Source organism: Danio aesculapii, chromosome 17 (genome assembly GCF_903798145.1).
Source record: "Danio aesculapii chromosome 17, fDanAes4.1, whole genome shotgun sequence".
Taxonomy (NCBI): Eukaryota; Metazoa; Chordata; class Actinopteri; order Cypriniformes; family Danionidae; genus Danio; species Danio aesculapii.
The window spans coordinates 40,690,560-40,755,772 of record NC_079451.1 but is presented as its reverse complement, the minus strand read 5'-3'; the positions used below and the strand labels follow the sequence as shown (position 1 = coordinate 40,755,772).

At 35.7% G+C, this 65,213-nt stretch overlaps 3 protein-coding genes across 3 annotated transcripts in view; all 3 read right to left on the bottom strand.

Annotated features, from left to right (window-relative positions):
* Positions 1–4,880: 4,880 nt before the first annotated feature.
* Positions 4,881–23,664, bottom strand: sccpdha.1 (saccharopine dehydrogenase a, tandem duplicate 1). The gene is made up of 12 exons (XM_056476492.1): positions 23,370–23,664; positions 15,116–15,228; positions 14,372–14,452; positions 13,044–13,173; positions 12,130–12,179; positions 11,868–11,998; positions 10,744–10,861; positions 6,215–6,334; positions 6,062–6,118; positions 5,880–5,991; positions 5,715–5,796; positions 4,881–5,485 (listed from the first exon to the last, which is right to left on the bottom strand). Exons 1-12 carry the CDS (start codon positions 23,566–23,568, stop codon positions 5,395–5,397), a joined length of 1,284 nt encoding a protein of 427 aa, XP_056332467.1. The 5' UTR covers positions 23,569–23,664; the 3' UTR covers positions 4,881–5,394.
* A 3,243-nt stretch (positions 23,665–26,907) lies between these two features.
* On the bottom strand, positions 26,908–50,706 carry LOC130244193 (saccharopine dehydrogenase-like oxidoreductase). The gene is made up of 12 exons (XM_056476495.1): positions 50,460–50,706; positions 43,216–43,328; positions 41,390–41,470; positions 39,918–40,047; positions 39,313–39,362; positions 39,049–39,179; positions 36,739–36,856; positions 33,083–33,202; positions 32,298–32,354; positions 32,116–32,227; positions 31,951–32,032; positions 26,908–27,099 (listed from the first exon to the last, which is right to left on the bottom strand). The coding sequence occupies exons 1-12, from the start codon at positions 50,656–50,658 to the stop codon at positions 27,009–27,011; spliced, it is 1,284 nt and encodes a 427-aa protein (XP_056332470.1). The 5' UTR covers positions 50,659–50,706; the 3' UTR covers positions 26,908–27,008.
* Positions 50,707–58,386: 7,680 nt separating this feature from the next.
* The window catches only part of LOC130245024 (consortin-like), a 22,769-nt gene continuing 15,942 nt past the window's right edge, over positions 58,387–65,213 (bottom strand). Inside the window, exons 2-3 of the mRNA XM_056477652.1 lie at positions 62,001–62,142; positions 58,387–60,557 (exon numbers count right to left, since the gene is read on the bottom strand). Coding sequence (XP_056333627.1) covers positions 60,349–60,557; positions 62,001–62,142 — 351 coding nt within the window. The 3' untranslated portion in view covers positions 58,387–60,348. The remainder of the gene's footprint in view (positions 60,558–62,000; positions 62,143–65,213) is intronic.

Genomic DNA, 65,213 nt, shown 5'->3' with positions numbered 1-65,213 from the left:
GGGCCGGTGTCCTGCAGATTTTAGCTCCAACTTGCCTCAACACACCTGCACGGATGTTTCTAGAAAGCCTAGTAAGTGCTTGATTAGCTAGCCCAGGTGTGTCTGATTGGGGTTGGAACTAAACTTTGCAGGACACCGGCCCTCCAGGACCGAGCTTGGACATGCCTGCACTAAGTGAATTGATGTCGGGCTTTCAGGAAATGAGCGAGCTGATGCAGCTGCTAAAGATGCTTTGAATGAAGTTGCGTACAAATGCCAAATTCCTCCATCAGAGATGAGACCTTTTATTATTAATGTCTACATTTTAAAGAAGTGGCAAGAGGAGTGGCATGCATTGGAAAATAATAAATTACACGAAATCCAACCTGAAATCTCAAACAGAATTTTAAGACATTTTAAGACTAGATTTGATCAAGTTATTTTTACCAGATGTCGTATTGGACATACAAGATTAACCCATGTTTTTTTGCTCAAAGGTGAAGACCCCACTCAGTGTTTGTGCTGCAAAACTCACCTTACTGTAAAACACATTCCACTAGACGGTCCTGCTTGTAATGATTCTAGAAGACTTTATGAAATGAACTCTCTTAAGGACATTTTTAGCAAAGTGACACCAGAAAAGATTTTAGAATTCTTATCATATATTAACACTAAACATCTTATTTAACTTGTGTATTCATTTGTTTGTTGTTCTTAAATTGTTTATGTAATATTGAAATGTTCTTGCCATGAAAATAGCCTTTGTTGCTGACATGGCAATAAATAAAAAATACATTACATTACTAAGTGAATTGAATGTGTTGTATATTATTGTATCTACAGAGTAAGAATTGTTCATTAACTAGATAACTGAGCACATTTCTCAACATGTAAACAACCAGAGTGCGCTTGATCATTCGTTTCTGTTTTGAAAATGAACTAAGGATGCAATATCAAACATTTCACTACTTTATTCAGTTCTGGACTTGACTTGATGTTCACTGATTTAAAGGTGTACAGACGTCCGTTTTTCTCAAGAAATACAATGTAGGAAATAATGCTGTAAACTATGTGAAGCTCTGACAGTTGGTACCTTAATCTTTTGTCCGTATTTTTTCTTAACATGAACATGTAGGGGAATTACCGGTTTGTAAACATTCAGGGCGTGCGCGCACCGAGGTTGCAGAAAAAACTCGGGAGCACTATAACATTTACAGAGAGGGAATGACATCCCATGCGGTACAGAGATGTTGTATTAGAGATAAGTTATATTGATTACATTTTATATATTTTATTTACATTATGCTTTCAGCGTATTATAACAGTTGTCACCCAGTGATAAGCACAGTGATTCAGCAAAATTAACGTTAACATGAGCGCCGTTTGTCTGACAGGTCCATTTGCGATAGCACCCTCCCATTGGATATTAGAGAAGATGAAATGGCAAAGCATCCAGCACGAAATATACAACAATCTCATTGAAACTCCAAGTGATTTTACAAGAGAGAAGTTAAAGGCCTACAAGTCTTTGGATGCCAACAATGTTGTTCTGTGTGGTCATGTGCAAGAAATAATGTTATTTCATTACCAGATTTAAAACTTTGTAGTGCTATAAACCGAGGTTCTGCCTTGACAGAGACACAGGAAGAAGACGGAGCTGTACAAGGCCTGGGTAATCATCAACAAGCAAAACAACTGCATTCTGACAGCGAACTGCACCTGTACAGCAGGGTATGTAAACTTACACTTTTACGTTTCATTCTTAGCATTCAGTGTCCGCAGTTTAATTCACCATATTTAACTGTTTTTGCTGAAATCATTGCTGCAATCAAAAACCAGTAATGTGTGTGATTCAGCATAGCGTGAACTTACCTGATATAAAATGAAAACTGCAGAGTCAAGCATTTTTAATTAGGTCCTCACTCCATTCAGCTCTTCTGATGGCTGTTAGCCAAAGACGTTTTCGGTTGGCATTAAAAGCAGTGTGGTGTACGGTAAAATTTAAGTTTTTTTATTTTTGGACTTTGGATTTTGGCATCCTACCGCACAACACGACATGTTTGCTATTGCAACCGGTCTATTTTTGCAACAGCTATGCAAGGTTGAACCCATGTGACCTAGGTTGGTAATTCCCCTATTGACCTTATTCATCAATGCAGAAGTGTGCTCATTTTTGCGATTGTTTAAGAACTTCCGATTCAGCTGTCTATGGGAGAAATGACTAGGAATAATAAACGGCAAAAAACGGTCACACTACTTACTCTACAAACAAGTGTTTGCAAAACAATACCGACAAAGTAGAATAATATAATAAGAAAATATCAGTTTGCAACATCAAGCAGCAAAACGAGCTGTTCTTAACATCAAAAAAATGAATGCAAGTGAATGAGACCTGAAGTCTCGAGCCAAAATTATTCAAATGGCTGCGCCCACTCGTGAACTCGGAGAATAAGGTGAATTGCAGAGGTGGGCAAACTACGACCCGCGGGCCATATGCGGCCCGCTGAACACTTTCATTCGGCCCGCGAGGGAGTTTTTAAAATGCTGCTGCTGAGTAACGGTTTGGTTTCAGAATTAGTAAATTAATGATGCAATACAAGTGAACGCCATTTGATGGCAGTATTGCACGCGATACAGTTAGTGCAACCAGTAGAATTAGAACACTCTCGACTGTTAAAGACTGAAAATGACAGAAAACGGTAGGTCTAATATCCCAAGAAATTATTGCTGTTTTTAAAGACTACAACCTAAGGGGCCAAACGGGCATTTATGTTCTAAAAACGCGAGGTGCACTTTTTAATGTTGTTAGGCAATGACTGAATCAGCTGGGTATTTTGCAGAGTGTTGCTGTTGATATTAATATAACTTTATTTTAAGGCTCATTGTTCACATTAACACACTCATAATAACATGACTTGGAATAACAAAGGCTAAGACTCTTTCGTTTTATCTCATAGTTTTATAATGGTTGATATGAGCATATTAATACAAGCTCAAATGAGATTGTTGTGAATTTGACTCAAATTATATAATAATTGCTGGTTAATTGTAATTTTTGTCATAGAATATATTTTCCCTGCATACGTCCACTTTAAAAAGTTCTTTTATGAAAGATTTGTGGTTTTATCAAGTTCTAATGATGATTGATCTGTATATTCTAAAAGCAGAGCAAATCAGATTATTGTAAATTTGACTGAGTAGTAAACTTTAAGAATTATTTTTAATGTGTTAATATGAGATTTTTTCTAGCAGACAATATCTTTTCTATTCTCCACTGTAAAAATTACATTATTATATCTTAAGGGATTATTTTATTGTTTTATGATGATTAAGTAAATATAAATAGCAGTGCAAATTCATTCGAATTTGATTTTTAAAAAATCTGTTTTGTGTTAATGTGACATGTTTCTCTCCGATATTACATGTTCTATGCATACTGCCACTATAAGTAAAAGTTGTTGTTTTTTGAAGGATTTGACATGTGGCCCGTCACTTGGCTTGCAAAACTTGATGTGGCCCTCGGGTCTAAAAGTTTGCCCACCACTGCCCTTTAGCCATGGCAGATTTCATCAAACATAACTTGAAAAATAGCTAAGCTAACGTAAAGGTCAGGTGACAACAAGCCACTTATTGGACGATTAATTTAATGATATAAATACATACCTTCTGTTGTTCATTCCTGTTTAATTCGCACGATAAACATAAATCAACGGCTTGTGACGATCCGTTTGTTCGCATCTGGTTCATTAGTCATGTGAACTGAAGCTGTAATTAACATAAAAGGCGCCAAAACGGTTTTCTTTGAATTTCGACATTAAACCGGCAGGATTTTGAAAGCTGAGATTTCGTTATATATAACTCTATAAAATATGAACAATACAAAATACATTTCTTCAGTACTATTAGGCTACGTTCAGACTGCAGGCAAATGTGGCGCGAATCTGGTATCTGCAATCTGATCTTTTTAATGATCGCTCATTTTGAAGAAAAAATTGAAGGCAAAACTGGTGATTGTAAATAATTGGGTCATAAATTGATCGTAATTAAAGCTGAAAGAGTGTCGGGAGGTGTAGTAGATAGGGGATCCGTACACAAAGAAGGGGGCACTTTCTCTCCGAGAGAAATAAAGCGCAAGTGCTCAAGCACCCAACCCCATCCTACTCCCCCTACTTCTGCACGTGCCTGTTGTTTATGACGAAGTAAAAGAAAATAAGTCTGCAAACGGAGATAAATCATCTCTGCCTTCACAGTTCAGTCTGCCGCTGCTCATTATTAACCCTTGATGAGTTCACTACACCAGTGGTCAGAAAGACTGCTGTTGTCACAAATCACAAATGATCAATGTTTTTAATCACAGGTGACTTATTTAAGGTTTCAAATGCCGAAATACACATTTGTAGTAGCAGAACAATCCTTTACAACTCATGAAATACACCATGGTTGTCTGTAAAGAGCAAAAATCATATTAAGCATAATCTGACAGCGTGCTTATTCACACACTAGCTATGTTTACATCAAAAAATGCGAATGAACTTTATGCGCAAAACTGGAATATCGCATAAAAGACGTGCGAATAAAGCTGCGTTTCCATCCAACGAGTCAAAGCGAACAAAATCACTCTTTGATCGTCACTTCCTGATTGACTGTCAGTAAATTGATACGCAGTAAATTTGCAATGGAATTTGCTGCAGTAGGAGAAGCTGCGTCAATCTTTTCTTCATCTAATAACTGACTTGCGTCATTTATTAGATGTGTGCGTCATTTATTCATGTAATAAATAAACATGGTGAACAGCTATGCAAAAGCATCAGATCTGGAAAAAAAAAATCAGATTTGAGCACTAAGCCTTGCAGTGTGAACGTAGCCTTAGAAACACACAGCTCTTAACTTACATCCTGAAATACGGTTTGATATGTTCTTTATTTTGTTACAAACAAACAAGCACAGTATTCTGCAATCTTTCAGACAGTTCACCGGTTCATTGGTCTCTAAGACATTTTTATTTCTTCTCGTTTCTTGTAATACTGCAGTTCTGCAATAGGATTAAAAGCAGTGCTGCTTAAACCATTTTCTTTCAACCTTTGGGTGTGCTTGTAATATCTGTTTAGAGATGTCTGTCATCTGCGAGAGCTAGCATTTCTATTAGTGATAAAAACAACACAATTCATATCAAATTTACAAACAGAATCAGCTGATCAAAGGGAAGGATTTGTGTCACACTCTGTGCAAAATTCTCAGCAATCAGAACAAAGTGCATGCTAATAAACCATCGCAGTGTGCGCAGGCCAGCACACTAAACTGGAAACAGCAACACTGTATAGGAAGCTCCATATAGCAACAAGATTTCTCTGCGTTCAATCAAGCAAACGATTAGATGCTTCAGAAGCCAAGCTGGTTGTGCGTTTAATCTCAAACTTAAATGACAGAGAACTCAATGCCGTGTTTGTGGAGGCGTTTGATGAGGGTGGTCTTGACGAATGTTGCTCCTGGAGTGTACACACCGCCACTGTGGAGAAGCAACCAATAACATGCATTCAGGATTTGAATCTGTGTCAGGTTATGCGGTCACACTTTACTATAAGGTTTCATTTGTTCATGTATTTACTAACATGAACTAAGAATGAACGATACTCGTACAGCATTTATTAATCATAGTTCAACAGTCACTGATTCATTATTAAAATCCAAATTCAGGTGTGTTAACATTAGAAAGTAATTAAATTGGCAGAACTCACGTTTGTGGAAGGGAATCTGGTTCATTCAACATAGTAATGGCTGCTTGAACCATAGCGATTGGTGTGGTGACATATCCTGCCTCTAGAAAACAACACCCATAATAAATATTAGAATTAAGAATTGAATCCGCTTTTCATCTTTACTAATATGAACTAATACAGTACCTGGTCCTTTAACCTCAGTACGGATCTTGCCATTGGGTTTGCCCTTGCTGGGGTCATGGCCTTCGTTGTAACCGTCTCCAAAAAAGATTATGTGGAAAGAAGCGTCCTCGATCTGCAGTGCGCATATCACATTTAAATGAAGGAATTGTGATCTTGCAAGATAATACGACAGATAATCTGACCTGTTTTTTAGTAGGACCCTCCGTGGAGAAGAGGCCGAATGAGAAGAACCCTGGATACTGTGGGTTGAAGTATAAATGTGAATAAGATCCCCAAACAACATTGACTTCAAAACAAATGCAGTAATGTTGATTCCACACATCCATATGTTTTACCTTAATGAGGAGTTTTCTTCCACAACTGCACAACACAAGCAACCAGAACATAAATCCAACGATGAGAAATTTAAAAACGTTGGAAATCCCACCAATACCAGCGTATGCCCCGTACTGAACCTGCACACATAAAATAAAAAACAATATGTATGGCAATCAAGTTAATATTGCAGTAATCTTAATCATAGTGTTCAATTAAAGTAGATGCCACATTTAGAAAAGATTACTGACTAAGTCTTAAAGGAATAGTTCACCCAAATGTGAAAATTACCCTATAATTTAATCATCCTCAAGGCATCCTCAGCATATACACTGACAAAATTGGATTCACTGCATTTTTTAGGGTAACTGGTTGCAATTTATTTATTTGCTGAATTTAAACAAACTAATTAAGTTGAACATTACTCAATTTAATTTGTTGAAATTCAGCCCATATAAAATGTTTGCAATATATTTGCAAAATTCATTTTTTAAATTTTGCGTAGGACTTAAATTTGATCCTGTCCCTTTCATATTGTAGAACTGTGTTAAGTGTTAAAACTCAACCATCCGCTGTAAAACTAACCTTTAACACAACCCTTATAAAGCGGATCAACGTGTTTTGCAACAAAAATATTTCAAAATGTTAAATTATAAACTTCAAGAGGCTACTTCTGTGCATATTAGACAACTTCTTGGCTGATCGTTGACTACATATGAGGCATGTTTGTTTACCACAGAAGACAACAACGAATAAGAAAACTTGTTGCCTGGGTGTTACTGCATACAGTAAATATAAATGTTATAATATTTATTACTCTTTCTCTTCCACCACGAATGCATCCTGAAGGTCCCGTGATGTGCATTTTTTATTTGATGTTTGCCGTAATCTCAATTTTAAAAAAAAAACGTAGAGATGATGGGACACAGAGTAGCCCCTCCCCTTCAAACAAATCAGCCAATAGCGTTTTGTTTCATCACAGCTCTGCCAGTGAGAGTGGTTGAGCTCAAGCGCATCAAATGAAAAGCAAAGGAGAAGTGTCTTGAAGGGGGCGGGGCATGTCAGATACTAAAGAGCACTTGATTGGTCAAGATTTGATGAGAAACTGAAGCATGAGGTGACATAACAAACAACAACAACTTTGATCTATTTAGGCAGAAGTGACAAACTACAAGCTTTACATGTTTGTATCAGTTTTATATATTCTAAATGCCAATTTCGTCATTGTTTTGTACCACACTAGCTTACAGATATCCTAACATACTGATACTAAGACTAAAAAAAAAACGTCATTTTAATTTCACTGGACCTTGAAGTCTTCAGTCATACATGGAGTCAGAGATCAGCTAAGGAGTTATCTCGAACATGTATTTGTCAGTGATTTGAGTTTATCATTTAAAAAGTAGAAATATTTTGCTTCATTAAACATGTGTTAACACCCTGGAGGCGTATGGGTTAGTTTTATGAATGATTTATGCACTTTTGAAAGCTTCAAAAAAAGCAACTTCCCAACACCATTATACAGCATGGAAGAGTCTGGATAAAATTTAAATCTACTCTGTGTTCATCTTTCTTTGTTCCTGACCCCCAAGTACTCACCCCTCATTAACCGTGTGAAGCCATCAGTAAGGACCATCAAAGTGTGGCCAGCGGGGGTGGACTCCACACTCCAGGACAGGTTTGAACACACAGACTGGAGTATGTTTGCTTCCCAGGCCACATGTGGCTCTCACACAGACATTGACAGTTACACTTCCTCTGTTCTGGAATATATCAACACCACCATAGACAGCGTTACAACCCAGAAACAGATCACCACATACCCAAATCAAAAGCCATGGATGAACAAGGAGGTGCGCCTCCTGCTGAAGGCACGCAACACTGCATTCAGATCAGGGGATGCACAGGCCTACAGCACTTCCAGGGCTAATCTGAAGAGGGGCATCAAAAAGGCCAAGCACTGCTACAAGCTAAAGCTAGAGGAGCACTTTTCCAACTCTGATCCTCGGCGCATGTGGCAGGGCATCCAGGCTATCAGCAACTACAAACCCAGCCAGTCCACCCCCACAGCCACCAATGTCTCCTTCCTGAACGAGCTAAATGAGTTTTATGCCCGCTTTGAAAGAGACAATACAGAACCCTACACCAGGAACACTTCCTCAACCGACCACTCACCCATCACACTCACCTCCTCAGAAGTCTACACTGCACTGAGTCGGATCAATGTGCGTAAGGCTGCTGGACCAGACGGTATCCCTGGGCGCGTCCTCAAAGCATGTGCAGAACAGCTCGCTGGGGTATTCACAAATATTTTCAACCTGTCGCTTAACCTAGCAACTGTGCCAACATGCTTTAAAACCACCTCTATTGTGCCAGTGCCCAAACACTCCAGCCCAACATGCCTGAATGACTACCGCCCTGTAGCACTCACACCCATCATCATAAAGTGCTTCGAGTGGTTGGTCCTGGCACATCTGAAAGACTCTCTGCCATCCACACTGGACCCACATCAGTTGGCCTACCGTAGCAACAGGAGCACAGAAGATGCCGTTTCCATAGCGCTGCACTCTGTACTCACTCACCTGGGCAATAAAAACACTTATGCACGAATGCTGTTTGTTGACTTCAGCTCAGCATTCAACACTGTCATACCCTCTAAGTTACTGATCAAACTCAGAGACCTGGATATCAACGCGTCTCTCTGCAACTGGGTTATGGACTTTCTGACTAACAGACCTCAGAATGTTAGATCAGGCCACATCTGCTCAACCACAGTCACACTCAACACTGGTGTACCACAGGGCTGCGTGCTGAGCCCCTTCCTCTACTCCCTTTTTACCATCGACTGTAGGCCTGTGAACAGATCCAACACCATCATCAAATTTGCAGATGACACCACAGTGATTGGTCTAATCAGCAATAATGATGAGACTGCCTACAGGGAGGAGATACAGCATCTGGCCACCTGGTGCACCGACAATAATCTGCTCCTTAACACCAGCAAGACCAAGGAGCTCATTGTGGACTTCAGGAAGGGACGAACAGGCTTACATGATCCCATCCACATTAATGGGATGGCCGTTGAGCCTGTCTCATCCTTCAAGTTCCTGGGGACCCACATCTCTAAGGACCTTTCCTGGACCACCAACACCTCCAGCCTGGTCAAGAAGGCTCACCAGCGCCTATTCTTCTTGAGGCAACTAAAGAAAAACCAGCTTTCATCAGCTGTCTTGGTGAACTTCTACCGCTGCACAATAGAAAGCATCCTGACCAACTGCGTCACAGTCTGGTATGGAAGCTGCTCTGTTGCTGAGCGTAAGGCACTGCAGCGGGTGGTGAAAACTGCCCAACGCATCACAGGGACTACACTGCCAGCCATAGAGGACATCCAGAAGAAACACTGTCTGCGCCGAGCAAACAGTATTCTTAAGGACACCTCTCACCCTGCTCACAGACTGTTTTCTCTCCTGCCTTCCGGCAGGCGCTTCAGGCTCCCCCGGACAAAAACCACCAGACTGAGGAACAGCTTTTTCCCCAGAGCTGTCTCCCTTTTGAACTCTGCCCCTCACTGACTCTTTTGCCCCCCAATACACCCCCCACACTCCTCTAACTTATACTCCTCACAATCACTGCACTATTTACCATTTGCACATTTAAAGTTTGCACATATTCATTTCACTACATTGCACTGATTCACTTATCTGAACTGTACACACCCACTGCACATGAACATTTGTAATTGTTTATCTATCTGCCACACATCCTGTACATATATTCATTTATTGTAAATCTGTTCATAGCTAATACAACCTGTATATATTGTTGATAGTACATCCATCTGTAAATATCACCATAGTTTTTCTATAACTGCACTTTCTAACTTATACCTGTATCCTGCACTTGCTGCTATTGTACTGCTGGTTAGACCTAAACTGCATTTCGTTGCCTTGTACTTGTACATGTGTAATGACAATAAAGTTGAATCTAATCTAATCTAATCTAATCTAAAAAACAAAGTCATATACACCGAGGATGCCTTGAGGATGAGTAAAGTATAGGGTCATTTTCATCCTTGAGTGATTTAAAGAGACATCTCTGTTTCTTTAAAGTGACAATACCTGCAAAAATGAAAATTTATTTATCCACAGTCAACAAACCTGTTAAACTATGGAAGACAATGGCAACCATTTTTCAACATTCTTCAAAATATCTTTTTTTTTTTAAATATCGTTTTAATAAATTTTCCTTTTTAAGTACACTATACCTTTATCAATTGCTGCTTTAATGTAGTTGCTGTGAACGCTTCTTAATTTTTTTCCTCAAACCTCATGCGTTTACTTGTTTAACTAGTTTAGTTTCAATCCAGTTTAACGGGTTCAGTGTTGAGTTCAACTTTTATGTTCATACTGTCTGTTTGATCCCTATAAAATAATTTTGAATGGGAATTATGTGTGAAACACAGATAACTAGTGCAACTTCATTATCAGTAGTAGTAATACCAACTTTATTTCAGTTAACAACAGCAATTTGTAATAGTTTTATGACTCACCGGAGTGTCATTGAGTTCTTCATGCAGGTAACGCTGGGTCCTTTTCACCACTGATGGATCTGTGCCAATGAAGGGAATTGCATACTGCTGTACCTCATTACTGTAAAACAGCAAACCCCTGGAGAGAGAGAATTCGAGTTTTGTACATTAATCCTTGCCTTTAGATCATCTACACATCCATTTAAAATGTATACATATACCAGGGTTCCTGCAGGTTTCACCTAGTCAAATTTAAGACCTTTTTAAGACCATTATGAATGAAACTTCAGACTTATACAGGGATAAGCACTAAGGATTTTTTTCTAATGGCCTGGTAGGGCCAGCAGAAAAGATTTTTACTTGCTCTGTTGAAAAAAAATTCATGAGTTTTTCTTAGCCACGTTTTAAATGTGTCAAAACTTCTCACTATACAGTAAAATTTCTTTTAAAATAAAACTGAATGTACAACAGTCTGTAGGTCAGCGTCTCCACCATTTATGTCTATAATACACATAGAACTTTTAAGCAAATGCTTTATTTATTTATTTTAATTTTTAAACAGGAAAAGATTAAAAGATAATCAGCATAAGTGCTGTTTTTTTCTGCAAATTCCTGCCCTGCAGAACATAGAAACATACAGACACACTTAACATCTCATCCATCAACACATGAGAACAATACAAATAATCACCAAACATACAGCATGAAGAGAGACAGGCTACTATCTCAGTGGCTACAGCGATAGTTGACCATCAGATGATGAGCATGGGATTTTTTAAAAAGTCTGAGTGTTGGTATTGTTTTTAGATGTGGGATTTCATTCCAGGCTTTTGTGAATACATAAAAGAAGCATCTCTGTCCTTTTAACTTGATGCACTCTCATTGGCTGAGCTGTGACAAAAATGAAACACTACTGGTTGCTTTTTAAAAAGAGGAGGAGCTACTCTTTGTCCCGCCTTGTCTTGGTGTTTCAGTTGAAAATACACCATACATCAAACAAAAATGCACATTTTCAAAGCACTTCACGGGACCTTTAATTGAATTGGGTAAAGAGAGGCTAAAAATGTTATGAAAAGCTGCAACTTTGGTGCAAAACCCTGTACTGTACATATGATACAAAGTCTGTTTGCTGTTGCTTTACATACCTCCGTTTGATTTTTGGCCCGACCACAGGAAGAGGCTTGTGACCAAACTTCTTCCTGAGGCTTTTCAACTTGCCCTTGTCGGCTAAACCATAGATGGCAGACTGCCAGGTACCATCATTAAGGCAGCCTCCCTGTGGACACATGATGTGGATCAGCTGAGATTTACTCTTAAAGGCTTTTAAAAAAAAACACTGATTTTCAAGTGTTCAGATCTTTAATTCTTGTGGATTTAATTTTAGGTTTAAAACATGAAAACACCAACCTCTGGGCCTGAGCCTAGAGTCAGAAAGCTGTCAACTGCTGTCAGTGTCCCTGGAAATAAAATAAACAGCATTCATATTATTTTAAACATGTTATTTAGACGTCAGATTAATATATCTATAATAAATGCTTTTGATGAGTCTTCTGTTGCTCATGTAATCATAAAAAATCAGCAAAAACTCTTTTCCACCACACTGATTGTTTAATAACTAAACATTGAACACTTCTGAGCACCAAATCAGAACAATTTCTGAAGGATCATGTGACACTGAAGACTGAGGTACTATCACAGAAAGAAGTTACATTTACAAATATTGTTTTAATAGATCACAATATTATGGTTTAAACTGTATTTTTAGCAAATAAATTCTGCCTTGGAGATATCAAGAGAACTTTTTAAAAAGCAAAATAACCCTTAATTGATCCAAACATTTGACCACCAGTGTCGTTTGCTACTGATTAAAAATAATATAATATAATATAATATAATATAATATAATATAATATAATATAATATATATATGGGCTACGCGGTGGCGCAGTAGGTAATGCTGTCGCCTCACAGAAAAAAAGGTCGCTGGTTTGAGCCTCGGCTGGGCCAGTTGGTATGTCTGTGTGGAGTTTGCATGTTCTCCCTGGTTTGCGTGGGTTTCCTCCGGGTGCTCCAGTTTCCCCCACAAGTCAAAAGAAATACAGGTTAATTGGGTAAGCTAAAATTGTCCGTAGTGTATGTGTATGAATGAGAGTGTATAAGTGTTTCCCAGTGATGGGTTGCAGCTGGAAGGGCAACCGCTGCGTAAAACATGTGCTGGATAAGTTGCCGGTTAATTCCGTTGTGGCGACACAAGATTAATAAAGGGAGCAAGCCGGAAAAAAAATGAATGAATGAATGAATAATATATTTGCCAAAAATACCTTTAAACTGGTCGCGGGTGTAAATGATACCCATGTCTGCAGGAATGGAGTCGAAACCACAGCTTCCCACAATGTAGACCCCCTTTTCAGCAGCCTGGTCATGGTAGTTTAGCTGCATCCCCTCCAGAAACTAAAACCAATATGATGTTCCAGTCAGCAAAACAGAGGCCATTTTTATGATACACATTGCCAATTGAGATATTTTATTGCGTGTAGACAAATAAATATGACCCTAAAACAACTAGTATGTGTCAGTTATTGCATTGAAACAGCCATTAAAATGAGTAGTTCAAAATAACTGGTTCATTTAGAAATTAAGGAAGTGTTTGTGAATGCGTCATTGAGTCCTTGACAAATAGTTAAATTTGTGCTTATCGAACGATTACATGCTGCTAATATTTATAAAGACGGTGCTCGAGCTTGAGTGATATATTTTTTAACTTACAATTATTATTTACAATTGATTACTGTACACTGTCCCTGCCAAATAAATAAAAATGAACAGTAAAAAAAAATTTGCCACATTTATACAAAGAATATTGCTGCACCTGAAAAAAAAAAAAAAAAAAAAAAAAAATCGTATATTTCATGCTTGTCATGTTTCTCTCAGGCATACATACACTACATTATTGAAATAAATGAGTAGCAAATGTATGATTATATTTTATGTTAAATAAATAAATACATAAATAAATAAAATAGCAGGGTTCATACACATTTTTACTATTAAAATTTCAGGACTTTTCCAAAACTTTGAGGTAATTATTCATGACCTATGTTTTATGTAATGTCTATGTACATGTGGTAAACAAGAAACAAAATGTATGTGAAAATTTATTACAGCATATTTATTACAACAAATATGTGACAATCTGAGTAGTTTCTATTTAGTTTGACATCTTTTAGAAAGTATCTTGCTGTCCGTGAAAATATTTTAGAAATGTTGGCTTGTGTTATAAATGATATTATTGTATTATAAATGAACCTTTTTGGTGCCCACAGTATCTTACCTCTGTAATTATAAGAGATTATTTCTGGACTTGACACATTTAAAATGTTTCTGTAATTACGGTGAAAGCAAGTGAAAAAGAGGCGAAGCTAAAACTGCGAGTTGTAAAGAGACAGCCAGCGCAATTGTATTTAAAATTTACCCAATATTATCATCTCAAATATATTCAAGTACACAGATATTTGTTAAACAAATTTTCCAAAATATTTTAGGTTTATTTGTTTTTCCAAAACTTTTCCATGCCTGAAAAAATTCCTTGTCAATATTCCATGACTTTTCTAGGACAGAATAAACCCTGAAGTAAGAACAGGAAAATTACCTGTGGTTCTCCAGAGATATCAAGGCAATGAGCTCCATTCTCCACACAAGACTTCACAACAGGTTCACCGAAAAATCTATACTGTAAAAATAAAAATAAATCTCAGGAAACAAATTTAATAATAACAACTTTTTCCATATAAGGCTGATTTCTGAAGGATTATGTGACTCTGAAGATTGAAGTAATGATGCTGAAAATTCACAACAAAAGGAATTAAGTAACATGTCAAAATAAATTATAGCTGAGAAAAATATTTTCTAAATAATAAAGATGTTTTTAAATATATTTATATTTTTCTGTATGTTTCATTAAAGAAGTGCAGCTTTGGTAAGCATGACTTACTACAGACTTACGGACACCAAACTTCTGAATAACAGTGTACATATTATTACACAATATGTACAACATTGTGTAAAAAAACCTGAATAAACAATATACGATATAAAAATATATTTATTTTTTCAAAACTGAAGGTGATCTTAAAAACAACGTCATGCATAAGGCTCAAAGTACAAACTTCATTATCTTGTTTTAGGAGAGCAGAATTGCACCACCACACATAATCACACACACTTATCAGCCTGATGTAGCAAGCTTTGCAAACATCATGGTGCTATATTACAATAAATAAATGTATCATTAGCCTGATGCTTTATGACAAATCAACTATATAAAAAAGCTGCCCCCCCCCCCCCCCACACACACACACACATACACTAGTAAGTGATTGATGATGGTACTTACAGGCCCAACACAGCTGAGCACAATGACAGCCTGTTTGCACATGGCAGCCAGTGACTCCTGATCACTGACATCTGCAACTATAATATCCACCTCAGTCTTCAGCTCTGGCTTACCTGAGGACAAACATTTCAGACATCACACTGATAAGAATATACTGCACATTCAGTGTAATTATGCAAACAATACTGGGTTGTGTTCAAGGTCCCAATGGTCATGGCTATGATGAATGCACTGAAAAAATAATTATCATCAATAATTCAGTTCAATACACAAAGGTAAAGGATCTTATACAGTAAGGAATCCTAAATAGTATTAGAGGATGGGTGTGGGAATAAATAAAATAAATAAATAAATAAATAAATAAATAAATAAATAAATAAATACATAAATACATAAATACATAAATACATAAATAAATAAATATAATTGACCCTTCAGTGAAATTTGAATTAGTTTTCAAATATTTTCAAAGTGTTGTTCAACAGATTTTTTCCAACACATTTTTAAGCATAATATTTTTAATAACTAATTTCTAATAAGGCGGAGGGGTGGCGCAGTGGGTAGCACTGTTGCCTCACAGCAGGTCGCTGGTTCGAGCCCTGGCTGGGTCAGTCGGCATTTCTGTGTGGAGTTTACATGTTCTTCCCGTGTTCGCGTGGGTTTCCTCATAGTGCTCCGGTTTGCCCATAGTGTATGTGTGTAAATGAGAGTGTATGGGTGTTTCCCAGTGATGGGTTGCAGCTGGAGAGGCATCCGCTGCATAAAACATATGCTGGATAAGTTGGTGGTTCATTCCGCTGTGGTGACCCTAGATTATTAAAGGGACTAAGCCAAAAAGAAAATGATTTAATGAATAATTTCTAATGACGTATATAATATTTTACTAATTATTTTGCAAGATGTTCTGCTTAAAGTACAATTAATTTGGTTAACTATTTAATTAGGTAGTTATGGCCAACAGTAACCAACTGGAAAAAAAATATTCTAGCCAAACAAAAAATACAACTTTCTCAAGAAGAAAAAATATTAAAGGAAATACTGTGAAAAATCTTTTTCTTGTTAAACGTCACTTGAAAATTGTGGAATTTGTTTCTGATAATGCCAAATAAACAATATTTTATGTTTTTATTCTGGTGCTTTGACTGGTTTAAGCCTGTGATGGACATATACAAACGACAATAATTGTTGTTACTTTTCTTATGAGCTATTCACTGACTCATTCGTGCAAATGATTCATTCAAAATGGCCGATTCCTTTTTGGCAAACAAATGCAACTGTAAAATCGTGGATTGATCACTTGATTTGTTAAAAAAAATAAAAAAAAAAATTAAAAAAATAAAAAATCACAATTTTCCAACCAAGATGGACAAATGTTTTGATCTGCAGTGTAAAATAAGACTCTTGTTTGCTTGATATTTCTGAATTATATTTATTTTATAAAAAATAAGATAAATAAAACTATTCAAAAACATTTTTGTTGTTTATTTTTATTGAATTATGATATCATTATTACTAGGTATGCAACGATTATAGATTTTGGTAGTACGATTATAGTCTGAGAAATAATCCCGGTTTTACCGATATCAGGATTATTATGCCTTCATTAATTTCAAAACACTACTAGTTTAGAAAAAAATAAAAAATAAAATAAAATAAAATAAAATAAAAAAAAAATCACATGAAAAATCCTTAAATTTTAAAGTGTTATTTAATGCTGCTTAGTAACCAATGAACAAAGCACAAAATAATATTACAAACAAACAATAGTCCATTTCTCTTTGGACTTAAAAATAAGTGAAAAAAAAGGTTTTTGGCTTTTAAACATAATTAATAATTTCACAAAGAAAATAAATGAATAAATAAATAAAAATAAAATATTGCATATAATTAAATAATAAAAATGTATTTGTCTAATGTAAATCTAAGCTAAGTATTTCCATTTTAAAGAACAAATAGTCAAAGGCTGCTGAACCTCTGTCTGAAAAGCACTTTTGATCAACTATATTACAAAATTGTTTAGTATCTTCATATTTCATATTTTTCCCTTTGGAGTAGAAATGTATATATTCCATACAAAGAATGAAGCTGATCGGTCAGTTCTTGTCATGTAACTCACACCTTGGTATTGGTCATTGTATTCTTTCAACTGGGTGGACCTGGAAAGTGTCACTTTCAATATGCATGTGCAAGCCATGCGCCTCCATTGGAAATAACATACTTGTGCTTGCAAAATGAACGGCCCTTAGTTAATAGTAGAAAAAAATATTATAGGAAATACTGTGAAAAATTCCTTGCTCTTAAACATTATTTGTGAAATGTTTGAAAAATAAATAATATATTTTGCATTTCTCACTCAGTGGCTGGTCTGCTCTGCCAATAATTCTCAGTGAAAACTAAATATAAACTCAGAGCGAATGTTCTGTTTGAAAAGATCCATTCAAAGCTAGATGATTAAAGGCATGGAAAATGTCAGTGGAATATATTTTTCCATCAGCTGTCCAGGATTAATTAAACCATCCCTGAAGGCCACCATGACACAAGAGCCCACTGTCTATAACAATGCTTACAGTATATTATCTAAGTGAAACAATGCAATGTACAAATTTGTTACAGCAAAAGTATCAACTCCAAGATTAAGGATGATTTTGGTTCAGTTGAAGATCGCACTGAAGGTCGAGTTCAGTCCAGTATAGATGAGTCAGTGCAACCTTTCTAACATATTCAGATCTTTGCCAAGTTTGCCACTCCTACAGTTTACAATGCTTCCTCTTGTACTTATGATAAAAAGTTTAGATGCAGAATATGATTCAATAAGAGCTGAATCTTTTACATCTTACAAGATAAAAATAAAAATCTCCAAACTTTGGTTGTGTAATTTAAATATATATTTATTTTTACAGTTTTTAATGTTTTTTTTCAGTAATTGTATTAAAAAAAATAACTGTATGTGCTTTTTATTACATTTTCCTACTTTTAGCTTTTATTTATTTTCATCTTTGTGTTTTTATTTTATTTAGTTGCCATAATGCTAAAAATCCATGATATAATATTAACCTTGTCAAAGTAAATCTATTAAAATCTTTTTGTACATGATTTACAAATATTATTTATATTTTTATTTAAATAAAATAACAATTTCAGCTTTACTTCATCTTTACTTTAAATTGTTTTATTTTTATGTATAATAACCCTGTCATAAAGTCATTAGTTTGAATAAACGCAAAGTGATAAGAAAATTCATATGAACTCAACAATAAAGTCAACAATTCTTATAGCCTACAGCTTTTTTCTCCTTGTGTAGCATTAACTGGACTGCAAAAACACTACTGCATCCTAAGTCGTGGTTAAAATATCTTTGTTCCTAGACAAGAAATGTTAAAGTTATCATTTTTCAGACCTGACAGAAAGTCAGTCAGTGCAACCCTTCAACACTCACATCTTTGCCAAGTTTGCCACTCCTACAGTTTACAATGTTTCCTCTTGTACTTCAGATAAAAGGATAACTAAACTTAGATGTTGAATATGATACAGTAACGTTAGTATACACGTTCAATCTTTGACTCTTTAGATTGCAAAAATACTATTGTTGGGTTCTGTCCCCTTTAAGAGAAAACAATGCGGGAGATCGAATTGGACTCTGGGATAAAAAAAAAAACATACTACGCCAAAACAATCTGAATTTGAATTGTATTAATTTGAATTATTGACAACTGTAATTCAATAAATCACAATTTTTATTTGCTGTTAAAAAAAATTAATTTGAATTTGTTAATTAGCATTTGAATTTCTTAAATTGAATATGAATTTTATAACTTGAATATTGAACATCTGAAATTTAAGAAAGCTGAATTTTTCAAGGCTGAATTTTTATATATGTATTTTCAAACTTCTGATTTGTTGTGTTTTGAATTCCTAGACTGCAGATCTCGTTTGTAAAAATACAGTTTCAAATTTTCAAGATGAAGAAACTCAGAACGTCAAGTTCAATATCCTAAAATTCAAAACCAGAAATTCAGGTTCAGCAGAAAGTAGGTCAGGGGTCATCAAAAGGGAAGAATAGAAGATTTTTTTTTTACGGCATATAAAAATTCTGATTTATTAAATTATAATCGTAAATAATTCAAATGAACACAGTTCAAATTCAGATTGTTTTGGCATATTTTTAGCTCTATACTAAACAAGCAAAAAAAAGTACACAATGCTCAGCGAGTGACTCATGTTGTTTTGCGCAGATAACCTGTAAAACTGATCTAAAACTTATATTTTCCTGTTCCCAGTGTGGTAAGAAAGTTTAATCTTCATTTTTGGATCACTGTTGTGAAGTTTGAATCGTCTGTTTGAGATCGCTAAATGAAGTTAGCGCCTAAACGCCTAATGGGATTATTTGCAGATTAATGAATTAGGTAATCATTCTAGAAGCTTATATGCTCTGAATATATGGTTTAATTATTACACTGAATGTTGATAGGCTGGAATGTATCAGCTATCAAAGTGAAACAGCTTTGATTAATTAGTACTATTTTTATTTGTTTCTTTTCTATGTTTGCAGTTTGACCACACATACACCAGACAATTATAAACAACTATAAATAACAACAATGATGGTTTAATACAACAAGCTAATTTCTACATCTGGGAATAAAAGAAAAAAACAAACTCCGTGTTAATGTTATTTTTATTGGTAACAACTATGCTAGACAATGGTATTTACTATGATTTAACAGATATGATAAAAACAGTAAATGGACATTTCATTTGGTTGAATTGGTTAAAAAAATAACATAACAAATACTTTTACATTACATAAACAGCAAACATGTCACACATTTAGTTACTTGTATATAACGTTATATTTTTAAAGTGGCCTACTATATTACTTTATTACTAACATATATTCCTAATAATACTGCAAATGAGTCAGTTTACTATATTACTACCACAGACTGTAAAAAACACGCAAATAAACTCATCCAAAAGTTTACTACCACTTAAAAAAAATACTATGCTATGCTATAATTGTTCATAGGCTGCGTCCGAAATCGCAAACTTCCATACTATATAGTACGCTAAAATCAGTATGCGAGCTGAGTAGTATGTCCGAATTCATAGAATTCGAAAAACAGTATGCGAGAAGTATCCGGATGACCTACTACTTCCGGTGAGATTCTGTAATATCCACATGATGGACACTTTGCTATCCCATGAGTCAACGGGGGACAACCTCTAGACCAGTGTTTCCCAACCCTGTTCCTGGAGGCACACCAACAGTACATATTTTGGATGTCTCCCTTTTCTGAACCATTTACTTCAGGTTTTGGAGTCTCTTCTGATGTTATGATAAGTTGATTCAGGTGTGTTTGATTAGGGAGAGGTTGAAAATGTGTACTCTTGGTGTGCCTTCAGGAACAGGGTTGGGAAACACTGCTCTAGACGTTGCATTCGAAAAATGGCGGAATACGGACATGCGGCTGTTTTTAAGTGTAAGTACCTTAGAAAAAAACGTAGTTCATTGTGGTTAAATTGCACTTGCTTCGGGAGTTGGTGGTAAAAAGTTCTTTAATCAGTTACCATTACCGAGCATATATGCTAACGAAAGATCATGCTAACGTTATTTCCATATTCTAATATTAGCTTATTACTGCTTTTTTAACAAAGATATTCATTAGTATTTATTAAGCAGAATAGAGACTTTATAGGATTTATAAAGTATAGGATTTCTAAAGTATCAATATTATATCAAACCTTGATAGAATTTAAAATGACTTTCTCCTATATAACTAGTGTTTATATTTAAGCATTTTGTTGTCTAAATAGCAAGTGTGCTTCAACGTTCAACGTTTCAATGCAGCATTAATAGATTGATCATAACGATAAACCTAATGATTACAGTTTTGATATTATAGGGACTGATGAACACACCCGGCTTCTTATCCAGTGGAGAGAGGCGAATGAAGCCCACTTCACTGGAAAGAGGAACGCTGCCATCAAAGGTTGAGTAAGTAAACGTTAATTAAAATTTGCTTTTATTATTTTTATTAAAAGTGCTTAAAGAAATGTCCGTGCATTTGCTGTGATAGAGCTTTTGTGACAGCCCAGAAGTTGGAGGGGAAGATCTCTGCCCCTCAAGTTAAAAAAAGATTTTTTTAATGATTCGATCATGTTAATGTGTTTCCATTTTCTAGTAATTTAGGAATGTAATTAATATAATTAACTGACATATTAATTAGCTTTTACATTTTTTGTAGGATCTTAAATGTCCACAGACAGGTGTGAGCACAGAGGATAGTGAGGTTACAGCAGCATCATGGAAGTGTTACTGTAATAGATGAGGCAATAGAGGGCAGACCCTCCATCACACTGCCCACCCTTATTGCCTCATCGGGGCCTGCTGTTGTTGTAACCTCACGATCCTCTGTGAGGCAGACAGGTGAGAGTGTAGGGGATGAAGAGAAAAGATATAGAGGAGTTGATACGCGAGATGGAGGAGAGGGAAGCAGAGAGGGAAATGGAAGCAGTGGAAAGGGAGAAGATGCGGTGGAGAGAGCTGATGGAAAGAGAGGAGAGAAAGAGAGAGACAGGAACAAGAAGAGAGACGAGAGGCCAGGGAAAGAGAAGAAAGAAGAGACAGAGAGAGGAAAGAAGAGACAGAGGATCAAGGGAGAGGGAGGAGAGATTTTTTTAAAGTTGTTAGAAAATAAAGAATATTACTAATTCATATTCTTTCTATTTAATAATAATACATTTTATTAATATAGCACCTTTCCAGAGCTCAAGGACACTACAAAGAATGTAACAAAAAGAGATAGTACAAGCAGACATAAGTAGAGACAGCATTAGGTACACAAACATACAAGAAGTCAAATATAACAAACTGGAAATACAAAACAAGACCTAAGAGACAAATAAGCAGAGGGCAGGTGGATCAAATAAAGTGGTCAGTTTGTCAGATCAGAAGTGAAGTATTCAGAAAATAAGTGAGTTTTCAGTAAAGATTTGAGTTCTGAGATATTATAAACAGAACGGAGTGAGCGTGGTAGGGAGTTCCAGAGTTTGGGTGCAATAACAGTAAATGATCTGCCGTCCATTAAAGAGACAGCCTTACTGAGGGACAGCAAGAAGGCCAGAGGAACATAATAGGCGAGTGAGGTGTAGGGGACAAGCATGCTGCAGAGATAAGAGGGAGCTAGGTCATTTAAGGATCTAAATGCGAGGAGGAGAATTTTGAATTTTATGCGGTATGCAACTGGGAGCCAATGGAGGTTGTGCAAGATTGGGGTTATATGAGCAGAACGTTTGGTATGAGAGAGTATTCTAACCGCAGAGTTTTGAATATATTGTAATCTGGAGATGAGGCTGGCAGGGAGACCAATGAAGAGGGCATTACAGTAGTCAATGCGTGAAGAGACAAATACATGGACGACAGTCTCAGCATCCTTGCAACTGATGAAGGGAGGTATGTATGTATGTATGTATGTATGTATATGTAAATGTATGTATAAATATATATATATATATATATATATATATATATATATATATATATATATATATATATATATATATATATATATATATATACACACACACACACACACACACACACACACACACGTGTATACACTACTTTCACATTACTTTACATAAACAGTAAACATGTCACACATTTTGTTACTTGTATATAACGTCATATTTTTAAAGTAGCCTACTATATTACTTTATATTCCTAATTATACTGCAAATGAGTAGTTTTACTATATTACTACCACAGACTGTAAAAACCATGCAAATAAACTCATTCAAAAGTTTACTACTACTTTACAATTACTTTAAAAATACTATGCTATGCTATAATTGTTTATAGACTACAGTATTCATCATATATATATATATATATATATATATATATATATATATATATATATATATATATATATATATATATATAAAATGTCAGCTGGTTGTCATGGTTTTGTTTTTGAGGTACAAGCTAACAGTGTTTGGAAAAAAGTAAAACTCTTTTACATTCAGTCTTAAAAACTTTTTTTTTTACATTATTTTCTATAAAACACAACAAAATTAATATTAAGTAACAAACAAGTTGCATAATATAAAAGTTAGTTAACTTACTCATATATTTTAGGTAAGTTAATATATCACTTTATTCACTTCACTGCAAATAAACTCTGCAAAGTCGACTTTAGATTCGCTCACTTATTTAAAATGTACACAAATTGCAGTTGTTTTATTTACTCACTGAGATTTGCAGCGGCTTGCTCGATAACTTTCTCCAGTTTGCTTTTGCTCCTGCCCGCGACGGCCCACTTCAAACTCCCCTTGGGACCCTCGGACGCGCAGCGGGACACTTCCTCCACCACGAACTGTCCGGTAAAGCCCGAAGCGCCGAAGATGATAATGTGGTAGGGTCTGCCGGGTGAGGTGCTGAACGCCGTCATGGCTTTAGGGCTGTGGAGCTGCAGAAAGTACTGACTGGAGGAGACAGACTGACTGCGAACGTGCGTGAGAAACACCTGACAGTTCAACAACTGCAGAGATTCTTCCGTTAACGCCTTACAAATGTTCACTCAAGATGATCATCGGTGCGCAGCTCTGTATGCGCAGCCTCTGTTTTGATAAGCAAAAAAAGAGATATAGATGCCCTGTGGAAAGATTTGATTAATACATATGCCCATGTTTAGAAATTGTTGTAATCACAAAAAAAGTATTTATATTTTGAGTGAAAACACGTTGCATTGGCCGAATACGAAATGCGTCGATTATACGCATGTGATACAGCTAGAAAATGTACCTGCCCTTCCATTCTGATTGGTCTACACAGTTTGTGGGCGCAAGGTGTTTTGGGATGAGAAGAGTCAGCATTACTGTATATTTGTTTTGTTATGTAATGTGTTCACATTGATTTTATTATTTCTATTTTCAACTGTTTAAATAGTAGCTACAGTACAAATGTTTCAAGTTGAAGTCCATGAATGGAGTATTTAAATATAACTAATATAACATTCATATTTAATTATATTATTATATCTATCATGTATATTTAATTAAAATGGCCAATTAAACTGGTTTTATTAGGCATGGGTTTGCATAAAATGCAATTTTTTGACAAATAAAGCACTGAAAACATTTGATTTTAAATATTTTTAAAATATATATATTAATATTTGGTTATTTCAGAAAATGATAATTGGTCAGATTAACAAAAGTTTTTATGGATTAAAAATCATGGTTATATATATATATATATATATATATATATATATATATATATATATATATATATATATATATATATATATATATATATATATATATATATATATACACACACACATACACACACACACACATATACATATATACATATTTTTTAGACATCATCTAAATAAATGTACAGGCATTTCAGTCCCAGCAATAAGATTTATTCACCAGGTCCAAGACATCTCATTACATTTACCTTTAAAATGTTCTCCCGAGACAATAACTAAACAGACCTGAACCATACAATTAGGAAATACAGCAATCATTACATGATATACATATACAAAAGTCAAAATCAAGGAAAAACAAACACAAATAATCTCTGCACAGACAGTAAAAGAGTGCATGCACCACACTAAATTCTAGGCTTATGCTAGTTTTGTTGAATAAAATCAGCAAACATGTAAATGAAATATGACAAGATGGATATGCCAGAAATGGGCATGGGACGATAACCGTTTTCAAGGTATAGCGTGGTTTGGAAAAGTCAAGGTTTTAAAACCATCAAAAATTTCTGTAATACCTAAGGTATGTGTAAGATTTTTAATTGACTGTTTTGTTTTGTTTTGTTTTCAGTACAACACTATCTCCGGCACAAAAGATCCAAAGATGCCATTTTAAATTGTAAAGAAATCTGTGTTTTTGAAACAAATGAAGACAGCAGAAGTTAATGATTCATTCTCAGTATTTAGCCTGACATGTTCACTGCTCCAAAATATTTTCCATCTTTCAAAAAATAAAATATATTGTTTTCAGAGGGTACATTTTTGTTGTTTTTTACCCAGACATTTAAATAGAATATATTTTAGAACAGTAACCACAATACCGTGAAACCGGAATATTTTTATCCAAGGTTATCATACCGTCAGAATCTTACCGGCCCATGCCTTGCCAGAAACTTGTATCATTTTCGGCTAAGTGAAGTAACGGCTAGTTTTTGAAGTAACTCATAAGGGTGACTGATAGGGCCAGACAGAATCAGCGGACGTTTTTTGGTCTTTCTGCAGAGAATATTGGAAAAATCTTTAAAAAAAGTTATTTTGGGAGTATCATAACTAAAACCTTAATATGTAAATAAAAAAATATATTATCTTTTTAACTTTTATTTAATGTTTAAAATGCAAATCCAATTAGATTCACTTTATTTGGTAAACAAAGCAAGTCTCTCATATAATATATCAACTATAAAAGACAGAAAATATTACTGTACAAACTGCATTGTACATAAAACAGATGAACATTTTCATATTAGTCAATAATGTTACTGTAAATAATTTAAAAACTGAATAAATATAGATTTACACACATTTACTCAAGAAATAAACAGAATTATTGATGGGCTAAAAATCAGTGGAATTCTGCGCACGCAGATTCCGTGTGGGCCCATACTGATAACATAACAGTGCCTTCGCCTCAATGTGCATATAGTCCACCCTCAATTATTGAATATTACAAATGTTATATACCATTTAATTCAGAAAGGTGGTTGTGCACAGTGAGACCCAGGGATATCGATGGTTCAGACGAGTCGTTCATAACAGAGATTCATTCACAAACTAATTGCTCTCTTTGTTAGTATTGGAAGAGAAAGCAGGAGGGGGGTATGTTTCAGGACATGGGCTAGATCAAATTTAACAGGGAGGGATGATAATACATCTCCATGCACACAAACGTCACATCCATCGATGTAAAAAAGTGATGTAAAATTATCATTTTCATAATTAAAAAAAATATTTGCACACTGACCACCAGGAATCTATGTCTGAAACTATGTCTATATCTATGTCTATATCTCCGGATGGCCTGCATCTTGGTCCCACATTCATTTCAAAGGAGCGCTACCCTGTACTAAAATGGTGGCTCGGTTGACGCATTCCTTCCAATAGACAACAATAGACAACAAACGTAAGTGATGCCTAATGTAAATATCTATGGATTTTAAAAGCTGAGACTTTGTAATACATTATAAAATACAAAACAAACAAAAACTGTATGAACATATGAACAATACAACATACATTTCATCAGTAATATTAGACACACAGCTCTTAATAGCTTACATCCTGAAATCTGGTTTGATATATTCTTTATTTTTTACAAACAAACAAACAAGAACAGTATTCTGCAATCTTTCATATAGTTCACTGGTTCATTGGTCTGTAAAACATTTTTTTCTTCTCATTTCTTGTAATACTGCAGTTCTGCAATAGGATTCACAAATATATCAAGTTATAATGACAAAAAAAGCAGTGCTGCTTTCTTAAACCATTTTCTTTCAACCTTTTGGTGTGCTTGTAATATCTTTTTAGAGATGTCTGTCATCTGCGAGAGCTAGCATTTCTATTAGTGATAAAAACAACACAATTCATATCAAATTTACAAAACAGAATCAGCTGATCAAATGAAAGGATTTGTGTCACACTCGGTGCAAAATTCTCAGCCATCAGAACAAAGTGCATGCTAATAAACCATCCCAGTGTGCGCAGGCCAGCACACTAAACTGGAAACAGCAACACTGTATAGGAAGCTCCATATAGCAACAAGATTTCTCTGCGTTCAATCAAGCAAACGATTAGATGCTTCAGAAGCCAAGCTGGTTGTGCGTTTAATCTCAAACTTAAATGACAGAGAACTCGATGCCGTGTTTGTGGAGGCGTTTGATGAGGGTGGTCTTGGCGAATGTTGCTCCTGGAGTGTACACACCGCCACTGTGGAGAAGCAACCAATAACATGCATTCAGGATTTGAATCTGTGTCAGATTATGCGGTCACCCTTTACAATAAGGTTTCATTAGTTCATGTATTTTCTAACATGAACTAAGAATGAACAATACATGTACAGCATTTATTAATCATAGTTCAACATTTACTTATGCATTAGTAAAATCCAAATTCAGGTGTGTTAACATTAGTTAGTGCACCACGTATTAACATGAACTAACAATAACTTACAAATACAATAATAAAGGTACTGTTCATTGTTCATGCTAGTAAATGCATTAACTAACATAAGCTAATACAAGCTTATTATAAAGTGTTACCGATTGCTGAGTCATAGACAAGAAATATCAGACTACACGGTCAATCATGGTTTGCTGTCTTTAATAAGGGCTCTTACACTTTTTCCAAAGTCCAATTTAAGCCCCTTTCAAGCAGTTTCCACTTTTCAGGTGCATTTTCAGTTTTCAAACAAGTTACAAGTGTAGCAAAATGACATATTTACTGTACACACATATAATCTCTACATATATACATTTTATTAGAGACACCTTACTAGTACCAGGTTGACCCCCTTTTGCCTTCAGAACTGCCTTAATCCTTCATGGCATAGATTCAACAAGGTACTGGAAATATTCCTCAGGAGATTTTGGTCTATATTGACATGATAGCATCACGCAGTTGCTGCAGATTTGTCGGCTGCACATCCATGATGTGAAACTTCCGTTCAACCACATCCCTAAGGTGCTCTATTGGATTGAGCTTTGGTGACTGTGGAGGCCATTTGAGTACAGTGAACTCAGTGTCATGTTCAAGAAACCAGTCTGAGGTGATTCACGTTTTATGACATGGCGTGTTATCCTGCTGGAAGTAGAAACTGAAAATGGGTACAATGTGGTCATAAAGAGATGGACATGGTCAGCAACAATACTCAGATAGGCTGTGGTGTTGATATGATGATCAATTGGTACTAATGGACCCAAAGTGTACCAAAAAAATCTCCCCCACACCATTACACCACCACCACCACCAGCCTGAACTGTTGATACAAGGCAGGATGAATCCATGCTTTCATGGTGTTGACGTCAAACTCTGACCCTACCATCTGAATGTTGCAGCAAAAATCAAGACTCATCAGACCAGGCAACATTTTTCCAATATTCTATTGTTCAATTTTGGTGAGCCTGTGCGAATTGTAGCCTCAGATTCCTGTTCTTAGCTGACATGAGTGGCACCCGGTGTGGTCTTCTGCTTCTGTAGGCCATCCGCCTCAAGGTTGGACGTGTTGTGCGTTCGGAGATGCTCTTCTGCATACCTCGGTTGTAACAAGTGCTTATTTGAGTTCCTGTTGCCTTTCTGCTGGAACCAGTCTGGCCATTCTCCTCTGACCTCTGGCATCAACAAGGCATTTGTGCCTACAGAACTGCCGCTTACTGGATATTTTCTTTTTTTTACTTTTCTTCCCCATTCTGATGCTCAGTTTGAACTGCAGCAGATTGTCTTGACCATGTTTACATGCCTAAATGCATTGAGTTGCTGCCATGTGATTGGCTGATTAGAAATTGCGTTAATGAGCAGTTGGACAGGTGTACCTTATAAAGTGTCCGGTGAGTGTACATGCATAATTAGCATTCTAGTAGTAGTATTCTAATGAACATTTTTGATGGCATGTTTCTCCCAAGGCCATGATCTTAAATGGCATTTACTCACATCTAAAGTGTCATCTTCCATTTGAAATTGATATTTATTTAGATTTTATGCATTGTTCAGACATGAAGTGGTAACCTTTATGTAATGTCTTCTCTTAACGTTTAAGAAAAAGTTGCAGATAGAGACAAATCACATGACACCAAATATTTTTCCAGACATGGGCTTATGTGATGTTTTGTTGGACATTGTAGTCGGTGGAGACGCGGTGCTGCTCAAACGCTTTCAGGTTTCAACACAGATTTCAAACTGCATTGCCTAGCATCCATCTGGCAAATCTCCGCTCTCTACCCAACAAAATAGATGAATTCATTCTGCTCTCTCAGACAAACAGGGATTTTCTGCATTCAGCTGCTCTGTGTTTCTCGGAAACCTGGCTGAACGACACCATACCGGACAACGCGCTTTCACCTACCGGACTATCAGCCGTTCAGAGCATATCACAACGAAGAATCGACGCGGAGATCAAACAGGACTGGAGTGTTTTAGAAGCTGCTGCAAACGATCTGGATGAGCTCACAGAGACATTACATCTTAAATCAGTTTCTGTGAAGACGTGTGCATTCCTACTAGGACTCAATCAAGGTTATTATAGTTAACGAAAACAAACGATAAAACAAAAACTAAAATTTAAAATAATTGTTGTTAACTGAAACAAAAATAAAAACGAGAGTTTAAAAAAACTAGAACTAACTGAAACTGTATTGTGTACATACACAACTAACTGAAACTAACTACAATTACAGCAAAAACCTCCTTCATGTTCGTCTTTGTAAATGTACTTAATACATAATCTTACTGTAAGCCTTTTAGAAGCATCTATTTACTCCGCGCTGCAGGTGTTTGACCCGTACGGCACCTCCGAGTCTGAAGTCCTGCCGGCATTAGCCAGATCGAGCCGGTTCTCCTCCAGTCATCCTCGGTGTTTCTCCCGAAAAAAAACACGGTGGCTACATTAAATACAGAGACTTAAAACTATTACTTTAACACATTTATGCCCAATAATGGGTTTAATTACTGTATTGCGATCTCGAATTAATCTTTTTAACCAGATCTTCTAAGTGAAGCGGTTGAACTAGTTCACCAAATCGAACTGAATCATTTGAAAAGATTTGGATTTTCAGTAAGCACTTATCCACAAACTACTTACTTTTTAACAGGCCTAATTCCCCCTCTGACTCTAAATATTCCAATATATACTCTTATTCAGGTATTAGAACAGTAACGTTACACTGAGATCAAATTGAGAAGCGGTGAACCGATAATACTGCACATGCGAACCAAACACAAACCGTACGATGCTGTGACTGAACTAAACTTGAACAACTGCACCCCGGGTAAACCAAGAACTGATTTAATACTGAAACTAATAAAAACTAAACTAAAACTAAATAATTTCACCCACTCTGAACTGCTCTTTACTCCACAATTAACACCTCCACCACCCCCCGCCCCCATCTTCACCCTGATCTTCAACAGATCACTGGAGCTGTGTGAATTGCCCTCCTGCCTCAAACGCTCCACCATCATCCCCATCCCAAAGATACCCAAACTTACAGGACTAAATGACTACAGACCGGTGGCGCTGACATCTGTGGTCATGAAGTCTTTTGAAAAACTGGTGCTGGCCCACCTGAAGGACATCACTGAACCCTCACTGGACTCTCTTCAGTTTGCCTACAGAGCAAACAGGTTGTGGAAGATGCAGTAAATATGGGACTGCATTATGTTCTGCAACATCTAGACAGACCAGGGACCTATGTGAGGATCTTGTTTGTTGACTTCAGCTCGGCTTTTAACACTATCATCCCAAAACTTCTCCTGCCCAAATTAACTCAGCTCTCTGTGCCAACCTCTGTCTGTCAGTGGATCAACAGCTTCCTAACGGGCAGGCAGCAGCTGGTGAAGCTGGGAAAATTCTCATCCAGTACCTGCACAATCAGCACTGACGCCCCCTAGGGGTGTGTCCTCTCCCCACTGCTCTTCTCCCTGTACACGAATGACTGCACTTCAAAGGACTCCTCTGTCAAGCTCCTTAAGTTTGCAGACGACACCACACTTATCGGCCTCATTCAGGACGGTGACGAGTCTGCTTACAGACAGGAGGTTAAGGAGTTGGCTATCTGGTGCAGTCACAATAACCTGGAGCTCAACACGCTCAAAACAGTGGAGATGATAGTGGACTTCAGGAGAAACCCCCCTGCTCTCCCCCCACTGAGCATCATAGACAGCACTGTGGCAGCAGTGGAGTCATTCAGGTTCCTGGGCACCACCATCTCTCAGGACCTGAAGTGGGACACTCACATTGAGGCTGTTCTTTCTTTGTCAGCTGAGGAAGTTCAGCTGCTGAAACAGTTCTACACCTCCATAAATGAATCAGTCATCTGCACATCAATAACTGTCTGGTTTAGCTCAGCTACCAAATCCGACCTCCGAAGACAACGTCGAATAGTTCGGACTGCTGAGCGAATCATTGGTACAACCCTTCCTACTCCCCAAGAACTGTACTTATTCAGAGCGAGCAGAAGGGCTGCTAAAATCACTCTGGACCCCTCACACCCAGCACACTTCCTCTTTGAACTTTTACTTTCTGGTCGACAGCACTGCGCAACAGAACAGCCCGACACAGAAACAGTTTCTTCCCTCAGGCAATCCATCTCATGAACACTTGATGATAATTATTGTGGAACCAACATCACTACTTGCTATACACTTTTATACACATATACACTTATTTAACTACACACTTCACATGCCAATTTGCACATAACAGCTGCACATATAATGTTGTATATAGTAATATACCTGTACATACACCTGTCAATTTGTATATTTGCATTCACTACTTACTTTTATTTTTAAAATATATTTATTATCTGTTTTTTGTCCTGTCTCTGTAATTCTGTTGCACCGTAGAAGCTCTGTCATGAAAACAAATTCCTTGTATGTGTGAACATACCTGGCAACAAAGCTCTTTCTGATTCTAATATGAAAGCAACACAATTAAATTTTTCAAGCACCTTTTAAAATTAAGATTCAAGCATTTTCCTGTGCGAACCCGGTTTAATGATGTGTGTGATGCATGATGTGTGTATAATGTTACTTATAAAGTGTAAATAAGTTGGCAGAACTCACGTTTGTGGAAGGGAATCTGGTTCATTCAACATGGTAATGGCAGCTTGAACCATAGAGATTGGTGTGGTGACATATCCTATCTCTAGAAAACAACACACAAAATAAATATTAGAATTAAGAATTGAATCAGCTTTTCATCTTTACTAATATGAACTAATACAGTACCTGGTCCTTTGACCTCAGTACAGATCTTGCCATTGGGTTTGCCCTTGCTGGGGTCCTGGCCTTCAGTGTAACCGTCTCCCAAAAAGATGAAGTGGAAAGAAGCGTCCTCGATCTGCGGTGCGCATATCACATTTAAATGAAGGAATTGTGATCTTGCAAGATAATACGACAGATAATCTGACCTGTTTTTTAGTAGGACCCTCTGTGGAGAAGAGGCCGAATGAGAAGAACCCTGGATACTGTGGGTTGAAGTATAAATGTGAATAAGGGCGTGCTCACACTATGTACAGTTGCCTTAAACAGGGCCAAAGCATGCTTGTCCCCCCTCCTGTCTCCCCCGACGGCCCGCACTCACATTACATTTAGGCTTGGGCACGCTTACATCATTGATGATGCACTGTTCAGTAAGCGCTCTCGCTCAGCACAGTGGAGATTTCTTTTGTTATATTGTTTTAGTCGTTTGATGACACGCAGTCAAATATTTTGCCGAACAGATCAGCCACTTTTGACGCTCATAAACAATCATAAAGTCCTTGTGCTGCAGGAATTAGGAGGTTTGCAAAAGGTGCAGCTGTCGAGCAGCGAGGGGTTTGCGTCTTTAATAAACTACAACAGTTTGCGTTTAATGAACAGTAAGAATGATTAATTAATCCATTTGAAACAGTCCCTTAAAAGTCACGTCTCGTCTTTAGTTTCGGGCTCAGGTACGTTTTGCACTCACACACACGCGTACCGCGCCAAAGTCCAACCGAACCGTGCTCTGGCACACCTCTTCCAACCGGGGCAGGGCCGGCCAAGTAAACCGTGCCGGAGCCCGATTCAAAGCACTCACACTTCTCAAACGATCCAGGAAATGGGCCTGGGCACGGTTCGGATAGAATAGTGAGAGTACGCCCGTAGATCCCCAAACCACATTGACTTCAAAACAAATGCAGCAATGTTGATTCCACACATCCATATGTTTTACCTTAATGAGGAGTTTTCTTCCACAACTGCACAACACAAGCAACCAGAACATAAATCCACCGATGAGAAATTTAAAAACATTGGAAATCCCACCAATACCTGCGTATGCCCCGTACTGAACCTGTACACATAACATAAAAAACAATATGTATGGCAATCAAGTTAATATTGCAGTAATCTTAATTATAGTGTTTAATTAAGATAGATGCCACATTTAGAAAAGATTACTGACTAAGTCTTAAAGGAAAATTACCCTATAATTTATTTATCCTCAAGGCATCCTCAGCGTATACACTAAAAAAACTGATTCATTGGATTTACTCAATTTTTTTAAGGTAACTGGTTGCAAACTATTTATTTGGACTGAATTTAAACAAACAAATTAAGTTGAACATTACTCAATTTAATTTGTTTAAATTCAGCCCATATAAACTTTTTTTTCAGTGTAGGATGCTCTTCTTTCAGATTTGATCCTGTCCCTTTCATATTGTAGAATTGTGCTGGGTGATGTCCACTTTTTAAAAGCTTCCAAAAGTGCTTAGTTCTGTTGCAAAACTAACTCTTAAGTCATCTCTTATGAAGAGGATCATTGTGTTTTGCAACAAAAATGTTTCGAAATGTTAAATTATAAACTTCAAGAGGCACTAATATGCATTTAACTTCTTGGCTGATCGTTGACTTCACATGACACATGCTTGTTTGTTTACCACAGAAGACAACAACAAATAAGAAAACTTGTTGGCTTGGCATTACAGTATGCTGTAAACATAAATGTTATAATCAGGCTTGACATGAACTTTTTTGATTACCAGCCGGCAGTCACTGTGGCTAGTAGTTTTTCAACATTACTAGCCACGCATTTTTACTAGCCACAATTATGTTGTTAGGAAAATATAGAGTTATATGCATACATGCAGGACTTTGGCATGCCTAAAATTACTTAATTTACATTTTGCGTTATGTCCATATGAGTCCTCATTCATTTCACTTTTTGTGTGTTGTATGACCCTGCTCAGTGAGCATGAGAAAATGGTTTGTGGTTTTATAGTGTCACTTTGCAATTAGTTCTTATTTCACAAGACTTTTCAGGGCTCAACACTAAGGATTTACCTATTTTTTTTTCTGGCCACACCAAAAATAAACAAAAAAATAAATAATTTCTCAATTACAAATTTAAAATAATTAGAAATTTCCAAAACAAGCAAAGTATAGCTGTATACACTTTTTATTCAACAAAACTTTTCTAGGGGAGACCTGGTGACAACCTGTGGACTAGCCCAGAGATAGGGAGTCCATGCAAAAGAATGCCGTGAATACCGCCGCCGTGCTGTCCGTCTTGACCAGCACGTGTTGCCCCCTTAGCACCGGCAAATGCAGCTGGGCGAATTCCTGGGCGAATTCACAGATGGTGTCGCCGAACAGGCTAGCCTGGGATATGGGTGAGTTAAGAAAGCGAACTTTGTCAACATCACGCATATCACCAGGTATCACATATCACGCATGTGACCATCGTCCTTCCCAGGGCACACACAGCCGACTTTTTATTTATTTTTTTTAAGAGCATAGTCGGTTGCGGTGCGGAGCTCATGCTCAGTCCTGGGTCGGAACCATCCTCGCGCAGCTGGGCCAGCGCCTGCGCTCGGTAGCGCTGGTAGGTGGCCATTGCATGCATAGTGAGGGAGAAGGTGCATGCAGCACACTGCGTGAGCCTACTGTGCCCATCCAGGAAGAAGGGGATGGGGAGGCTTAGAAGGTCTTGCCTTCATCCTTCACATCACACCCCTCTAATCAGCCTGAGGAAGCAAAGCCACAAAGTCTGCTTCTAGATTCGACGCCGCGCTCATCATCCCGGCAGGAGAGAGCGGGTTCGAATCCTCATCAGACCTGACAGCCCATCCTCCAAGGATGGTGAGGATGGAAGCGCACGCAGACCGGGCAGGAAAAAAGTGCCTTCAAGACTGCGTGAGCTTACTGTGCACTTCCGGGAAGAAGGGGACGGGAGGCTTTGAAGGTCTTGCCTCTTTATATCCTCCACATAACACCCATCTAGTCAGTCCGGCCATGGGGCTGGGGAATAAACCATCACCAGGCCCACGGCCGAAGCAGCCTGAGAAAGCACGGCCATCCCGAGGGTGGCGGATTTACTCCCACTGTAACCCTCAGACCTGCCCAAGTACCAACCGCAGTGCGGGTGACAACTGGGGTGGGTCGCACTTTTGCAAGAGTATTATGAGTATATATTATTGACTAATATTAAATATTATTGACTAATATGAAAATGTTCATCTGATTTATGTACAATGCAGTTTGTACAGTAATATTTTCTGTCTTTGAGTAGATATATTATATGAGAGACTTGCTTTGTTTACCAAATAAAGTGAATCTAATTGGATTTGCATTTTAAATAAATTTTCAAAGATATTTTTTTATTTCAAATATTAAGGTTTTAGTTTTGATACTCCCAAAATAACTCAGGAGAAATCTGCAGATTTTTACCAAAATTCTCCACAGAAATAGTAGTAAAAGGTCCGCAGATTCCATCTGGCCCTAGTCATGAGTCATACATTGGGTCAGAGATCAGCTAAGAAGTTATCTAGAACAGTGTTTCCCGACCCTGTTCCTGGAGGCACACCAACAGTACATATTTTGTATGTCTCCCTTATCTCACCCATTCACTTCAGGTTTTGGAGTCTCTTCTAATGTTCTGGTGAGTTGATTCAGGTGTGTTTGATTAGGGAGAGCTTGAAAATGTGTACTGTTGGTGTGCCTTCAGGAACAGGGTTGGGAAACACTGATCTAGAACATGTATTTGTCAGTGATTTGTGTTTATCATTTAAAAAGTAGAAATGTTTTGCATCAAAAAACATGTGTGTTCACCCTGGAGGCGTATGGGTTAGTTTTATGAATGATTTATGCACTTTTGGAAGCTTCAAAAAATAGCCACTACCCAACATTTTTATACAACACAGAAGCCGGGATAAAAGTAAAAACTACTCTGTGTTCATCTGAATAAAGAAAGTCATATACACAAAGGATGCCTTGAGGATGAGTAAATTATAGGGTAATTTTCATCCTTGGGTGATCTATTCCTTTAAAGTGACAGTTCCTCCAAAAAATTTAAACTAATTTATCCATGGTCCACAAACCTGTTTGAGTTTGTTTTTCTGTGGAACACATCCTCATATATTTGGAAGAATGTTGATGTGCATACTGTAGTAGTTTTCCCCTACTATGGAAGTCAACGACAACCAGTTCCCAACATTCTTCAAAATATCTTCTTTTGTGTTTAACAGAAAAATTAACTCTTAAAAAACACTTGATGGTGAGTAAATGGTTACAACTGTTTTCTAATTGAGTACACTATACCTTTAGTAATTACTGCTTTAATGTTGTTGATGTGAATGTTTTTTCCCTCAAACCTCATGCGTTTACTTGTTTAACTAGTTTAGTTTAAATCCAGTTTAACTGCTTCAGTGTTGAGTTAAACTCTGACACTCATATTCGTACTGTCTGCTTGAAGCCTATTAAATAATTTTAATTTAAATCATGGGCATGTAAAGTTGTACACAGATAACTAGTGCAACTTTATTATCAGTAGTAGTAATGCCAACCTTATTTCAGTTAGCAACAGCAATTTGTAATAGTTTTATGACTCACCGGAGTGTCATTGAGTTCTTCATGCAGGTAACGCTGGGTCCTTTTCACCACTGATGGATCTGTGCCCATGAAGGGAATTGCATACTGCTGTACCTCATTACTGTAAAACAGCAAACCCCTGGAGAGAGAGAGAAATTCGAGTTTTGTACATTAATCCTTGCCTATAGATCATCTACACATCCATTTAAAATGTATACATATACCAGGGTTCCTGCAGGTTTCACCAAGTCAAATTTAAGACCTTTTTAAGACCATTATGAATGAAACTTCAGACTTATACAGGGCTAAGCACTAAGGATTTTTTCTAATGGCTAGGTTGGGCCAGCAGAATTTTTTTTTTACTTGCCCCATTAAAAAAAAGATGAGTTTTTCTTAAGCCCTGGTCATATCACACGATTTTTATTGTCGGTTACGAAAGTCACTATGTCAGATTATGCGATTTTTTTTTTTTATAAAATCTTGATTTGTCGTGGGTAACAAATGTGCCAGACTACACGTTCCTTCACGATCAGTCATCCCGTTTCATCTACGACGAGCGTTATTTCCCAATGCAGTCACAAGTGTTGATATAACAATATTTATTATCTCAATTTCATTTTTTTATCTTATTTCAATCTCAGTATACTGTTGCTTGCTGACAACTAGGCTACATTTCTTAAGGGCATTCGTTATGATATTGATAGGATCAAACTTATGATTAATTTTTAATAAAAAGATATTTCTTTGAAATCTAAATGTATATTTTCCTGCATATGTTATTAAACACTCTATTGCCTGAACTTGCCGCAAGTGAGACAGAGAATTAAATCCTTATTTTTCCATTGAGCGGAACAAATTATCACCACACAGTTGAGTAGTGGATGGGCACAAACAAAATATAATTCATATATTTTTCTTGGAAAAAATATCTTTTTGAAACAAATTTCCTTTGTTAGAGTTTGTGTCTTAATTCTAATGTATTTTTTGTTGGTCAGTTATCTACTAGATAAAAAAGAATAATGAAGAACCTTTGAGGTGAAGTGCTTCAAAACATGTCCGCTATATGCTTCAGTGCCAAAACACGAATTGCCATGAGATTGTCTTGGTTTGTTTAATAAAATAATAATTTAGCCTAAATAAAATTAAAGTGAAATATTCACAGTTTCAGAGAAGCCTATATTAAACTGTCTTCACTGTTATTGACGAATTTTAATAAGCAGGACAGGCTCTAAAGCACTAAACAGGTTCCCAGATTACCAAGAACAAACTCTGTTGGAAGGATGAGAGAACTCAGAAACTGGTTGTGAGAAAGGAGATGTCTGTATGTGTGTGCCAGTCTGTCAGATAAAATTGCTTAAAACTGAAAAAATTATTATAATTTGTATAACCAATGATTGATCTTATCCACCCGTGACCCAGCCATCCATAAGTAAATATCCAGCCTATTTTTATTACCTGACTGCCGTATTAACGGCAGCACTCGCTGAGATAACGTGAAATTCTGCGCTCCTATTGCAGATTTACCTACGTGAAAGAACTTGTCATGAAGAACGAGAAAAAAATTAAACATGCTAGACTTTCTGCGTTGGTGTCGTGAGGCATCACAGGCGTGGTATCGGTTGTCATGAACTATGCCACATTACACAAAAAGAAACGATTGAATCTTATGTCACGATGCTCAATTGTTGTTTATGAATCCCCAAAACCCCAAAATCGTAGGATCTGACCGGGGCTTTAGCCACATATTTTAAATGATGCGTCAAAACAGTTCAATATACCTTACACTAACATTTCTTTTAAAAAAAAGATTGAATAGCTTTAAAAATTATAATAAACTGATTGTACAACAGTGTGTCTAGGTCAGTGTCCCCACCATATTTGTCTATAATACAAATAGAACTTTTAAACAAATGTTATTGTAAGGAAGATAGTTAAACCATATTGGTAAGTAGAGTTGTAAATAGAGTGTCGCTAAAAGTTTTATTAGGATGGATTGCTGGTGATTGGATGGGTGTTGGCCAATTGGGTAGCTTTACATGGACATATTAACATTAAGACCAATTTAAAATGATTTAAGACCAACAAGGCAATATTTCAGTGCATTATAAAATTTTTGTTTTTGAAACTTAAGACCTTACAGACACCGCGAAATATAGTTTATTTAACAAGGATGCCTGTAAGTCCCTGTAAGTCCCTGTAACAACAACTTTAATTGAATTGGGTAACGTAAAGAGAGGCTAAAAAATGGTCATGAAAAGCTGCAACTTTGGTGCAAAACCCTGTACTGCAAATAAATATGATACAAAGTCTGTTTGCTGTTGCTGTACATACCTCCGTTTGATTTTTGGCCCAACCACAGGAAGAGGCTTGTGACCAAACTTCTTCCTGAGGCTTTTCAACTTGCCCTTGTCTGCTAAACCATAGATGGCAGACTGCCAGGTACCATCATTAAGGCAGCCTCCCTGCGGACACATGATGTGGATCAGCTGAGATTTACTCATAAACCCTTTTAAAAAAAAAAACACTGATTTTCAAGTGTTCAGATCTTTAATTCTTGTGGATTTAATTTTAGGTTTAAAACATGAAAACACCAACCTCTGGGCCTGAGCCTAGAGTCAGAAAGCTGTCAACTGCTGTCAGTGTCCCTGGAAATAAAATAAACAACATTCATATTATTTTAAACATGTTATTTAGACGTCAAATTAATGCATCTATAATAAATGCTTATGATGAGTTTTCTGTTGCTCATGTAATCATAAAAAAAGCAGCAAAAACTCTTTTCCACCACACTGATTGTTTAATAACTAAACACTGAACACTTCTGAGCACCAAATCAGAACAATTTCTGAGGGATCATGTGACACTAAAGACTGAGGTACTATCACAGAAAGAAGTTACATTTACAAATATTGTTTTAATAGATCACAATATTATGGTTTAAACTGTATTTGTATCAAATAAATTCTGCCTTGGAGATATCAAGAGACCTTTTTATAAAGCAAAATAACCCTTAATTGATCCAAACATTTGACCACCAGTGTCGTTTGCTACTGGTTAAAAATAATATAATATAATATAATATAATATAATATAATATAATATAATATAATATAATATAATATAATATAATATAATATAATATAATATAATATAATATAATATAATATAATATAATATAATATAATATTTGCCAAACATACCTTTAAACTGGTCGCGGGTGTAAATGACACCCATGTCTGCAGGAATGGAGTCAAAACCACAGCTTCCCACAATGTAGACCCCCTTTTCAGAAGCCTGGTCATGGTAGTTTAGCTGCATCCCCTCCAGAAACTAAAACCAATATGATGTTCCAGTCAACAAAACTTTCAAAACAGAGTCCATTTATTTGATACACATTCCTGATTGAGATACTTCAGTGTGTGTAGACAAATAAATGAGACTAAAACTACTAGTATGTGTCAGTTATTGCATGAAACATCCATTAAAATGATTCGTTCAAAATAGCTGAATTATTTCCAAATGAAGCAAGTGTTTCTAAATGCATCAAGTCCCTGACAAATAGGTAAATTTATGCTAATTGAATGATTACGTGCTGCTGATTTTTATAAAGACGGTGCTCGTGCTTGAGTGATATATTTTTAAACTATATCTTACAATTAGCCACATTTATACAAAGAATATCGCTGCACCAGAAAAATCTCATATTTCACTACAATATAAGTACATGGTTTCTGCTACATTCATTCTTCGCCAAGATTTATCCCGCCACGGCTACATTACAGCTTCTCATTCAAAACATTCAATTTTTCTAATAGCGGGTGATAATCGCACCAAAACTTATTAAAGGGATATTAATTATAACAGCGCAAACTTTTCTGTAACCGTAGTAGTGCGTCAATTGTTTACCCTTTAAGGTTACATGCTGACTGACTGGCTGACTGTGACAAAAAAACAGAAGGAGAGAAGTACTGGATGGCCTATTTCTTCCAGCAGAAAATAGTGCATCTGATGGACACTTTACTATCCCATAAAGCCTATTGGATACTAGGCATGGATATATCCATTGCGATCGGGATTTTCAAAAGTATTACAGCGCTTTGTAAACGTTTATTATTATCATTTGATGAGTCTCCCCATACAGTTTGATATAGCGCTTGGACCCGGACGCCGCTTCGCGTGAAGTCACATTTAACAAGTGGATTGGTTGAACAAGGAAAAAAAAGAGTACTAAAGACCCAAAAGTTATAACAAATCAAGCATATGTAAAAATAAAGCCTATTAAATTCAGTTTGTCAATATATTACATCCTTTCTGCTTACGAAGACCTTCTCCATATGATTTAGCACCTTACATATGTTTTTTTACATAGCTTACACAGATTAATAAGTAGACCAATGTATCTCTATAATGGCCATGCATACAGGTAACTGACAAAATTGCAGTGCAAGTGAAAACACTCTAATTTTTCATCAAAATGGCTTTTAAATCACTTTTCTTTACCCTCATTTGTTGCATATCATATTTCTCTCAGGCATATATTACTAATATACATATAAATAAAATAAATAGGTAACGATGGCATCAGGATGACTAAAATATAGTTACGATCTTTAACGAAAATAAGTAAGTAAATAAATAAATAATATAAGTGTCAGAGTGTCAGGAAAAGCACCTGTGGTTCTCCAGAGATATCAAGGCAGTGAGCTCCGTTCTCCACACAAGACTTCACAACAGGTTCACCAAAAAACCTGTACTGTAAAAATAAAAATAAGTTTAAGTTAATAAATCTGATAACTTTTTTCTTCAGCATATTGGACTGATTTATGAAGGATTATGTGACACTGAAGACTGGAGTAATGATGCTGAAAATTCACAACAAAAGGAATTAAGTTACATGTTAAACTATATTATAACTTAGAAAAATATATTCTAAATTGCAAACATTTTTTACGTTTCATATTAAGTGTAGGGGAGAGTAATGCATTACAATATTGAGTTACTCCCCAAAAAAGTCACTCTTGAGTTACTTTTTCAAACATGCCTGAGGCTTGATCTCTTTCAGAACTAAACAGGTATTTTTCTTTCTTTTTTTTTTAAATAGAGGCGCTCTGCATTTAATAACACACTGTGTAACGTTCATTTACCTTAAAAAAACTAATAAATAAATGTTACTTTTGGAAAACCTCCTAACGCTATACATGCAGTACAGATTAATGAAAGTTGCTGTATTTATACTTTTGTATTTTTGTCTTTGTCCATTGAGACGATCCCTTTTTCTTCAATGTGTTCAAAATAATGAGAATACTTCCATCACAGAAATGTAAGGCTCTGCCATCTTGGTTTTTGTCTGTTCCTGCAAGGAGCACATTTACTTACTGAGTGTGATTCAACATGATTACACTAATTCTAATTCAGCAAACTATTTTTAAAAGCATATTAATTAACCTTAAAAGTAACTCGAGTTACATTTTTTAAAAAGGTAACTCAAATATTATTACCTCATTTTTTAAGTAATGTGTTACTTGTTACTTAGAAAAGTAATATTATTATGTAATTTGCGTTACTTGTAATGCGTTATCCCAACACTGTTCATATTTTTACTGTGTTTCATCAAAGAAATGCAGGCATGACTTACTATAGACTTACTGACACAAACTTTTGAATAATAGTGTACATAGTATTACACAATATGTACAGTATTATCTAAAAATCCTTGAAAAAACAATCCTCACTAATACGATTGATATCAGAATTATTAGCCCCATTGTATATTTTCCCCAATTGCTGTTTAACTGAGAGCAGATTTTTTTCAATATATTTCGAAACATAGTCTTAATAACTCATTTCTAATAACTCATTTAATTTACCTTTGCTATGATGACAGTACATAACATTTGACTAGATATTTTTCAGGATACTAGTATTCAGCTTCAAGTGACATTTAAAGACTTAACTAGGTTAATTAGGCAAGTTAAGGTAATTAGGCAAGTCATTGTATAATGATGGTTTGTTCTGTGGACAATCAAAGAATAATATTGACCTTAAAATGGTTTAAAAAAAATTTTTAACTGCTTTTATTCTAGCTGAAATAAAAAAAATATTATAGGAAATACTATGAAAAATGTCTTGCTCTGTTAAACATCATTTGGAAAATATTTGAAAAAGTAAAATAAAATAATAATAATAATTTTGACTTCAACTGTATAGGACATAAAATGTATTTATTTTTCCAAAACAGAAGATGATCTAAAAAGACAACCTCACGCAAGACTCAAAGTACAAACTTCATTATCTTGTTTTAGGAGAGCAGAATTGCACCACCACACATAATCACACACACTTATCAGCCTGATGTAGCAAGCTTTGCAAACATCATGGTGCTATATTATAATAAATAAATGTATCATTAGCCTGATGCTTTATGACAAATCAACTATATAAAAAAGCTGCCCCCCCCCCACACACATACACTAGTAAGTGATTGATGATGGTACTTACAGGCCCAACACAGCTGAGCACAATGACAGCCTGTTTGCACATGGCAGCCAGTGACTCCTGATCACTGACATCTGCAACTATAATATCCACCTCAGTCTTCAGCTCTGGCTTACCTGAGGACAAACATTTCAGGCATCACACTGATAAGAATATACTGCACGTTCAGTGTAATTATGTAAACAATACTGGGTTGTGTTTAAGGCAAATTGGGAAGACAGTTATTTATTTGTGGTCATGATGAATGCACTGAAGAGATGCAAAAATAGTCTAGGTCAAATAAAAAATATCATCAATAATTTAGTTTGTACACAAAGGTAAAGGATCTTTAACATTAAGAAATCGTGAATAGTATTAGAAAATGGGGTATACGATAGATAGATAGATAGATAAATAAATAAATAAATCAAATTGAAATTCCAGTGAATCCAGAGAAATGTAAATTATTTGTCAAATATTTCCCAAGTGCTGTTTAACAGATTTTTTTTTCTTTATTTCATTTTTAAAGATAACAGTTTTATTAATTAATTTCTTATGACTAAGTTCCTGTGTCTTTGCAATGATGATACATAATGTTTTACTAGTTATTTTGCAAGACATTCCACTCCACCTTAAGTGCAATTAATTAGATTAACTATTTAATTAGCCAAGTATTTGGACAACAGTGGTTTGTTCAGTAGCCAACTGAAAAAAATAAATAAATACAATTGTATATATATATATATATATATATATATATATATATATATATATATATATATATATATATATATATATATATATATATATATATATATATATATATATATACAAACACACACAGTTGAAGTCAGAATTATTAGCCCCCCTGAATTATTCGCCATCGTTTATTTTTTTTCCCCCAATTTGTTGAACAGAGAGACGTTTTTTCAACACATTTCGAAACATAATAATTTTAATAACTCATTTCTAATAACTGATTTATTTTATCTTTGCCATGATGACAGTACATTATATTTGACTAGATATTTTTCAAGACACTTCTATACAGTTTAAAGTGACATTTAAAGGCTTAACTAGGTTAATTAGGTTAACTAGGCAGGTTAGGGTAATTAGGCAAGTTATTGTATGATGATGGTTTGTTGTGTAGACTATCGAAAAAAAATAGCTTAAAGGGGCTAATAATTTTGTGCTTAAAATGGTGTTTAAATTCAAAACTGCTTTTATTCTAGCTGAAATAAAACAAATAAGATTTTCTCCAGAATAAAAAATATTATCAGACATACTGTGAACATTTCCCTGCTCTGTTAAACATCATTTGAAAAATATTTAAAAAAAGAAAATTCAAAGGGGGGCTAATAATTCTGTCTTCAACTGAATATATATTCATTCTAGGCAAACTAAAATATAGAGGACAAAATATATGAGGAAATAATGTTTTTTTTTCTGCTAAAAAACAACATTTCATGTTTTTATTCTGGTACTTTGACTTAAGCCTGTTATGGATGAATAAAAATGATGCTAAAGACAAGTCTCAGTGATTAACTGAATTATTTATGCGAACAATTCATTCAAAACAGCTAATTCATTTTTGGCAAACAAATAGAAATGACAAATTATGGATAAAATCACTTGATTTGCCCATAATCACAATAATTCAAACCAAAGATGGACAAATACTCTCTGTATTGACAGAAAGTTATTACCACATTTGCACTTTCATTCATGAAACATTCAGGAAAAACAGCACTGTTGCTTGTTTGATATTTCTCAACTGTATTATATCTTGTACAAAATAATAAGATAAGAAAAAACTAGGTTGTTGCTAGATCAGATACGGTTGTGGCTGGAAGTTAATGAGAATTATTCATATTATTTATTAAATTTCCCATTTATTGTATTTTAATAATGCCTACCACCACCCCAACCCTAAACCCAACAGTCACAGTAATGTAAAAATAGTAGTATTGAATATTATTTATTTTATTTATTAAATTACCCAATAAATTGTATTTTATTAACGCCTACCCCCACCCCAACCCTAAACTCAACAGTCACAGTACTGTAAAAATATTATTGTTAAACAGTGTTACAAAAAAGATGCTATATTGATGTGCATATCCGCAGCCATATCCTATCTAGACTTTACCGTAAAACTATGCAAGGATATATTTTTTTCATTAAATTAAAATCAATTTGATTGAATTATAATACCATTATTACTACATTCTAAAAGGCGTCATAAAGGAGTAAACAGACTATGAATATGTTTTTAAAAAAACAAGCCATGCCCACTGTTTTCTCATTTAATATTCTGTTTATCTAGAAACTGCGTCACAATCCAAAACATTTTTTTAAATGGTCGCAGCTTCCGGTCATATAGACTTTAACTAGGTTAATTAGGTTAACTAGGCAAGTTAGTGTAATTAGGCAAATCACGATGGTTTGTTCTGTAGACAATAGGGGAAAAATTGCTTAAGGGTGCTAATAATATTGACCTTTTTTAACATTTTTAAAAATAAAACTGCCTTTATTCTACCCGAAATAAAACAAATAAGACTTTCTCCAAAAGAAAAAGTATATATAGGAAATACTCTGTTAAACATTATTTGGGAAATATTTAAAAAAGGAATAAAACATATTGCATTTCTCACTCAGTGGCTGGTCTGCTCTGCCATTAATTCTCAGTAATATCTAAATTTAACTCAGAGCAAATGTTCTGTTTTAAAAGATCCATTCAAAGCTAGATGATTAAAGCGATGGAAAATGTCAGTGGAATATATTTTTCCATCAGCTGTCCAGGATTAATTAAACCATCCCTGAAGGCCACCATGACACAAGAGCCCACTGTTATAAAAATGCATATATTATATGTACTGTATAAACAATGCAACATCCTACGAATGTGTTACAGCAGAAAAGTATCAACTTCTCGAGATTAAGGGTGATTTTGGTTTAGTTAAAAGCACTAAAGATCGAGTTCAGTCCAGTCTAGATGGGTCAGTGCAACCCTTCTAACATATTCAGATCTTTGCCAAGTCTGCCACTCCTACAGTTTACAATGTTTCCTCTTGTACTTATAATAAAAGTAGAATAAAATGTAGAATATGACTCAGTAGATCCCTTCAATCAAAAATAATAAAAGATGAATGTTTTATATCTTACAAGATATAAATGTCCAAACTTTGGCTGTGTAATTGAACTATAGATTTATTTTTGCAGATTTTTAATGGGATTTTTTATTTCAGTAATTTTATTTTTAAATAAAAATTATATCGTTTTTTTATTACATTTTCCCACTTTTAGCTTTTATTTATTTTCATGTTTGTACTTTTATTTTAGTTGAATTGATGTGATAATAATAACCTTGTCAAAGTACATCTCTTAGCCCTTTGATGCACAAGCTATAAAATAGATATAGTAAAAATAACTTTAGACGGGTCACTTTAGACCCATGTAGTGCATCAAAGGGTTAAAATCTTTTGCAAACTTTAAAGGGCACCTATGGTAAAAAAATCTACTTTTCAAGCTGTTTGGACAGCCATATGTGCATGTATGGTGTATAGACTGTCATATTGGGGTGATATAAACACACCCAGTGCTTTTTTTTTCAATTTAACAACATAAAAAACGGTGGACCAATTGGAGCAGTTTTCAAACCGACCGCAACTTTACGTAGGAGAGCGGTCCCCCTGCCCACCAATATTGATTGACAGGCACGTTATCATATCCTCAGTTTGTTAATTCACGTCCGCCATTTTCAGCGTGAGTCAAAGCAATATCACTAAAGGAACACCCTATCTCTATTTTTAGATGCAAGGCTCATTGGGCTCAACACAAGATCAATATTCTCCACATTATCGCTCTAATCGGAATTATTGGTTGTATCTTTAGGTAGGTTTGCAAACATGTGTACTTCTCATTGAGTCTACCTTATACTTCAGTCGTTTGCATTTCTCACGATCCCAGAAGCTCCCTGTGATCTTAACTAGCATGCGTTTTAGAATTCTAAACATAGGTTTCTATTAGGGTACACTCAAGTCAACGGCTGGGCGCCGCGGACCGCTGCAGAAACCTATGTTTAGAATTCAAAAATGCGTGGCGCGATGATTCGGGACACTTCATGTATCTGCCGCGCCACAGAGAGTGTCTGGTGTGCCGTGTCGCGGCTTCGAGCGGCGTATCCGGTGCCTCAGTCAAAGTTAATTCAGTGTGCGTGGTTATTAGACTCGGTGTACAAGCTCGGCACTTGAAACTAGCACACAGTTGGCTGTAAAACTGTACAAAGACACAATTGATTTTGTACTCTCTGCTTGGTCTGTGTCAGAGTCGTATATGTACGACTGAATGCTGTACCTCTCACTCCAGCTCCCTTCGCAGTCTGCCTGTCAGACTCTGTTGCAAACGCAGAGCGGGTGAGCTCATGGCCCCGCCCCCTTGTTACTTTGGCGGGAAGCCGAAACTAATTTACATGTGAAGCAACACACCCATAAATCAGCGAACTGTGGACACGCCCCCAACATGACACTTTTTAACACATTATAATAAAAAAATCTGAATTGTGTTTTAAACTGAACCTACACTGACACACTCAGAAGAACCATAATATTAATATTAAATCATAAAAAAGAGGTAAACTATGTGCCCTTTAAAACCCAAGAGGTAATATTTACTAATAGTATTTATTTGTATGTATTATAACCTTGCCATAAAGTCATACTAGTTTGAATAAATGCAAAGTGATAAGACAATTCATATGAACTACAGAAATAAGTGAACAATTCTTATAGATACAGCTCAAACTCGAATAGTTCAAATGATTTTTTTTCTCCTTGTATGATATTACCTGGACTGCAAAAACACTATGGCATCCTATGTTGTGGTTAAAATATCTTTGTTCCAAGACTAAATGTTGAAGTTATAATTTTGCAGAGCTGACAGAAAGTCAATCAGTGCAACCCTTCAACACTCACAACTTTGCCAAGTTTGCCACTCCTACAGTTTACAATATTTTTCAGATAAAAGGATAACTAAACTTAGATGATGAATATGATACAGTAACATAAGTATACACGTTCAATCTTTGACTCTTTAGATAGCAAAAACACAAAAAAAAAAGATTATAACATTATTCATTACAATTTAACAGATACGGTAAAAACAGTAAACGATAATTTCATTTGGGTGCCATGGTTTTGAGGTACAAGGAAACAGTGTTGGAAAAAAAAATAAAAAAAATAAGTTGATCTTACTCTTAAAAAACGGAAAAAATAACATAACACACGCTTTCACATTACTTTACATAAACAGTAAACATGTCACACATTTAGTTACTTAAATTTAACGTTATATTTTTAAAGTAGCCCACTTTATTACTAACATATATTACTAATAACACTGCAAATAATGAGTAGTTATACTATTACTACCACAGACTGTAAAAACCATGCAAATAAACTCATTCAGAATTTTACTATTAATTAAAAAAATACTATGCTATGCTATAATTGTTCATAGACAATAGGATTCCTTATGATTTAACAGTAACACAGTATAAAACTATGATAATGACAGTTGCTTGACATGGTTTTGTTTTACAAGTAAACAGTGTTCGGTAAAAAAGTAATAACTTTATCACAATTTTAATTAGATGTCAGTCTTAAAAAACTTTTTCACATTATTTTCTATAAAAAAACAACAGCAAAAATAATATTAGGTAACAAACAAGTTGCTTAATATATAAGTTGGTTACTCATATATTTTAGGTAATATATCACTTTATTCTCTGCACTGCAAATAAACTCCCTGAAAAGTTGACTTTACATTTGCTGACTTATTTAAAATGTACACAAATTGCAGTTGTCTTCACTCACTGAGATTTGTGGTGGCTTTCGTGATAACTTTTTACCCAGTGTTGGGTAAAAAAAATATTTTACTCTTTAAAAAAATGTAAAAAATACCATAACACATACATTTCTTTTTCACATTACTTTACATAAAAAGTAAACATGTCACACATTTAGTTACTTATATATAACGTCAAATTTTTAAAGTCGCCTACTATATAACTTTATTACTAACATATATTACTAATAACACTGCAAATGAGTAGTTTTACAATATTATTAGCAGACTGTAAAAAAAATGCAAATAAATTCACTCAAAAGTTAATTAAAAAATTCATATGATTTCCCTGCTGAAAAAAAAACTGCTTAAACCAGCCTATGCTGGTTGGCTGGCTTTAGCTGGTCAACCAACCAAGTTTTAGAGGGGTTTGGCCATTTCCAGGCTGGTTTCCAGCCATTTCCAGCCTGGTCTTAGCTGGTCAGGCTCGAAAATGACCAGCTAAAACCAGCTTGACCTGCCTGGTTTACACTGAACATAGCTGGTTTTAGCTTGTCATCTCCCAGTCTGACCAGCTAAGACCAGGCTGGAAATGGCTGGAAACCAGCCTTGAATGGCCAAAACCTCTCTAGAACCAGGCTGGTAAACCAGCCAACCAGCCTCGGCTGGTTTAAGCTGTTTTTTTCTCTGCAGGGTTAAAAGAAACACAGTTTAAAAAATATATAAAAAAGATAAGGTCGGTTGGTTGCCATGGTTTTGTTTTTGAGGTAATGTTACAAGTAAACAGTGTTGGGTAAACAAAATATAAACCGATCTTACTCTTTAAAAAAATGAAAAATAACAACACATAAGTTACTTTCACATTAAATAAACAGTAAACATGTCACACATTTAGCTACTTATATATAACGTTTTATTTTTAAAGTAGACTATTACCATATTACTACATATATTACTAACACTGCAAATGAGTAGTTACTATATTACTACCACAGGCTGCAAAAACAATGCCAATAAACTCATTCAAAAGTTTACTATTATTTAAAAAAATACTATGCTATGCTATAATTGTTTATAGACAATAATATTCATTATGATTTGACACAAACACAGTATAAACTATGATAATGTCAGTTGGTTGCCATGGTTGTGTTTTTGATGTGCAAATAAACAGTGTTTGGTAAAAAGTTTGGTAAAAAGCTTTATCCCAATTTTAATTAGATATCAGTCTTTAAAACTCTTTTACATCACTTTCCATAAAAAACAACACAATTAATATGAAGTAACACATAAATTGTTAGTTACTCATATATTTTACGTAATTTATCACTTTATTCTCATTACATAAACTCTCTGCAAAGTCGACTTTAGATTCGCTCACTTATTTAAAATGTACACACATTGCAGTTGTTTTATTTACTCACTGAGATTTGCAGCGGCTTGCTCGATAACTTTCTCCAGTTTGCTTTTGCTCCTGCCCGCGACGGCCCACTTCAAACTCCCCTTGGGACCCTCGGACGCGCAGCGGGACACTTCCTCCACCACGAACTGTCCGGTAAAGCCCGAAGCGCCGAAGATGATAATGTGGTAGGGTCTGCCGGGTGAGGTGCTGAACGCCGTCATGGCTTTAAAGCTGTGGAGTTGCTGATAGTTCTGACTGGAGGAGACAGACTGCTGGGAGTGTGAAACAACTGGAGATTGTTCAGATGCTTGTTTAGATGAACGCCTTTTCAATGTTCATTCAAGATGATCATCGGTGCGGAGCTCTGTATGCGCAAAAAATGATACATTTGATAGATATAGATGCCCTGTGGAAGGATTTGATTAACACATATGCCCATGTTTAGAAATTGTTGTAATCACAAAAAAAGTTTTTATAGTTTGAGTGAAAACACGTTGCATTGGCCGAATACGAAATGCGTCGATTATACGCATGTGATACAGCTAACGTTAGAAAACAACAGTGCAGCATGTACCTGCGCTTCCATTCTGATTGGTCTACACAGTCTGTGGGCGCAAGGTGTTTTGGGATGAGAAGAGTCTCAGCATTACTGTATATTTGTTTTGTTAATGTGTTCACATTGATTTTATTATTTCTATTTTCTACTGTTTAAATAGTAGCTACAGTACAAATGTTTCAAGTTGCATGAATAGAGTATTTAAATATAACTAGCTTCTTAAAATGTATTTATTAGGCATGGGTTTGCATAAATTGTTTAGTATATATATATATATATATATATATATATATATATATATATATATATATATATATATATATATATATATATATATATATATATATATATATTCAGTTTTGTTTATTTCAGAAAGTGACAATTGGTCAGATTAACTAATGTTTTTATGCATTAAAAATCATGGTTATTCCACCAAATATGTATTTACCTTTTCTATATAAATATCTCATTGCATAGAAGTATGGATGCAGTCCTCCAAGCTCATGGGAGTCATACACAATATTAATTCTTATTCCACTGCACCATATTATATACTGTACATTATTTCTATTGAGTGACAAGACTTTCGTCGAAGTAAAGTCAGACCTTACTGCAGTGGTGCCCCTAGAAAATTTTCTTAGGGGTGGCCAGATGAGGCCACACCAAATCTTCGAGTAGTTTTCATTCAGTGTAATGTAAGAAATGTTTTTAACTCATTACTCTTAAAATATTGCAATTTATTCCTTGAAATAACTCAGCAAGTACATGTGTAAACCAAATAAAAATCAATATTTAGTTTAAAAACTTTCAGGTCAGTGAATTTTCACATACTTTTCTTGTACAGAATACATGCCATGTCTTAATGAAGATTAATGAATTAATTTATAAAATAATTAAACAAACTGAACAAAAGACATTACTATATGCACACCCTCTCACTAATGAAATCATGTATCCATATTCCTTTTTGAGCAACAATACTATTAAAACAGTTTTTTATTCATGAAACTTTTTGCAAAATACATCCACAAAATCACTGAGATTTCTGGCTCTTGTAAGTCAACAAGCAAAACAATGGAGGTGCTAAATAAGCTAGATTTTAATAAAAAAAAACCCTCATGAACCCAGTTGTGCATAAACCCCACAAATAATACTAACCAACTTATGTTATAAGAACTTTACCCTTCATTTTATTTTAAAATGTGTAGTAGCTTAATCAGCAAAAGCGAACATTCTGTAGAAAAGCCAAAACATTAAACTATGTAAATCAAAATGACCTAATTCTGAGCCTTGCTAAGTAATGTTAACACATTTAGTAGTTAACTAGAAAGGTTATCAGAGCATGGAATAATTACTTAAAGAGCCCATATTATACATGAAATAGGGTCATATTTAGGTTGTAAGGGTCTCCAACAACAGTCTAATATGCATGCAAGGTCAAACAACACTTTCAGGGTCTTATAATCTGCATTTCATTTTACGTAATATCCTATTTAGCGACTCCCATATGAATCATTCAGCGATTCATTTGTTCCCAAACCCGTCCTCAGCGCGAAGCTAATCTGCGCTGATTGGACCGATGACAGCCTGCTGCGATTGGTCGAAACTGACAGCCTTCAGCGCGAGACAGAGTGAAATGCCCAGCTGCTAATCTAAAATATAAAAGTAGTCACAGTGCATACACGCTTCATAGTGTAAGGTGTGGATTTTGGCTGCCAGTGGGTGAATGTAAACACAGACGATGCACTTAAAAAAAACAGACGACAAACTATTTATTGAGCAAAAACTCCAAGAACTGGCGAGGAGATCTCCTAGCCCGTCACAGTCTACCTGCTCTTTTCACGCAGACACACACCACACACACATTACCCTCCTCCTCCTCCTCAGAAGACAAAACACCAGGGCCAGCGCGTCCATAGAGGCGACCTAGGCGGCCGCCTAGGGCAGCAGTATAGAGAGGGCGGCATCCGCGACAGCTCCCTCGCCACCCGCGTCCTCAGCAGTTATATCCGCGCCTAGGGCGGCAGAATAGAGAGGGCGACGTCCGCGACACCTCCCTCACCACCCGCGTCCTCAGTTATATCCTCGACACCCCCGTCCTCACTTTGCTAACGGGTCACTTTCGTTTTCACTTTCGGGTTGAGGGCGGCGTGATCGTCCTTTGCCTAGAGCAGCAGTTCAGCTTGCTGAACCGGCCCTGCACAACACACACACACACATTACCCTCACCGTTTGCCTAGAGCGCCAGTTCAGCTTGCTGAGTGCAATTTAGACACCTCACCTTGAACCTGAGCTGAACTATTTTGAAACTTGACCGTTGCATGTGTGTGGGAACAGCTGACGAGCGGCACGCATCGCGTTTTCAACGTGGCTTTACACGCGATATGAGAATATAAAGAGTTAACCTGATACAGTACACGCGGTTACAAGTAACAAAACACAACTAAATACATCAATTGCAAGCTAGAGTAAACGAGGCAACAATTTTAAATGGCACGTACTTACACTTGTGAAATGGGGGAAGAAAATGATCCATGACACACTGATCCATGTTCTGACAGTCTTTACTGATCCTTCCTTTAACAAACGGCCGATGAAGTCTTCTTTGTAATCATGTAGTTTCCAGAAGCACTCGAACTGCTCAAGGCTGGGCTATATTGCTGAGCTTTCATCTTTGGGTAGACTGTCAATAATATCCATCTGCACAGCGTGACTTCATTCGACCGGTGTCTGTGGCTTTTTTTCTGTGTTAGTGGGCGGGGCCGCAGGGTTCAAATCTCCCGGGTTTGTGCGTGCAATTACTTGTGTTTCGTAGCCGTGTCATCACGAAACACCTAATGACTCGTTATCAAGACGACTCATTTGAAGCACTATGAGTCGACTCTTTTATAGATGAATCAATAGTTTTAAACACTGTACACTTACAGATTTAAGCCTTAGCTGGATATTTCACTTCACTTAGAGCTGTGTTACACACTACATGGAAGGGCATTTTCAAAAACCCATAATATGGGCTCTTTAAATAAGGATATGCATGTATGACAAACATACCCATTTTTGTTTTCTAAATAAAAGCCATAGCTGTCTGTTGAAGGTGCGTGTGTGCTGTCAACAACGATCTGCGAGAGGGAGCTATGTCAGTGCCGCCAATCAATCCACAATAATTTAGTGGCTGAAATGTATTTATTAAAATGATTTGAATTTCCGTAAGTACATTTTAAGGGCACCTATGGGAAAAAATCTACTTTTCAAGCTGTTTGGACAGCCATATGTGCATGTATGGTGTATAGACCGTCATATTGAGGTGATATAAGCACACCCAGTGCTTTTTTTTTTCAATTTAACAACATAAAAAACGGTGGACCAATTGGAGCAGTTTTCAAACCGACCGCAACTTTACGCAGGAGTGCGGTCCCCCCGCCCACCAATATTGATTGACAGGCACGTCATCATATCCTCAGTTTGTTGATTCATGTCTGCCATTTTCAGCGTGAGTCGAAGCCATATCACTAAAGGAACACCCTAGCTCTATTTTTCAAGGCTCATTGGGCTCAACACAAGAGCAATATTCTCCACATTATCGCTCTAATCGGAATTATTGGTTGTATCTTTAGGTAGGTTTGCAAACATGTGTACTTCTCATCGAGTCTACCTTATACTTCAAGCCGTTTGCATTTCTTGCGATCCCAGAAGCTTCCTGTGATCTTAACTAGCATGCGTTTTAGAATTCTAAACATAGGTTTCTATCAGGGTACACTCAAGTCGACGGCTGGGCGCGCATGACCGCTGCACAAACCTATGTTTAGAATTCAAAAATGCCTGGCGCGACGATTCGGGACACTTCATGTTTCTGGTGCGCTACAGAGAGTGTCTGGTGTGTCGTGTCGCGGCTTCGAGCGGCGCATCCGGTGCCTCAGTCAAAGTTAATTCAGTGTGCGTGGTTATTAGTCTCGGTGTACAAGCTCGGCACTTGAAACTAGCACACAGTTGGCTGTAAAACTGTACAAAGACACAATTGATTTTGTACTCTCTGCTTGGTCTGTGTCAGAGTCGTACATGTACAACTAAATGCTGTACCTCTCACTCCAGCTCGTTCTCGCAGTCTGCCTGTCAGACTCTGTTGCAAACGCAGAGCGGGTAAGCTCATGGCCCCGCCCCCTTGTTACGTTGGCGGGAAGCCGAAACTAATTTACATGTGAAGCAACACACCCATAAATCAGCAAGCTGTGGACATGCCCCCAACATGACACTTTTTAACACATTATAATAAAAAAATCTGAATTGTGTTTTAAACTGAACCTAAACTGGCACACTCAGAAGAACCATAATATTAATATTAAATCAGAAAAAAAGAGGTAAACTATGTGCCCTTTAAATTAATAATATCAACAGCAAAATCATATTTACAGAGGGGTGGCGTCGCCCCTGCCTTACTCTTCTAATTAAATAATAATAAAAAAATCAAGGCATGATCATATTTTATTTTGGTAAAATAAGCGTAATCTAGAGGCCTTTGCCTTTCATATTAGCCACTTCTGATACCAAATGATCAACAAGAAGTCAAGTTATTATTTGTTGTTCCTAAAACTTGGATAGGCGACAAGACTTATGTCAGGTGGTGTATATATGTATAAATAATAATGAACAATTATTGAATTGAATAATTATTAGCCTAAAAATCTTTTAAACATCATCTAAATAATAAATACAGACATCTCAGTCCCAGCAATAAGATTTATTCACCAGGTCAAATTTTTGGTCAAAGACATCTCATTGCATTTACCTTTAAAATGTTCTCCCGAGACAATAACTAAACAGACCTGAACCATACAATTAGCAAATACAGCAATCATTACATGATATATATATTATACACAAAGTCAAAATCAGGTAAAACAAACACAAATAATCTCTGCACAGACAGTAAAAGAGTGCATGCACCAGAACGCGTGATTCTAAAAGACTCTGCATCAAATAAATACTGAAAACACACACGATAAGACATTCGGTTGTCATCTGAACCAGCCAGACAACATACAAATAACACACGAAATAAACTTCTACAGCTCTCCTCAAGTACTTGTCATCTACACTTTACTGAACTTCATGTTGACATGACCGCGGTAAGACTGCATCAAAATGAAACAAAGATGTTCAAGACAGATTCGGCAGAATAAAAACGCAAGATGCATTAATGACAATAAGCAAATCCAAATTAACAGGACATTTCATTTTAACACATGAGGGTCATGGTTTTATAATCATAATCAAAAAGTATTCAAATGGTACGCTTACAATAAGTCTTCAGATTATTAATAAGAGACATGCCTGAGCAATCCATGTGACATTCTCGTTCATGTACAAGTCTTATAAACTTTTAACTTTTAAACACAGTCATAAACCAGAGGATTATAGTCATATACCAGATGAATCATAGTTAGCATAGTTACCAATTGTTTCGGCAAGAGACAAATTTATATATTTGGGTTCATTGATTTATTTATATTTTGGGTTATATATTTGCTCGTTTAGATTACTTAAGTAATGTATTTAGATTACTTTTGGATTACTTTTTTACATTTACATTTACATTTAGTCATTTAGCAGACGCTTTTATCCAAAGCGACTTACAAATGAGGACAAGGAAGCAATTTACACAACTACTTTTTGCTTATTTAGATTATAAATTGTAGCAATTGCAAGAAAATTGTGGTCAGTAACAATGTATATTACTCAGATACCGTATTCTCATTACTTTTAGATTACTTTTTGCTTATTTAATTAGATTATTTATAAATTGTAGTAATTACATGATACTGTAGTCAGTAACAATGTAGACTACTTATTCGGGTAATGTTTTCTGATTACTTCTGGATTACTTTCAGATTACTTTTTTGGATTATTAATAAATTGCATTTATTGCATGATAAAACTTGTAATGTATTCAGATTACTTTTAGATTACTTTTTGCTTATTTAGATTACTTAGAAATTGTAGTAATTACATGATTAAAATTTTAGCCAGTGATAACATAGACTATTTATTTAGGTAATGCAATCTGATAACTTTTTGCTCATTTGGGTTACTAATAAATTACATTAATTGCGTGATAAAAAATTGTAGTCAGTAACAATGTAGACTACTTATTCAGGTAATGTATTCTGATTACTTTTTGCTTTTTTAAATTACTTAAAAATTAGATGAATTGCATGATAAAAAAGCTTGTAACAATGTAGACTACTTATTTGGGTACTGTTTTCTGACCACCTTTAGATTACTTTATGCTTTTTTAGATTACTTATGATTTGTAGTAATTACGTGATAAAATTGTAGCCAGTAAAAATGTAGACCACTTATTTGGGTAATGTAATCTGATTACTTTTAGATTACTTTATGCTTTTTTTTAGATTACTTAAGATTTGTAGTAATTGCGTGATAAAATTGTAGCCAGTAAAAATTAGACTACTTATTTGGGTAATGTAATCTGATTACTTTTAGATTACTTTTTGCTTTTTTAGAATTTTAATAAATTGCGTGATAAACCTTGTAGTCAGTAACAATGTAGACCAGGGATTCTCAACCAGTGGGCTGTGGCCCACAGCGATCCTGCGGGTGGGCTGCGAGATAGCTTCAAATTAACTTAAATATTATACTATAATTATCTGATTTCATTATTAAATATGTCATATTAAAATTATAGTAGTAATGGCATAATGTAAATGTAATTAACCCTCACTGTTAATTACAGACATAACTGTGGCTTAAATTTCCAACCCCTGCGCGTCAACTGGGACTACGTTCTCAGTTGTATAAAGCAAACAATGACGCAAATGTAAAGGTAACGATGATTAGAGTTATAAGTTATAACCAGCTCACGCGTGCCTCACGTCTGCGACTCGTACTGTATTAGTCACACAAGTCTGTTGATTCACAAACAATGCGTGTTCTCTTTGTGTGAACACTTTAAATATCCACATAGTTGTCCAAATTAACGTCTTGTGAGTGTTTTATAACTGAGGTGTGTACAGGAGGATCTAGCAAGACTCTGTGGTGTTTCAGTAGTGAATAGCTATTCACTGTTCCTGTCAGCGAACTCCAATTATGTCCAGCTACACACCAAAGCGCCTTCAGATCGATGTGTTTCTACAGATTTAAAGGGTTTTTACTGTATTTTACATTTACGGTTTGGGTTAGGTTGTTTATTTTAGTGGATATAGATCAATAGATGAATAGAAGTCAGTCTAAATCACAGCATCAGCAGTTTTATACACACATACACACACATGGACTGAATAATAGAAGCAAAATAAATGTTTTGCTAATAACTACAGCTTTAAAATAAGCATTTTCTATAGACAATCAGTTCCTCATTTTCTATAGACAATCAGGGCCTCAAGGTGGGCCTCGAAGTGAAAAAGGTTGAGAACCCCTGATGTATTGGAGCAATATATTCAGATTACCTTTGGATTACTTTTACACTATGTGTTGCTTATTTAGTTACTAATAAATAGCATTAATTGCATGATAAAAATTGTAGTCAGTAACAAAAGATTACGTATTTATGTAACATTCTGACAAATGTTAGATTACTTTTAGCTTAATTAGATTACTTTTGAAATTGTAGTAATTACATGAGTTTAGTTGGTAACCATGTAAATCACTTGTTTTATCAAATGTACTCTTGATTACTTTTCGATTACTTTTTTTTTGCACAAAATAATTTACATGGCAATTAAATTTGAGAACAACATAAATTGAAATATGATTATGCAATAGATGCATCATATCAAATTATATTACTACTATCACAAAATGACCATAAAATCATTATCAATATATATACATACATACAGTTGAAGTCAGAATTATTAGCCCCCCTGATTTATTAGCCCCCGTTTATTTATTTATTTATTTATTTATTTTTTCCCATTTTCTGTTTAACAGAGAGATTTTTTCAACACATTTCTAAACACAATAGTTTTAATAGCTCATTTCTAATAACTGATTTATTTTATCTTTGCCATGACGACAGTGAATAATATTTGACTAGATATTTTAAGACACTTCTCTACAGCTTAAAGTGACATTTAAAGGTTTAACTAGGTTAACTAGGCAGGTTAGGGTAATTAGGCAAGTTATTGTTTAACGATGGTTTGTTCTGTAGACTATTGAAACAAAATACAGCTAAAAGGGGCTAATAATTTTGGAAAAAAAATTTTGTTTTTAAAAAATTAAGTTTTTAAAAAATTGAAAACTGTTTTTATTCTAGCCGAAATAAAACAAATAAGGCTTATCATTTATCATGTTGTTCAGCTGCAAGAAATAGAAGTTTCTAAAATATAAATTTTAGGTGTTGGTTAGAACAAAAAGTCCTTTAATTATGTAAACTAGTCCTTCGATCGCGTGTCGTTGCTTTTATTTAGAAGACGACTTAAATCAGCCTTTAGGCTTGACAGACGGGCTCGCTCCTGTTGATGTCGTTAATCTGGCAACCTGCACTTGCATGTGTTTTGAACTAGACATGCAATACCTAGTTCAACTACTGGGTAGGTGTCAAAAGTACATTCTTCATCACTTTCTCCAGAAGAAAAAATATTATCAGACATACTGTGAAAATGTCCTTGCTCTGTTAAACATATTTGGGAAATATTTATAAAAGAAAAAAAAAAAAAAAATCAAAGGGGGTTAATAATTTTGACTTCAACTGTGTATATTTTTAACTAAAAGCAGTGACAGGTCAGTAACTGCATTAAAAAAATAAGTAAAAATAGGTCAAATCCGCATGATGGGATGTTGTATTACACAATCATGTGTGCAGTAACAAATAAAATATATTATTTTCTGTGATTTTAGTCATTACGATGTCTAAATTATTGCATAATTGACTGGAAGATTATTTTCATTTAACTATATTATTAAAAAAAGTAACTATGATAAGCACGATTTTCCTCTTTTCTGACTGCATCTAAACATCAATAATTCCTCAATATACACATATTGCTTTCCCGTCCCTATAAACTTTATCCCATAAATCCTTCCACAGAAAAATGCTACGTCCAGGCTACACATGACTATGTCCATTATTATTATTATTATTATTATTTCTTCAGTACCGTCATTTAAACAAATATAAGACCATAATCTGTAATAAGATCTGAGCTTTAAGACTTTAAAAATGAAGTCTCTTCAAATGAGGTTCAGTTGATGGCAGTAAACAGTGGGCTACTTGAGTCAAAAAAACTGGCCAAAGTGGTTTTTCCTGTGTTTACCACAAACCGGAAGTCCCCACACAGACAGGGATCCTCCTGGCGTCTTCCAGCAAAGGCCTGTACATTTAATATTTTTTGTTGTCCTGCTATGAGCTCGGGGACAGCCAGTGTTTTAGCTCATCCATGCCACGCTGCACTCGTCCCACATAAAAGTCCATGTTGTGCGAGAAGTCTGTGCAAACGCTGGACTGAGTGTCTCCAAATGTGCAGTAAAGTGCGGTCCCGCCCACACTGATCACCACAGTAGCCAAACACAGCAGGAGGAGGAGCAGCCACGAGTCACCACCCACCTCATCTGCATATTGGGGAGGAGCAATAATAATATTGGATGAGAACACAGGTGACGTGAATGCTGCAAAAAATAAGAGTAGCTGTAATTTAAAGGTATAGTTCACCCAAAAATGAACTATTACTCACTACTTAGTCACACTCAATTGGCTGATTGGTTTCTTTGTATTGTTAAACTCAAAAGAAGTTACACTGATGATTTTTGGAACCCGGTAACCATCGACTTCCATAGAAGGAAAAACAAATTCTATGGAAGTCAATGGTTGATGGTTTCCAACATGCTTCAAAATATCATGTTTTGTGTCAGAAGAAAGATACTCAAATAGCTTTGTTATAAGTGAAGGGTGAGTAAATAATGACAGATAAAAAAAAAATATCAAGGCTATATGGAAATCTAGATTTCAGAGTTAAAACATTTATATTGATAATTTAATTTGCATTTCGTCAAAATGCATAAACATGATGAGAATATTATAAACTTAAGTCTGTTTATTTGGATTTTTTTTGTTGCTAATGCTGAATGTGAAAATTGGTCAGTTTTATGTATTTTCTTTTAATAAAACCATGTCTGATCTTCATGCTGTAGCTTTGAGAAACATGTTTAAAAACATAATTTCAAGATTACATACAAAATAAATGCATTACAGAATCACTATTTGTTATTAAAAGTCATTACTTACAATAACAAAAGGGCTGTAAAATATATAAATAAGGACATCTGCATTTTTATAATTAAAGATAATGCTGTATAATCTACAAAGAATAAATCAATTTAGTCTGAGACATTTTTTTCTAAAAGAAATCCAGAGTCAAAATAGTTTCGTTTAAAGAGCCCCAATTATGGGTTTTTGAAAATGAGCTTCCATGCAGTTTGTAAAGGAATGAAAACATTCAGCTGAGGTTTAAATCTGAAAGTGCGCCGTGTTTAAAACTATTGATTCTTTAACAAAATACTCGACTCAGAGTTTAATGAATGAATCGACCATTATCATACCATTTTGGATGTGTATGACTGCTAACAGCCAATAAGTTGATCAAACTGAATTTAAAGGGATAGTTCACCCAACTCTGTCGCCATTTACTCATGGTTCCAAAGCTGTTTCTATCTTCTGTTGAACACAAAGGAAGATATTTTGAAGAATGTTGGAAAAAAACAGCAATTGACTTCCTATAGTATTCTTTGCTGCTACTATGGGCGTCAATGGCAGCTTTTTTCCAACATTCTTCAAAAGATCTTCCTTTGTGTTCAACAGAAGAAAGAAACTGACCATTGACTTCCATAGTATTTTTGTTCCTACTATGAATGTCAACTGCTTCATTTTCCCCCACACTCTCGTTTCAAAGAAAGAAATTCATGAAAGATTAGAACCAACCAGTAAATGGTGCAGAAATGTACATTTTTGCGTGAACTATCCCCTCAAGACTATTAGAAAACATTACTAGTTCTTACCGTGGTCCAATCCCTCGTCAGGCTCTCGGAAACGGACCTTTCTTTTGGACACAGGTTTGGGAGCAGCAGGAGCTGAGCTGTTTTCTCCTTCCAGAGAGACTCTTCTCTTCAAGATGGACACAAGCCCAGCAGCTGGAGTGATCTGACGGACAGAAACACAGACAGACCACACGCTCTTCAGTCATTTATTTACAAATATCCGGAAAAGATGTGCGCTGACAGACTTTACCCACTAGAGGTCACTATAAGCTGCGTGGGCAGGTGATGTCAACTACACTGTGTTGCACAGAACCGTATTGTTCTATGGTTTAGATATAAAAAGCTTTTCGTAATGTTAGTTTGTGAAATGAATGCTTCAGTGAATCAAATGTATGAATTTATTTAAATTGCAGCTAATTTATTAATAAAATGCACAAGTTTTCAGTGTTTTGAGGGATATTCAGTGTATGCTGACCTACAGTAACTTCTGATTAGCTGTTTTGGAGGGTTACTGTAGGTCAAAATATGTGCCTATGTTTATGCTATATTTAGATATAATGTCAATGTCAATTTTATTCATACAGCACTATTTAACGCAACAAGAGGTTGACCAATGTGCTGCACAGTACAAATCAAAACAGATAAAAAACAAATGTATATATAAAATTATTGCTAAAACAGACAATTTTCACTGATAAAATGCCAAATCAAAGAGGTAAGTTTTCAGCCTAGATTTAAAAACAGACAGGGATGAAACAGATCTGATACAGAGGGGCAGAGCATTCCACAACCTAGGACCAGCTACTGCGAAAGCACGGTCACCTCTGCATTTCAGCCTCAACTTAGGGATGCATAACAGTCTCTGGTTAGATTACCGAAGAGACTGACCAGGCTGATGCTCAATTAAAATGTCTGACAGATAAGAAGGTGCCAGGCCATTTAGAGATTTAAAAACTAAGAGAAGCATTTAAAAGTGACTCAACAGTGCACAGGCAGCCAGTGCAGAGAGCGTAAAACTGGTGTAATGTGCTCATGTTTCTTGGTACCCGTTAAAAGCCTTGCAGCAGCATTTTGAACTAATTGTAATCGGGATAAGGTTTTCTGACTAATCCCAAAAACATCTATTTTATGAAGGAAGTGTCTTGTGAACACTTACGATGTATATCTGTACTCTTTATATCTGCCGATTTCACTATTGAATGATTTTTTTGGCAAAGACTGATTGGCGTGATTATGCAATCACAATGGTATGAACCTTTATAGAGGTGGTCAAATATATATTTATATTATCTACACTATCAATATTTAATATACAGACCAATAAAAGCTATTTCTCACTATTAAATGGTGTACCATGATCAAACCTCTTGTTCTGACGTCCTTCAGTGGGGATCAACTGTTAATTAAGGGGGGTCAATCCCACCCAAATTCCCCTGTAATTTGTACCCTGTATATAAGCCTTTTAAATAAGCCTTCACCACCTGTGGGCATTTATTCTACACAAAATTAGAAATATACTGAATTAAACATAACATTTATAACATTTCAATTTATTAAACAATAACATGACCTAATTTATTAATAAAACATATTTATGTTTAAAGTGTTTTGAAGGATATTCAGAGTATGCTGACCTACAGTAACCTCTGATTAGCCATTTAAAAGGTTACTCGATGTCAAACAATGACCCTTATTTCACTTTACTTTAGGTTATATCTAGATACAAACATCTATTTTATCAGGGAAGTGTCTTGTGAACACTTACGATGTATATCTGTGCTCTCTATATCTGCCGATTTCACTATTGAATGATTTTTTTGGCATAGACTGATTGGCGTGATTATGCAATTACAATGGTATAAACCTTTATAGAGGTGGTCACATATATATTTATATCATCTGTACTTTTAATATTTAATATACAGACCAATAAAAGCTATTTCTCACTAGTGGACCACTATCATACATCTTGTTTTGACATCCTTCAGTAGGGAACATTTGTTAATCAAGGAGTTCAATCCCACCCAAACCCCCCTGTAATTTGCACCCTGTATATAAGCCGTTTAAAAAAACACTTCTCCACCTGTGTGCATTTACTGCATACAAAATTAGAAATATACTGAATTCAGCATAACATTTATGACATTATAATTAATAAAACAATAAAAATATACTATTTTAAAGTGTTTAAAATATGGGTCAAAATTTTAATTAAAAACGATACATTTATAAATCTTGAATATATTAAGAAATATTTAATTTCAAGCATATTCATTCTTTAAATAAACTCTTTAGCAGGTCCTGTGCAGTACACATTCATTCATTCATTTTCCTTCAGCTTAGTCTCTTTATTCATCAGGGGTAGCCACAGCAGAATGAACTTTTCCAGCTTATGTTTTCATCTGAGAAATATTGCTAAGTTACGAAGTATGCTTCCATCTCAGATGCAGAAAAGCTAGTCCATGCTTTTATGACTTATAGGCTGGACTACTGTAATGCACTGTTTGCTGGCTGCCCAGCATCCTCTATTAACAAACTTCAGCTAGTACAAAATGCAGCTGCCAGAGTTCTTACCAGGTCTAGAAAATTTGATCACATCACCCCAATTTTATCTTCCTTACACTGGCTGCCTGTTAAGTTTCGTATTGAATTTAAAATACTGCTTCTTACATATAAAGCTTTAAATAATCTAGCTCCTGTTTATCTAATCAACCTTCTGTCTCGCCACAATCCAACTCGCTCTTTAAGATCTCAAAACTTAGGGCTTCTGGTAGTACCTAGAATAGCAAAGTCGAGTAAAGGAGGTCGAGCCTTCTCATTTATAGCTCCTGAACTCTGGAATAGCCTTCCTGATGATGTCCGAGGCTCAGACACACTCTCCCAATTCAAAACTAGATTAAAGACCCATCTTTTTAGTAAAGCATACACTTAGTGCATCACTTAGCGGTATGATACATGAATGTGCTCCACACAGGTTTCTTCATCTCGTTTATATACACTATGAACAGCAGCTACACTAATTATTCTCTTTATTCTCTATTTGCACCAGGGGATACTCATCCCGAGGCCCTCAGACTATGCAGCGCCACTGATTCGATCCAAGACCAGCGACGAGATGATCACAATGTTTCCATATCCTAGACCAGGCCGTATCCTGAGCAGCTGCTGTGGTGGTCATGGAGGAGTGGAGAGCATGAGACTGATTCCTGTGACGCTCCAGGGACAGATGAGTTT

Bases quoted from the DNA above. Each gene is read 5' to 3' on its own strand.
- sccpdha.1 (XM_056476492.1), bottom strand. From the start codon at position 23,568: ATGACGGCGTTCAGCACCTCACCCGGCAGACCCTACCACATTATCATC. The intron at 12,180-13,043 runs GTATTTTTGGCA...TTTTATTTCCAG, and splicing joins CACCCGCGACCAGTTTAAAG to GGACACTGACAGCAGTTGAC. The intron at 6,119-6,214 runs GTAAAACATATG...TTCAACCCACAG, and splicing joins GAAGAAAACTCCTCATTAAG to TATCCAGGGTTCTTCTCATT.
- LOC130244193 (XM_056476495.1), bottom strand. From the start codon at position 50,658: ATGACGGCGTTCAGCACCTCACCCGGCAGACCCTACCACATTATCATC. The intron at 43,329-50,459 runs GTGAGTAAATAA...GTTTGTCCTCAG, and splicing joins GCAAGCCGCTGCAAATCTCA to GTAAGCCAGAGCTGAAGACT. The intron at 32,355-33,082 runs GTAAAACATATG...TTCAACCCACAG, and splicing joins GAAGAAAACTCCTCATTAAG to TATCCAGGGTTCTTCTCATT.